The sequence below is a fragment of the Manacus vitellinus genome, unplaced genomic scaffold (genome assembly GCF_001715985.3).
Source record: "Manacus vitellinus isolate BGI_N305 unplaced genomic scaffold, ASM171598v3 scaffold_0_pilon, whole genome shotgun sequence".
In the NCBI taxonomy this organism is placed as follows: domain Eukaryota; kingdom Metazoa; phylum Chordata; class Aves; order Passeriformes; family Pipridae; genus Manacus; species Manacus vitellinus.
Window position 1 is genome coordinate 40,885,355 of NW_021938789.1, and position 71,920 is coordinate 40,957,274.

General features: G+C 41.2%; 1 protein-coding gene across 8 annotated transcripts; it reads left to right on the forward strand.

Moving 5' to 3' along the window:
* Positions 1–14,242: 14,242 nt before the first annotated feature.
* Positions 14,243–53,286, forward strand: SLC20A2 (solute carrier family 20 member 2). Of its 8 annotated transcripts, none has more exons than XM_018072220.1 (12): positions 14,243–14,386; positions 20,168–20,718; positions 25,529–25,669; positions 26,905–26,990; positions 28,920–29,016; positions 31,051–31,167; positions 31,867–32,070; positions 33,463–34,051; positions 45,059–45,244; positions 46,525–46,576; positions 49,705–49,763; positions 51,587–51,672. In XM_018072220.1, exons 2-11 carry the CDS (start codon positions 20,430–20,432, stop codon positions 49,735–49,737), a joined length of 1,794 nt encoding a protein of 597 aa, XP_017927709.1. In that variant the 5' UTR covers positions 14,243–14,386; positions 20,168–20,429; the 3' UTR covers positions 49,738–49,763; positions 51,587–51,672. The 8 variants fall into 8 exon arrangements, 7 of the variants coding, with proteins under 7 accessions (XP_017927709.1, XP_017927693.1, XP_017927700.1 ...); XM_018072204.2 differs by lacking the exon at positions 49,705–49,763 and adding an exon at positions 45,941–46,025 and having other exon boundaries at positions 51,587–51,669; XR_001920609.1 differs by lacking the exon at positions 49,705–49,763 and adding an exon at positions 45,941–46,025 and having other exon boundaries at positions 14,244–14,386; positions 46,525–46,609; positions 51,587–51,694.
* The last annotated feature ends 18,634 nt before the right edge of the window (positions 53,287–71,920 follow it).

A 71,920-nucleotide genomic window follows, 5' to 3' on the forward strand; every position in this document is an offset into this window, starting at 1 on the left:
CTAGCTTTTTCTTCTCAGAGAGAAGATCTGAAGGATAGAGACAGAGGTGCAGGTTTTTCAGTCTTACCTTTTTTCTTCCTGACTCTTTTGTTAAATGGTAGCAACCATTGTTTGTAGGAACTTTTCCTTGCTTTGGTAAAGGGCTGTGGCTGGTCATGCATTTTGATACGTGGCAGTGCCATTGTTAAACATATCCAAATCTACAGTCAGATAAGGCTTGGAATAATTGATGTTTTTAGCTCAACTGAATAACTGAGTTCACATGATCTGTAAATGGCCAGTGGATTTTTTTCTTAGGCAAAGAATGTACTGCTTTTATTGCACATTTATTTTAAGCTAATTTTATCACAACAGATTGAAAATTCTAGCAACCAAAAATGCCTTAGTCGAGTCCGTTAAAAAAATTTTCTTACCCAGATTCTGTTTCTGTGTCCGACAAACAGAAAATATCACATATTTTTGACTTCATAGTCACTAACAACCCAAAAGCGGTGAAAGCATTGCACTCCATGCCTCCGAGATTACTTTTGCCACTGCTGATGGGAGAATTGTTCTGTATCATTACTGTCTTCTCTTTCAACCTCAGCACATTCTGAAATGCCAAAGGCAAACCACTTGATGGCTGATCAGAGGTCCCAGAGATGCTGGTATGGCAGTGTTCTGAAACTTGTGGCTTGGACCACTGTTTTAGCATTGCCTAAGAGCATTGTATAAGTACCCAGCTCAGGATTTTGTCTTTGCACACGTGAGACAGAAGAACAGGAAAGTGTTTATGGCCTCTTAGAAAGTGTCATCGCTCTGAAACAGAATTTCTAAGACTGCTGTAACTATTAAAAAGCATGGACAGGTCCGTGCCAATTTAACTGCCATTTTGAGACCTGTCATTTTATTGACTAATCAGTCTATGATACTCAAATAGAGAAAAAAGTTGCCTGTGTTTGTATTACTTAATGAGGTAACTGTTGGCAAAGTGGTACCTATTACCAGTTCTGTTGGTGCTATTTTGATCATTAAAGAGCTTAATTTGTTTATGGACCATAAGCTGGAATAGATGTTTTCTCTTGTCCTCTTGCTTGCCTGAAGATCATTCTGAAGAGGTATGAAGTGGTGTGATTTTCATTTTGGTTGAGGCAAAGAAGTATTCTTTTGCCATAATTCACCAGTTCCAAACCCATAATCACATTTGTGGTAAAACAGTGATGGCTGTGTGGTATTTCTCACAGATGCTGTTAAAACTCTCTCATCTCCTTGGGGGGCCATCTTCCCATGAGATACTAGCCTTTCTCACTTTCTCTCCTAAAGACTTTGGGATTAAGAACCTGTGGCCTGGAGTCCAAAGTTTTAGCTCCAGGGACTGGGAGAAGAAAATGCAACCCAAGTAATAACTGAAAGCAGGACTGTGTTTTGGGGAGATTGAGAGGATCCAGAACTTGAAGTTTGCTTTAAGAGTCTCCCTCTCTTGTCTGCTGCTTGCATACATTTTTTTTTTCCACCAAACTTTTGTTGAATGAAGGTGTGGCTTTATGCCTTGATGCATCTTGCAAATGTATGAGCAGAAACAGCAGTGATTAATCACACTGGAGCTTTAGTAAGTACTTGGCATAATAATCATGGTGAATATATCATGAGCTCATCCATAAGGAAAAGAGTAACAACATAGACTGAAGTTATTGCACAGGGGAACCTGCAGCCCACAGAACATCAGCCCAACAGCAAATTGGTGTCGCATGGTTGGACCATGTTGTTCTTTATTCAGGCATGGAGATGAGAGGGCAGTTCTTTGCTCAGAGGGAGAGAGGTTCCTGTACAGACCTGGAAAAGACAAGAAGCGTGGTATGCTTCTTATCTGTTTTTTCGTAACTAAATTTATGAGAGTCTTGGGCAGGGTTCGAAGAGCACAACATAGGGCAAAGCAGTTTGCTTGTAAGGGTGGCAGCTCTGGAGTGGGAAACACGAGAAGAGTGAGCTTGCAAGATCTAGAAGAGGGTAGGACCTGCTGAAATCCTGATGAAACTGCCAACTTTCCTGCAGATCCCAGAAATTTAGGTTAAAGAAATGTTGCTAGATATGTGATAGAGGTTGCTCAGTTGTTGCCTTAAAGGCCCTCAGATTATGCTCTTGCTCTGTAACAAAGCATATAGCATGTCTTGGAAGTTTATGGTGCAAGCCAGACTGGAGCTCTTGGAAGGGCAACAGGGGCAGTTAATAGCTGTGCTATTTCCAATAGTGCAAGAACAAAGGGATATTTAAGAGAAATTGAAAATCAGTACATTTGAAACTGGGCATAATTACACCACACAATATTACCGAGGGCAAAAGTTTAGTTCGGTTCCAAGCAGACCTGGGCATTTATATATATAAAGACAATGTCCAGAGTTGCAGTAAATAGGATTAAAAATAAATTAAGCATATAAACCTTCATGCTAATTGATGAGGTCAGGAAGGAATTTCCCTTTTGGGTGAATTACATCATCGTTCACTACCTGAGCTGTTCTACCTTTTGAAGCATCTGGTCCTGATCACAGGAGGCAGGATTCTCAAACAGATGGACCAACAATCTGACCTGTTGTGGCAGTGCTTAGCTTATCCTGCCTGGGTAGGATCTTGTGAAAAGGGTTGGAGAAGCATATAGTTTTTTAGGGTTTTCTGAGACCACCTGTGCTGCAATATATGTCTACTTTTCCAGTTTCTCACTAGTGAAACAGGTCAACTGTTGTCCAAGTGCCTCTAATGAATCCTGAGAAGTGCCTGCTGACATGTCCCACTTAGAGATGGAAGATGTAATGGGCACATAAGGCATTGCGGTGTCGCTCCATAGATTCAAAAGTAGTTCTGTGAGTAGCTGCACTAGTGAAGATGAGACTTCCCTGTAGGTTTCTTGGTTTTGGTGGCACTGTGGTGCCTTAAACATCTTTCCTTCTTTTTTTCCTTCCAGTATACAGCAGTACTGTTAGCATCCCTGATTTCCCAACAGTACACAGTGCCTGAGCAGCTTCTCGCTGCCTTATAGTTCTTGGGTATATTTAGTCAAAACATGATGTTTTGACTAAAACATGATGTTTTGACATGTCTCCATGTCATGGAGACATGATTTAGTCTCCATGATGTTTGTGAACCAGACATGTTGCTCAGGGGCTGCCTTGGTTACTTATTTTGCAAGTCTGTTGTAGGAATTGAGTACCTGTGAATCTCTGTCCTTTTGCATGAGATTAGGTTGAATTTGGCCTTAAAAATTACATTTTTGTGTATGGGACAGTCATTGTGGTTATATAAGCAGTATTTCCTTGGGAAACAAGGAACAATTTCAGTCTTGCGAGCAACTTGCCATAGAATATTTTTTCTCTCAATGCAATTAGGTGCATGAACAGTTACGCCAAATAATTGAGGCATGTGTGCCTTTAAAACATGCACTGTTTAATCTCTTAAGACTTTCCCCAAGGTATAAGGGGAAGGCTTCCTTGCCAAAATACTATAATCGAGTTAACATTCTGGGAGGTGTCTGTGTTTTGTTACTGAGCTACAAAGCTTCAGTTTCTGTTACTGAGCTTCTGCTGGTGTTGGCTGCTAGGAAGATCAAAGTTAGAAATACCAGCCTGACAGTAAATTGTCTCTTCAAAAGAAAACTGAAAATTCCTTGGTTGTTTCAGGTGGCAGTCAGCATCAGATCTTTTTGACAATTATTAATCTTTTTCTGCGGTTCTCTTTCTGCATGCAACAGTGAGCAGGCTGCATGCCTTGTAATCTGTATGGTGTGTGTGCTGACTGTAGACATCTGATTAATGAGTAAGGATGTAAATAATAAACTGAATTACTTATCCTCAGTTAATTTCTACTACTCTGAGAGAATATGGAGTTATGATGACTATGGAACAGTAAAATTCTGGTTTCTGTTACTTGTATACAGTGATCATCATGATAAAAGATTAAGAATCACTGTGGTATAAAATAATTGGATGGTATATGGACATGTTCTGGGTGTCCTGACAGCAAGACAAGTGTGGCTGCCTCAGCTTTTGTGCTTTTGGAAGCTTGTAAACTCTTGAAATCTGTGGTAGTTTCCTTTCCTGAGTAGGCAGTAGCGTGTCTCAATTGCAGGCATGATCACCGAGGTACAAGCTTTCGGGACTATTTGCCTTCTAAGCACTTTTGTGGGTAAGGATTCAAGAGTTCAGAATTGAGAGAGTATGTATTTTTCTTTGACATGTAATACCAGCATAGCAAATACATTTCTGTCCAGTTACTTAAAAGCTATTGTTTCTGCAATACCCAGAGCACTGTGAAAGGGTTTCTTGCTTTGACTGTCCAAGGCTCAGCTATCTTCTTGATTGCAATGTGCAAGAACCAAAGCCAAGACTTTTTGTACTCCGATGGGACTCTGTCCCTACAGCTGTCCCTCTTTTCTAGTGTAAGAGAGCCAAAATGACCCGTTGTTTCACAGGGAGGAGTTGGTGAAGGACTACACTGTTTTTCTGATTCACTGTCTTTCTGACTCACAGTCTTTGGAGCATGCTGTTGTCAAGTGCTTTTACAGAAGAAAGGAGGATTTTAGATGGGAGGTGGAATTCTGAGAAGTTTAGATGGTAGCTGATAAGATGTAGGGTCTGCACTGCTTCTCCTACCAAGATGTTTTGATGCTAATGTTTATTTAAAGATGGCCTTAACCCTAAAAGGGAGAGATAAAATTGCTTTCATGCTTCTGTTTCACAGAGAGCTGGCTGGCAGAATGGTTTTGGTGCCTGTTTATCTGTCCTAAAGGCTGCAGAAATAATTTCTCCTGCACCCCCCATTCAGCATTCAGGCAAAACTGTAAGGCAGGCAAATGGTTTAGGCTGCTTATTTGGACGCAAGATGGCTGTGTCTCCATTTTGCAGATGAGTCATTCCTCTGCCTTTTTGTTGTTAGACTCTAAACAGTGCTGCTCTTGGCTTTGGGCCTGTTTGATCCCAAGTTTTGGGTGGCAGAAACAGGTAGGCAAGTGCCCTCCACTGCAGTCCCAAATTTTATGACATGTTGAAAATACCTTTGACCTTCGTCACCTTGTTAAGCTGCTGTAACGCTGAGAAGGCATCTCCTGTGGTACCTGATAAGTGTGTAAAAACGCAAACGTACTATGGAGGTTGTGTGGATGAAGGGGCAATGGGAAAAGTGGAGAAGAGACTTACATGTTTGTTTTTCATCTCAGATGTGGGCTAGAGCTCTACTTACTTGGACAAATGGGTCCTGGGTAAAGATAACTGGCATTGTTTTCAGTGGTGGGTAAGTCAGCAGATGGGTCAGCAGTTTCTTTTAGTTGAGCTGCCTGCCGCAGACTAGTTCTGCAAGCTTGGCACCTGATAGTATTTTCCACAGTATGTAAGGCTAGTTGGTACAGGATTTCTCCTGCTCATCATGTCAGAATTAGAGGTACAGATTGGGAAGTTCCATTGGTTACCCCAATTTTGGCATGCAATGTTTTGCCAAGCTAGGTTTGTAAACTTTGCACTTGTGAAAGGAACTCTGATTTCCTAAAAGGAACTTGAATGAAAGTTGGGATTTTATTAAAGACACAGAGGCATATTATTATTCATCTTTCATTGCTTCATCCCTGTGATGTTTCCTGTTTTGCTTCTTGAGATACAGGTGTCATGATGAGGAGCTTCTCAGAAACAGAAGTGGATGATGAGTGGAGATGAAGAAATCATACATTTAAGAAGTTGGCTCAAGTTTCCGTTACAGGCATGGAAAGTTTCTGAGACCAAGCCATGCGAGAAGAACATGAGTAAAGAAGAGGGAGATGTAGACCCAGACTTTCTAGAAGGGATTGCAGGATTTGAGAGGACGCTGCACAAACGTCACGTAGTTTTCTGGTTTATTCATTTGCCTGCACCCCTGGATTGTAATACTTTGTTTGCATGTCTCTTTGGAAGTTGAAAAATCCCCTCCCATCTGTGTCTTTAATATAATCATGACTTCAAGCTTGTTTTAGGAAGAGCAGAACATCACTGTAGCTTTTATTTGTGGATTAGATAGCTGCTGCTTTGTACTTGAAATCAGTTTTGGTTTTTTTGTAGAAACATACATTGAATATGGAAAAGATCAGACCATGGCCATGACCATTACGATATAGGAAGTCAGGGGTTTTGCTTGCATTTGATAAACAGCCTTTGCATAAAAGGTGTGACAGGTGCATAGGTAAAAGAAAAAAAACACAGTGCTAGCCCTCTAATTTGAATAACCTTATAATGTATTGTTCTTACGCTGTCCTTAGACAGATGTCAGAATCAAATATTAATCAGTTCAATCTTTTTTATTTGACTGTTGATCATAAAAATGTTTTAGACAGATTTCTTGTCAGGGCTGTGGGGTTTTAAGTGCATATTGCATAGTATATATAGAGAGAGAGTTAGGGGAGAGTTTTTTGGAGAGGTAGTTTTTTAAACATCTTGGCTGTTACGTGAAGTGTCTCCAAGGACATACTATCCATGCAGTCCAACAACTTAACGGTGCTGTGAACGGACTTAATTGTAGTAATTCAAAAATTTAAATTTATGCATATTTTCCTTTATTGAACAGTATTGCTCATAGAGACAAAGAACAGCTTTATTTTTCTTACGAACGCCTATCTGGTGTTTTATCCTTAAAAAAAAAAAGCTCTGGTTATTTTTGTATACTGACTGAATATTTGGCCTCTAATAGTATATAATTAGATGGAACAGTAAAAGCAGTTGTTAAAGAACTGTTTTTCTAATGAAAATAGTTTGAAATCATATAATTTTAGTTTCTTCTGAATAGATGTGACTAGTGTGTTGGAAATAATTTTATAGTGGATATAAAGGGAACAATTGAGAGACAGTGGCTGAGAATGTGTCCAGCTATTTTTGTAGCTAACAGTTACATTTTTTCAGTCTTTTTACTTATATATTTCCATATAGTTAAACGGCTAAATCACAATGGGATACAAAAACTATTTGCACATAGTAATATTTATATTTTAAAATAAGTTTTATTTACCAATTTATAAGTAAATTGCAATGCCTGTGAGAAAATCCTAGCCTATATTATTACTTTGATAGAAAATTGAATATGGGATAGTATTGTCTGTATCATATAAAAATGTTTTTATGGATTTTTAGCTGCTGAAACTGAAATCAATAAACTTTAGCTACTGTTGTTGACTGGAACAAGTAAATCTGCACATTTCTGTTTTCTTCGTGTTACCTCTGCTTCTATGTTCACTTAGTGTTTCTTCCAGCATTACTCCTTTCATGGTATTTGCCTGTAAGGCACACTGAGTGTGGGGTTTTGCATGTTCTTGTGGAAGACTTTCTTCACGGAGAACTGTGCCTCTGAGTTTGTGCAATTACTCTATTTTCTGAATAAACCCTCGAGAATCTCAGTCAAAGTAGAATCCCAGGATTAGAGTAGCCAGTGGATCAGTTTGTAATTTTTTTCATATTTTAAATAGATTTGTCAGTAACTGATGATTGTGCTTAAATTAGATACAGAATAGTCTTCTGCACCCCTGAATTTCACATCAGGTTAACATGCCAGTGTATCCCAGAATAGATGTACATTAGTGAACAATATGGTCCATGTTCTGCATTACTGTAGAGAACAGAAAATACTTTCTGCTTGGTTGAGAAATTTTTAAAATTGGAAAGGATTATTCTTCTTTTAAAAATATAGTACTTCAGATTTGAAAGAAATAAACTTGTAATATAGCCCAAATTTATTGTAATCTGTTTAGTTATTTGTATTAAATGAAGCGATTAAAAGGTGTTCATGTCTGCTGAAGTTTTAAAGAAAAAATCAAATTGTGGGAGATAACTGGTTAAACACTTGAAGACAGTGTTGATTGAAATATTAAGCCCATTTGGGGAGTAATGTATTCCACTGTTTCAAGGCAACTGTTTTCCTCACATAATTTTATTAATTTGATTTAATTAAATATATGCTTAATTCAAGGCTGAGGAACTGACTGATAGTTGAAGAAATGGCATAATTAATCTTCCCTATTTTAATTTATGTGTAGAAGAGATGGAAGAAAAAACAACTTCTGTGACTTCAGAAGGTCTTGGTGACCAGAAACAACCAGTTGTTTATTAATTATAGACTCCTTGATTACTTCTTTAAAAGAAAAAATATTCTCTATACTTTTTTCCTGAGTATTCAGTGTTCTTTATTTACATGATGATCCATTTGCTCATTTGTTTTATGGATAACAGTGAGTAAATTTTCCTTATTAGTATGACAGAGGTAGACCTTAGTGCCTTCCAGGTCTTGCAAGAAGTATGCTCTGCATGTGTTTCCATATTCCAGAGCACTCTCAAATAGTTGTCATGTGTGGCTACCGTAGAAGACTTAATTTTTTTTAATGTTATTTTCTCTTTTTTTGCTTGATTTTTTTTTTTGATACTTGCAGAATTTGCACTCTTCCTTGAAGTGGTGTGGTTCTTCTCTCTCTCAGTGCTGATATGGAGTGGAGACATCTGCATCAGTGCTGTGCCATTCCCATTGTTGGGTTGACCATTTTCTGCAAGGGAAATGTGTAGGTTCAGAGAAATCCCAGTTCAAGCTGTGGTGGGCACAGCAGGGTCCTGGCATGACTAGCTCTGATTCTAACACCAGAAGGCAGGGAAGAGGGGAGGGTTCCTCACGGAATCCCCTTTGCTATTCCTGACCTCTCGGCAGCATCCATTCTATCTTTTCTCCACTGGGCAACCATCGAGCTGCTGTGACGCGTCAGGATCATCATCACGGCTTAGCTATAAACATGCTTTTCAGAGGATGAGGCACATTGGGCACTGGCGCTGTTTGCTGGTGCCACGTACTCAAATATATCCTGCTTCCCTTCTCTGTAGGCTCTTTGTCAAGCAGAGGACTTCTATCTGTTTCAGCTCTTTCTGCAGATAAATATGGTGGTCAGTCCTGTTATCCTGCCCATACCTTTAGGAAGACTCTTTGTGCTCCGCCTGGACATCAGCATTGGACCACTGGGTTTCCTCCCCGGCTAGGAAAAGCCCAGATAAAACATAGAGCCATCTCTCCATAAGCGATAAAACCTAACTTCCCTTGACCTGCTTCACAAGACCACATACCCTTGATAAGTCCTCTTGGATGTGTTTGCTAAGCCAAATACCCAACTACGGGACGTTCTTTGGCATGCTGCATTGACAGTGATTTAATGCCAAGCCGTTGTGACAAGTCTGTTGGCCACTTGTTTGCTTCAGTAGTATCATAAGCCTACAGTGAAGCAACTGGCATGTTAATGCTGCCTTGTGGGTGGAACTCAAGGTTTTTGCTTCGCCATCATGCTCCTCATGTCTGTAGCAGCAAAGGCTCCAGGAGATAGGTGTGGACTATTACATGAACTCAGAAGAACAGAGATCAGCAGCTATTGGACTTTGTGGGGGAAACAGGCCTAGTAGTTGGCAGATGCCATTCTTTGCATGGTCTCCAGGCAGCATTACCAGCCTCTTAGTGTAATATTTGGCTCCTGTTCCTGTGAAATGAAGCCAAGGTCACAGATTTCATTGCTGTTTCCCCTTTCATATCTTTATTACTGCAATCCTCATATGAAAGAAAATACACTGCATTGCCACAGTGTGTTGGCCTCATCTGCTTCCACTTACTCCCATACCCCTGGTTGACACCTCTGAGTGTCATTGTCCCTCCTTTCTTTGGCTATACTCCTGGTCCTTCTTTTGACATTCAGCTAGCTCATTTCAGCAGTGCTTGGTCTTCTGTCCTGCTGGTCACACTGATTTTGAAGTTTGTCAGTGAGAGCCAGCCGGTGTGGTTTGGCATGTTGGTAGCTACTCGCTCACTCCAGCTCTGTTCGAAGAGAGGGGGTTGCTGGACCCAGGGGAGCTCCAGCCATCTCTCTGGCTCAAACAGAAGACTCCACAGTGGTTATGCTCTGAAACCCAAACTGAAATGGAAATGGTAGGCAGTCTGAAGCTGGAGGTGTCAGGTTTCCTTTATTTGAAAAATTTGCATTGTTGACTTTTGGCAACCACGCTCTGGCTTTTTACCAAGGGCATCTCTGCATAAGCCTCTGAATTTGCAAAATGCATATTTTTGGATTGCCACAGGAGTGTTTCATGGGCAGTTTTTTATGTTCTATGTAAAGTCAGTACAGGTCTGTTAGTGTTTTAGGGTAATGCTCCTTGAGTTGTCAGCAGTAGCCAGGGCTTTTAGAATACTGTGCCCATGCTGATTGTTTTCCTTGGTTAGGGCACTGGGGAGGGGAAGTGACGAATTAAGTCCAGGGTGGCTCAGAGCAGCAGTACACCCCCTTCCTTGGACTTAGTATGGACACAGGTACACTCAGTCTCCGGTCAATCAGCCAGAGTCACAGGTGATACAGGTCCAGTTCCCTGAATTAGCTGGAGCACTGCTTGAATCAGTGTTGGCCAAAGCCTTGTCCTTCAGAATTGGTTTGCTGCCTTCAGACTCCTCCTGACTTGCCAAGGGCTTGTGCTGTGGCAGGGATTGGAGTCAGCATGGCTCTCCCAGGCCACATAAGACCCAGGGCCTGTGTCATCTGTTGTGCCAGCCTTGGCGTCCAGCAATTCCAGTTGTGGGTTTCTGCCTTTCATTTTCCCAGGGCTTACTCACTCAATAGAGAAGTGTGATCTCAAGCAGTCACATGCTGTAACATGGCAACTCTCCCTGCATGCCTGTGCAAGCACAGCTAATTCACCTCAACCATTGGAAGTCTCCTAGTTGGGGTGTTGTCTTTGAGAGCCCACAGGCTTGCTGGAAAAAAAACAACATATGGATGACAGGGTGACAGTTCAGAGCCATCAAGAAAGCGCATCCAAGTGATTTGATTCCTCAGAGCAGAGGAGTTGCTCCATCCCTGAATGCTAAATGACTTTTAAATTTTTATGTCTACCACATTAAACTTTCCAGACAGTCTCTGGGATGGTTTTTCTTGCAGTGAAGTGCAGATGCATCCACTTTGGAGATTATCCTGATAGAACATGTTGGACCTTGCTACCCAGTATGCAGAAGCAAAAGTACTTTTATTGGTTGGAGCTGGCTCTTTACAATTTGAACTGTGTTTGCAGCTCTCTGCAGAGCAGATACTCAGAGTTTTGTTGTCATTTGTTGGGCATCATGGAGTTACCAAAGCACCCCGAAGAGTTGCTGTGTTTGGTAGAGCTGTGTTAAATCTGTTAGACTCAAGGACCTCAGGGCTAATTTCCAGGTAATGATTGGCATGTGGTGTCCTGCTTCAAGCCCCCTGTGGTGGAGGTGTTCACAGGGGCCTTCAGTGCCAGAAAGAAGAGGGTATTGCAAGAGCTGGATTTCTTCAAGATAGTGTGTGATACCTGTGTAACCATCTGCTACCGATTTTCATTCCTCCTCGTTAATTTTGTTGTCTTTGTTTGTAGACTGAGGGGAAATAAGGGTTCCCAGGCAGGGTTAGGGTCCCCAGTTCCAACTGCTTATGGCTCCCAATTTTAAAGTACCAGCAGGTATATGAAAGCCCAAAAGCTCATGTGGCTGGTCAGTAACCTTATTTAAGCTGGCACAATGTAACTGGAACAACATCCTGAACCTTTTGGATGTTTTTATCGTATTTCTGTTTCTGACTTGAGTGCAATTTACAGGCATTCAGGTTCCAATTCTAACAGGTTTTTATGTTAGAAAATTATACTCATCCCCCATTATCTTCTACTCAAAATGTGTGTACTTCAAAATACATATAATCGCTTAAATATGTAGCCTTCTGACCTGAATGGCAAAAAAGGCCAGTTACATTCAATATAAAAGTTACATTAAGTTGCAAATTCATTTTGTTTTAGTGGTCACTGGGAAATGAGAACCTGGGCATCTTTCAGAAAATAGCTGATGCAGAAATACAAAACCAAGGGTGTTTAAAATTAATTATTTAAATTGGCATGTTCTATTACATTATTTAAGCCAGAATATAAGTCTGCCTAGCACGGTTTTGTTGAATCAAACAGGGTTCTATCAACTGTGGATTTACCAGAATAAATGACAATTAAAACCAAATTATGTTATCTGATTGAGATTGTAATATATGATATTTGTCATTTCTACAGATACTTGATTTGATGGGAACCAAACTGGTGCTTCCATTGCCAAAACCCAATCCTTGCAATTTATTTTGTGGTCTTATAAATTTTCCTTTGCTTGCTTCTTTAGTGGTATCCCAAATTATAACTCTTTTTAATGGTCAGCCTATCTTGGCTTGAATTTTCCCATGCCTGAAGTCCACAATGCTGATTTAGCAGAACAAAAACTTTGAAGATATTTCCTTTTCTTTGTGCTGTTTATTATATCTTTTGCTTTGTGTGTAGACTGAGCCCTGAAGCTTAGGTCAACAAGAAACCACTGTTGTGGCCAGGCTGGCTCTTGGGAAGCGGCACTCAAATAGTTCCAGTTTGTAGTTCTCCTGCATCTGAGATGATTCCCACAGGTCAGGCTGGCAGCTTCTGGGGTTTGAAATCGATATAGATACCTCTCAAATAACATATCCTCTCAACTGTCTCTTCACCTACATCTGCACGCTGGTAGTGGTTACGCTAAGCTGGGTTAATGGTTCTTTAAGGAGAACTAGGATGGATTTAGTGCTTATTTGGACTGTTTGGATTTGAGACAGACATCAACAACTTGTCAGCTGTAACAAGAACATGAAATAATATTTTGAAATTTTTTTTTTTTTGCTTTATAAAGTTAAATCAGGTCTCTGAGAAGTTTTTGAGTTTGTTTATTCACTTCCTTAAAACTTTGAAATCCAGATCTATAAATACAGTCTGACTTAATGTTTACAATTATTATCACTCTCACTTGAATTGATTGATGCTACTTGTTAAAAAATAGAAAAGGAAAAAAAAGGTATTAAGATATGTTTAGATGTGCAGGAAAAGATTAATGTTCTTGTTGTTCAAATATGTTGCTTTTGTCCATAAGGGAAGGCCAATGTGAAAGTATGAACCTCTTACTTTTCTAAAACTAGGAGGCCTGTTTGCCAGCTATTACAGAAGTAAAAGGAAAGATATTGCAACCAGACTTGAGATGTAGTTTTCCCCAAAAGTAGCAGCTATATTGCAGACTTAATAATAGCTGGGTATCGACCTTAAATAAAGAGTCGGCATTTCTTAAAAATAATCATGGCCTGATACTTATAATTCTTTTTTTTTTTTGGGGGGGGGGGGGATTTTAACGTTATTTCTGCATTGCAGATTTCTAGCTGGAGTTTTGCCCTAATTCTTTTTAGAAGGTGATGTAGGCTTGCTAATCCATGTGAGTTTTCAAGAAGTGTAAACCACTTTACAGTTTTACCAAATTATCCCTGCAGATCTGCAGTTGAATTTAAACAAATCAAAAAACTTTTGACTTCTTGTTAAGAAATATCCTTTATTCAAACTTGAAAAAATAAGTGGGAAAAGGACTATGTTTCCAAGTCTGTGTTTACAAATCTAAATAGATGATTTGATTTTTCTCAAATGGCCAGGATGCAGAAAATTTAGAAATTTAGTTTAATTATGTTGGAATATCATTCCGTGGCTTTGAGTGACTCAGAATGGAGTAAAACCTAGCAGATAAATTTAAAACATCATTTATTTATAAACTAGAAATGTGTCCAAATAAATTTTTTTCTGTCAGATATTTAACAGTGACAATGCAGTTTTGATTTACATTCCTTTTTGCTGAATATGGTAGCTTAACTGCATTATATAGTCTTGAAGCAAATGTTTTATATAAAGCTAAACTGGGTGGTTTTAGGCAAAGATTAGTTTTGCCTTGACTTACATGCAGAAATGTTTCCCACTTAAAGGAAAGTGGTTGAAGGAATCTGGATTGGGTAATTTAGGCTGAACTGTTGAAAGTGAAGTTGCTTGCTTAGGCATTGATCCAGTCAAAACTCGTGCACATCTTTAACTTTCTGCAGTCTGCATAGCCTGTGAGACCTCTACTGACATGGATAAAGTAGCAAACATGCAACATCATTCCCAAATTGGACGTATGTATCCTACCCTCACATGTGCTTGAATTAAAAGTGCATTTAAGTGTGCTTGCAAATAGAAGATCTGTGACTCCTCAGAGAGTACCTGATCTCACCAGAATGCTAAGCTGATGGTCAAAAATGAGATTTCCTTTCTTGTCTATGCTTATGCTTGGGGGGGGCAAAAAAAAAAGGAACGTTTTGTTGCTTTTAACATGAGCTTCATTGGATTGGTTTGTCTCACTAGTGCAGTCGTGACGCAGTGTTGTGTTTTATCAGTGCCCACCCCCAGCAGAATTCTTTGCTTAAGAGGAGGCAGATTTTCACCTACTGAATAAGACTCTGGACTCGCATTGATGCTTCTCGGTGTTGTCTTGTGTACTCTCCTGTGCCGGAGTGAATTTTATGCCCGGACTGCCTGGTGTAAGTTATAGCCCTCTTTCTACCCTCTGGAAATTTGCATGTTCAGATGTGACTGTGCTGAATGATAGGATGTCTATTTTAGACTTCAACCTGTATTTACAATCAGGAGGGAAGGTTGCTGAAGGAACTTGGCTCCTTTTCTTTTGAAACAGCTTTTAAATACTGGGTGAGTTTTAAAGATTTCTCTGCATGGTTTTCTTTTGTAAAACATGTTTTTTGTAACCATGAACTCTTGTTTTCTCTGAATGAATCTTGAAAATCTGTACTGTCGAATCATATAAACTACTTGCTTATAAGAAAGACTTCATTCAGTTACTGAAGGATCAAATTGTGCTTTAATTAGAGAAAAAATATTTATCTGCAAATGCACAGTAACTTGTTGATACTTTACCTATCTTACTTGTCTGTAGAACTGCTCTTTAGTGTCTGCTGTCTTGTCTTTTTAGTGAATGTTTTCAGCAACAAATCTCATACTAAATATTTTATATGCATTTTTGACCTTTCAGTGGTGGGAACAAAGGTTGATAGGGACTAAGAAAAGAAAGCATCCTCTGAAAGTTTTGGGAACTGACAGTGACAGTCCCTCTACAATGTTAAAGTGGATGTGAATCCTTGGAAAGCTATCAACTTCAGTCTTGTTTCCATATCAAGTAGTAGTGTGAAGTATGCTTAAACACATTGTGAATGTGTTAAAATAGGAACTGATTGATACAAAACCTGCTTCTGCAGATATGATAATTAATTTTTTTAATAGTAAGTCGAGAGTGCTTTTTGTGTACTGAAGCATTAAACTTGCATAATGCTTGGCCTTGTGACAAGTCTGTGCATGTAATTTAGAGCCATATAGGGATGTTCTTAGTCTTGAACCACTTGAATTAATACCACCTTTCTTATCATGAATGTAGCATTGGTAATTTAAAGTAAGTAATTTGTGAGCCTTGTGGCCCGAGCATGAACTGGAAATGATAAAGACTATTGATATGAACAATGTTAGTAGCTTTGGTTATAAATCATGTTTGGTTTCTAAGCAGTGCTGTGTTTAGTACCAATAGACTGGAATGCTAGATCTGGTCTGAGTTTATATATAGCCTGACAGATCGGTTTTACATAAAGAACAACATACAGAAATGAGAGAGGTATGGACTAACCTCCTAGAAGCTGCTGTCTGGTAAGCATTTTAGACAGACTTTTCAGCCACGGGTAACTGGAAGTGAACCTACCTGTCAGTATAAATTCAGTGCCACTGTTGATCATGAAACGTCTGCTGTGTTGAACACGACAGGGGAAAAGAAATTATCCTCCCTTGTCTGCCTTGCCATAATGCAAAGTGGAGTAGTTGTAAGAGTTATCTTGAGAAATGCTGCACTAGCTGCTGTCTTTTGATTTTTCCTTATACTTGGACAACAACAAATCAGTCAAGAGTGAGACCTTGCAGAATCTCTGTCCTGTCCAGAGCAGAGGAAAATTTTCAGCTGCAGCGTGGGGCAACTTCTGAGAGTAGAAGAGCTGCATACAGCATGATTTATATATGGTGTGAGCTGCATACCTTTCAATGTTTCACAAGTGCAGTAGGTTTCTTCCCCAATTTTCTGCAAAGAGAAGATTAAAAGATATTTATGGGATCTCTGTTTGTTTCCTTTATGTCATACAGTTGGATTGCTGGTGGGTAACGCACTCTGATTGCTTCCCAAGACTTTGAACTTAGTCCAGAGCTTTTATTTATCCATTCATCCCTGCTGTTGGATACTTCTGCATTCTCTTTAGCAGCAATTTGTTTAGTAGACTGCCTCCCTCCCAAAAAAAAACCCCTGTCATCTTTGGTTTGCAAATTTAGTATTACTTTTTTCACTAAAATCTTGTCTAGACTCAGAAGTGTACCATGAATAGCTTCCAGAACAGCTGTCTTAGTAAATGTCCATCTATAAACCTGTCCTAAAATGATCTTGTGATTACCATGAGATCCTAACTTTTTCCTGAGGATTCACTTGTCATTGTACATGAATCAAGGTGCTTCGTTACCTAGGTTTTTTTCTCATCTCTCCCTTAGGGAAGAAATAGCATTCTGTGTTGACAGAGTTATAACAAGCTGTTTAGTTAGCAACAAAATACAGTCCGAGGGGGGTGTCTGGATCATCTGCCAGCAAGGCAGAGGGACGTGCTTAGCATTTCCAAAATTCAAATTTTTCTCACTGAGATGCAAGTTCTGTAAGTTTCTAAGTCCTCTTAAAAAGCTTTCACTCAGACCTCCTAAGTATGGTACACTGATTATGGATCATAAGAAAACTCTATTAGCTAGAAGTCTTGCATTAATGCAGAATTAGCTTCTTACAACTTGAAATGTCATCTTCCTTCACATTTCCCTTCCTTCTAATAGCCATCAGAGATGCATGCTCCAGCCTCAGATCCTGCAGCTCTCCAGTCCTAACACAGTTCCTCTGCCCTGCTAATGCCCAAGTGTGAATTTGCAGCACAGCCACTGCAGAACAGGCTAGGCTGGGTCTGGAAGAGTTATCCAAAGCCTAAATAGGAAAACAAACTTTTCCACCCGGAGTCTGCTGCTGTAGCATAGTGCACCTGACTGCAGAGGGGGTATTGGTCCCACAGATAAACAGAAGGGTTTCCCATCATCTAGCGGGTCAGGTTGAATTGCATTTGCGCTACATAAGGGCACATCGATGAAATATAAATGAGCACAGGAGGGAAAGAGGCTAATGACTTCCAGGTGTCACACATAGAACAGATCATCTGCCATTCCCTACTGCATGGTGATTTTTCCATCCCAGTTTCTTTTTCATCCCAATAACAACATGAAATACCACAGGCTCTTCGGTTAGATTAGGTGATGAGGGGCATAGCTCAGCGTGTCTGAGCATGCCAGATGTATTTTGAGCTTTAGAAAGAAGCATGGTACAAGATTTAGTCTGTATTTAGTTACTGGCCTACTTTGCAGGATATTTTGCATTTCTGAAAACTTTCTCAGAGATGTGCCTTTTTTTCGTTCTGTTTCTTTCTTTATAAGCATTTAAAATCTCTTACCGTTTTTTAAGTTTGAAAGTAGTAACACCTAGCCATTCAAAGGCAGCCCGCATATTAGTTTATAAATGTGTGTTTATTCCTCTTTTCCTTTTGATTTTCATCTCCTTAAAAACAAGACTTGTCTGTTGCTGTGCTCTGTTCCTTGTATCAATGCCATGGACATCAAGTTGAGCCTCCCAAGTTTTGGAGGAAGCTCTGTTTTGAACCATCACCTTGATAAAATGACAGGAGAGGTGACTTCTTACTTAAGACATCCTTTTCTCTCGAGGCCATATATCCCATGTTGCAGGGAGGGTGCTTATGTAGCTGCCTCTCTGAGCTGTTTGCCAAAAGCCCCACTGACTTTTGGATACCCTTTGGCCTTCATGAGGCATTTTAGGAGCACACATACACACACTTGAAGTCTTAATTTCTTTGGGACCATCTGGAGGATTTCTCTCTACCCTTTCCCAGGGAATCTAATAAAGGCAACCTTGTGACTTAGTGGTTTATTTTGGAAGCTCCAGGAACTTGCTGTGGCTGGAGGAGCCAGATTTGACAAACATCGTCCCATGAACTCTGTTGCGGTGGGGGAATGTCACAATCCCCCTGCTCTTCCTTATCCCAGAAATTGGGTCACCACAGTAAATTGGTAGGTTGATTGATAAGTACAGAAAAGACAGATCTCTATTGGGAGTATGGGTGTGCTTTCATCTTGCTTGTCCAAAGGGAATGGGTCTCATATAATCACAGAGTCTGTGGATGCATGCATGGATCTCAGTCAGCTTTGCCCATTTTCAGGAGAAGAAGCTGAGGCACCGAGGCTAACTTGGCAAAGGTACTGTGTAAATCCATGCAGGGTGGAAAATTTAATCATTAATCTCCAGGATCAAGAAAGGACCCTACTCCAGAACTTCATCTCCTAGCAAAAGTCTGACATAATAGAATTTTTTTGATGAATGCATTTAGTGGGGTTTTGTCTTCCTTCACGGGCAAACAAGTGCTGACTATAATTGTTTCTTCCAAATATCTTTAGCCTTTTCTGTCTCTGTCAAGTCATTTTCCACTCAATGGGCTGAGTACTCATGAATTATAAAAAGGCAACAAGTCTTCAAACAGCAAACGTGCCTTTGGTGCTTTGTTTTCTCATGTTATCTCATAGTATAAAAATCCTTATACAAATGTTTTTAGCCGTTAAGACCTTTTGAAATGTTATTTTAGAGTGTAAGGCATTCAAGGATTTATGTCTGCTCCATGTCTGGAAAAGACTGGAGCAACAGTTGTTCAGCCAGTTTGGAGCCTGGAAAAAGAAACAGGGACATCTTTTCTGCTGAATATGTATAGGTGGAGAAAGCATCAATCCTTGACATCAGTTTAAGAGTTTTTTAGGAAACACGCATAAATGTGGTATTTTCCTGTTTGTTGTTCTCAAGTATCCAGCATCTCAGGAATATGCAAAATCTCTTTTAATTTTTAATTTTGCCATTATTTCAGAGGACCCTTACTTTTCACTACCGCAGGACCTATATTGCATTTGGGTCATCAAAAGAAATTAAGCATCATCTTGAAACTCTACATATGGGAATACTGCATGAAATTGAAGCAACTGTGAGGAAACTGAGCAAGCAGGAGGTGGGCTCAGGGCTTTTGATCTGATATCCTCTGATCTCTAGAGGTGCTTCTTAAAACGTGTGGAGTTGTCTGATACATATTTGCATTCATTTCACCCCTTGCCACGCGATGTCTGTGGTGGCTGTGAAGAGAAGAGAATTAGCCCTTGGAGGAGACAGGTGGTTTGGGAAAATTTGCTTCTAGCTTTTGACCATCTTGATGTCACTGTGGGCCTTATCACTCTGTTTAACAGTCTTTTGGATGGTGAAGGCTTTATTTTTTAAATTCCCTTTCTCTTTGTCAATTTTTTGGTTTAAAAGAGCTCACTCTTTTATCAGATTAGACTAATTCAAAATACGGTCATAAATCTGAAGCTATCAAAAAGAAATACTAAAAGGTATCTTTGACAATGGTTTGAATATAATAACAGTAATTGGTAAGTATCTGTAGGAAAGAGCAGAGAGCTCAATGTTTTAGTTGTGCTTTTTTTATAGACTTCTCTAAACCAGTAGGGATACATGGAAATATTGAAATTACTGTGCTGTTTCAGTGACTAAAAAGCTGTAACAAAATGGTGTTCTTACTGCATGGGATGTGATAACAGCAACAGATTAATGCTCTTCAGAGTATTTTCAGTGGTGTTTCCTAGACAGACATATATATAAAATAATTTTTCAAAGGAGTGCATCCATGGCTGCATCTGATAAAATGTTGAGAGCTCTGCTGAGATCAGTGAAGCTAGGTGGTATATATCAGCTGGGACTCAGGCTGTGTGGTATGTCTTATATTCACTGGGTACAAAAAGCCAAGAAGAATCCTCCTGCCAGAAAGAGGGCTTATTGCTCTGCTCAGTAAATGCAGCACAAACAAAACTCCCAAACTTTCTAAATCCTTTTAAATTGCTCAAAAGATTTTCTTGGTCAATGATATTGCAAGAAACATATTGCTTTGGAGGTGACCTAATTTGAATCTTTTCTGAATTGCTTTATGATTAGAGCAGTCACATGCTGAGGTAGGACCCCATTAGTGGGTTTAAGTCATTTGTTTACTTCTGAAAACGCGCATTGTTATGGGCTCTGCTGAGTATTCTTTTTTTTTTTTTAATTTTCTTTTCTTTTTCTTTTTTTCTTTTTCTTTTTTTTTTCTCTGTTGCAGGACAGAACATCGCAGTTGTACCGGTTTGGGAGCAAAATATGGAATGTGTTTCACTGCTGACCGAAGGCAGCCAAATGAACAGTATTTATAGTAGTTTGAAAATCAGCAGTTAGCAGTTTCTTCACATTCTAACACTACCCAGCACTTTCCAGAGAGAACTCATTGTTTACAAGAAATCTGCTTTCCAAATCCGTTGCGGTGCCCTCCAGCCTTGACTATTAACTATTTGCAAAGGGGAAGCTAATCTACGGTTTGGGGAAAGATGGCAATGGATGAGTACCTGTGGATGGTCATTGTGGGGTTTATCATTGCTTTTATTTTAGCTTTTTCGGTTGGTGCAAATGATGTTGCAAATTCTTTCGGCACAGCTGTGGGCTCTGGTGTTGTTACTTTACGCCAGGCTTGCATTTTGGCTTCAGTTTTTGAAACCACTGGCTCAGTATTACTGGGAGCAAAAGTAGGAGAAACAATTCGGAAAGGTATCATTGATGTTAACCTGTACAACGAGTCTGTCCCACTGCTGATGGCAGGAGAAGTGAGTGCAATGGTTGGTAAGTAACACTTTCCTATTCCAAGTAACATTTGTTGTGTATTTGTCATCCTGTTTGTTGTGAACATTGTTAATTAAGTCTTCCCATCTTCTGGATCTGCACATCTGGTCTTGTATGAATGCAGGGGCCTGTACTCCTATTTAAGTCTCCTATGTTTTTTAAATGCTTCTAATAATTTACATTTTTCAGTGGTTCATAACTAATAGACAAAAAGAAATGTTTTACGCAATGGATCCTATCTATGTATAGGATAGTGAAAAAAATTATTTTGGAGATTTTTGTGATGGTAAATGGAAAATTAGAAAGCATAGCATTTGTGTCTGTACAGAAGATTCTACAGAAACAGCAGTTTGCAGTGAGTACGTACAAGAAGGAGTTGTTTTGAAAAAAACTACAGAAAATCCAAACACATTTACTTAAACTGATTGTCTAACTGAGTGATTGCAATTAGTTGTACACTTCACTCTTGCTCATGGCAAAACTAAGGGAGCTGTAAAGATAAATAATCACACATTTAAGGTCTCTTTAATTTTTCTGACCCAAACCGACAGCAGGTTACTGTACTTTAGAGTCTGTTCCCCTACTTTTGGTGGTAGTTAACTAAATCTCAGTTTAGAACAAATAGCATATTCTGAGGTAAGTAACATTAAGCCACAGTATTTACTCTTTGTTTATATGCAAGAGGCTTTGTGAGCTTTTAGAGAGCTCCCTCAAGGAGCAAACCTGCTTTTAAAGGTCAGGAGGCAGCAGGAAGGAAACCCTTTCGCTGTGGGAGAGGCAACCCAGGCAAGGGGCCAGCCCTTCCATCCCACCACCACTTTCTTAGTCTGGCAGGTTCGTGGCATCCCATGAGAGGGTGGCGTGATTTATACAAGCATTGCAGCACCCTCTGTTTGAAAGGGATGTTCCACTTAAAAATATTCTTCCTTAAACCTACTTAAACCTGATCTAAATATTATTTCCACCTACCCCTCTAACCTCCTCACAGTTTTTAGGCAGGACCTGCACATGAGATAGGTGAATCTGTGCAGAGGTCTACTGCATGTGATTATTTTCCTGTTTCTTAGGGGAAACTTTAGCTTTTTTATTATTATTTTTTATTTTAATGGATCAAAATGGACATTGAGTGACAGTTTCTGGAGTTGTCAGAGGTGGCTTTGTGTGCTTGACTGTGGGGAGGTAGTTCCCTTAGTTCTTTGGCTGCTCCTGAACCTCCTGGAGGTTGGCCACCTTTCCTTGCCCAAGGGGAAGAGGGGTTGGTTAGTGAGAAATCACTGCTGGGACTGCAGCCACTTCCCTAGATGGTCCTTCTGGGACATTGCCACCTTAAACCACATCGAGTGCTCTTGGGCACCCCCCATCAGTTCCTCTTTCCTGATATCTTGCAAGGTCAGCTGCAGGTTCCTGGTCTGTCCCTTGGGCTGTAGGGTGTTTTTTTATTACAGAATCACAGAATATTCTGAGCTGGAAGGGACCCACAAGGATCATCGAATCCAACTCTTTAAGTGAATGGCCATATGGGGATCAAACCCACAACCTTCGCATTATTAGCAACATGCTCTAACTATCTGAGCTAATCTCAGACTTCTACTTGCATCATTTAGCCCTCTTCTTACTGAGATAGCTCACTGTCTGAAATGTGACTTGCACATTCTTGATACTCATGATTCCCATTGACGGAAGGGTCCTTTTTCTTTTCTGTTTCTATTTCTGGCATCCTGATCCTGGCAGGGCAAAGTTTTAAGTCTCAGATACCCCCTGCAGAGGCAACTGGTCAGAAGCTCAAAGAAAACAACTTATTTGCATGCGTATTTACATAAGCCTGTGTGAACTTCATGACCAGTTGCATTCCCTTCCTCCAGTAAAGGCATTAAGAAGAAATTCCACATTTTAAATCTCAGAATTAATCACAAGTTACAAAAGGCAGATTTCAATTTTTTTTCCCCTCAAATCCATTTACAGCTCTTCTCTGGATGTATGATATTTTTTCTGTGTTTTCTCTGAGCCTTCTTGGATGTTTTCTTTTCCTCTTTCTGTTTTTGCTCTGCATTTTCACCCATCCTGTTCTCTCTTGCCTCATGATCATGTTTTTGCGAATGGATTTAGCTTCTGAATTTCAATGAAGCTTAAATGAGTCAACAGTCTGGGAGAGACCAAAAGTCACTGTATCCTCTTTCCAGATGTTGATGGAAGATCCTTTGATGCTTGCAGCAAACAGCAGATGGTCATTTTCAGGGCAACCTTCTCTCCTAAGAGAGAAGGATGCAGGGAGCAATGGGATTAAAATTTTAAAATGTAGCATTTTGTAATAAGTCATAGCATATTAAAATGTTGTTTATTAGGCAGATCAGAAGTTAGGGACTGTTGCTTTTGGGAGTAAATTGTAGTGCTTCCTTAGCATTAACTAATTGTCAGGTTATTGTCAGGATTTGTCTGGGTGTTATTGTAGTGGTCCTGGTGTGAGCAGAAGTCAGCAGCTGGTGCGACTGAGGAGATGCCACCAACAGAGAGGACATCCCAGCCAGGATTAGCAAAGCAAAGTACTAATCTAGTCTTGCAGGTGACGTGGTGTTTGATTGGGGATTATGGCTGGCACACAGCACTGGAGCCTCAGGAGAATGGATGTGGTGCCTTCAGCACCAGAGGAGCATGAAACACACCCTGGGCCAAAAGCTGGTGCTGGCAACTCTTGGTCAGGGCAGTCTGCAGCCAGCCCTCTCTCTTTAGGGGGTATTAGAGGAAAGGGTGTGCAGCCATGGTGTCAGCAGGCATGAAGAGTCTGAATTTGGGACTCTGTGACAGGTCTAGTGAGCCTCCTGCTTCCTAGGTTAGTTTTGCAAAGGTAAAAACTGGAAACATACATTTTATGTTAAAGAATAGTTAAAGCTTTGGTGTAGGTAGTTAAGGCACTACAAACACTGGAGGAAAGTCCTGCTCTGGCTTGATTTGTATTTTCTTCTGTTCCTTAATATGCTTCCTTAAACTTGTTTAGATCATGCATTGTCCTTCTCAGACCATCCACTTTTCCTCTTGCTCTCATGTTTGTTTTCAATTGAGCAACCTAATCTAGTGGAAGGTGCCCCTGTCCATGGCAGAGGGGTGAAACTGGATGATCTTTAAGGTCTCTTCCAGCCCAAACCATTCTGTGATTCTCTGATTCTGTTGAGTTGTTTAAACATGAAAGAGTTCCATGATCCCTCTATTTGCCCACCAACAAAAAAACCCAGCCCTCACTACACATTTGCAGTGCAGCTGTGGCTTTGTTGTGTTTCCCTTTTTTTCAGACTGAGTATTTTGTAATTACATACCTATGGCTGGCCTGTCTGTTTATTTGACCCCTTACAGATGTAACCATCTGACTTCTCTTTCACCTCACTTCCACTTGCTGGTATCTAAGTTCATGTCAAAGGTATCAAAGTGTATTTATTTTTATTTTAGTACAGGGGAAAATAAGCCAAAAAATTAAAGGGCAAGAGAAGTAACAGTTGTTTTGGGATAGTAACCCAGGAGAGATCAGTTTTACAAACTGGTTGACTTCCAAATGTAGCTGCATATGATACCAGCAAATCACCATTTTCAGATGTCTCTGTTTCAAGACCTTCAAACCAGCTTCTAGCATTGGAATTGAGGATGGAGGCTGAAATTCTGGGTAACAACCTATGTTCAGTGACCTTGCTTTATCACCTGTGTCTGCTGCAGATCTGTTAAGAGAGGTGGCATGATCCAGAAAATTCAGGATCTCATGGCAGTCTGATTGCTGCCATTGGTGCCTCTTAACACATGAAGATTTAGTCTTAAGGCCATGAAGTCATAAGATGAAGAAGAGATCTTTCTAAGAATTTTCTAATATTAGGTGAGGTCCACAGAATGCTCGTGTCACTGTCAAAATTATTTTGGTGTCCTGAGGTTAGTGCCACTGCAAGAGGAGTAGGAAACCTGGGTCCTTGCAAAGTGAAAGTGAGTTGAAGCATGGAGCTGCATGCTCAAGGGCTTGGTGGCCAAATGTGGTCTAATCTAACTACTGAAAGTAGTGCTTGGGGTACTTTTTTTTCTTCCCTGCACTCTTGACCACCATCCTTCCTGGACATCTGTAGGGACATCAGACATTGCATTACTTTATAGACCACTAACCACCATCTCTTAGTTATTTCCTTATGCCCAGGATATCTTTGGCTACTCCATGACTAAGACAAGACCTTTCTGCAGTTCTGAATTTGTCCAGTGCGACAGTGAACTGCAAATAAAAGCAGTTGAGAGAGTCCTTATTCCCTCCTCAGTCTGTTTTTCCTATAGAGGATTCTGAATGGCTGTGCATCACTGAGAAGAGGCATAAAAACTCTCTGCCCCACAATTTGAGTCTTTCTCTGGTAGTATCCAAATTTAGGAGCATGGGTAGTTCACTAGTGAAATGGTGAATACCTTCTCACACTGATCATGTGGAGGCTTCCAGATCCAGCTCTCAAGAATAAAGTTTTCTAAGCTTGATGCAGGCTGGGACCAGTTTGTGTATTTAATCAGACAGGCTGTAAATACCGAGAGCCTTCAAAAAAAAAAAAGGCAGAACTGTTGTGAAGTGTAAAGAGCTGCTAGTTATAAACAGTCATAAGTAAGATGTAGCATTCAAAGCTGCTATTAAACTGTCTTAGTATCTGCTTTTAGAGACAGAACAGGAACAAAACTCTCTTTAGAAGATCTCTGTTATGCATGTGGAGTGTAGGCAGCACTTTTAAAAGAATGTGGGTATGTGGCAAAGAATTTTCTGTATTACATTATTGTTGTTGTTTATACCATATGGTTGGTTTTTTCCTAGGTTCTGCTGTTTGGCAGCTAATTGCATCATTCTTGAAACTCCCAATATCAGGGACCCATTGCATTGTAGGTGCTACGATTGGATTTTCTCTGGTGGCAATTGGCACGCAGGGTGTCCAGTGGATGCAGCTTGTCAAGATTGGTAAGTGCTGTCTCCTTTTATGTGTGGCAGGATATGAAATAGTGTGTGCTGCCTGCAAAAAAACATTCCCAGAAATCTGCTTTGTGCTGATAGCAGTACCTCATTAACTTATTTTCCACCCCAGTTGTGTCATTCATAAGATGCACTGATGCCATGTTTATTAAGGGCTGCAGTGTGTCTGCAGTGGAGAAAGGCGTAAGACAAAAGTTACACTTCCCCAGAGGTAAGCTGAGGACACATTGTCCCCTCAGAGACATGCTTCAAGGTGACATTCCTCCTCTTCTAATTCTTTTTGTGGCAGCTCATACTACCCTGTTCTTGCTCTCTAACAATGTGTATGCCATCATGTGAATGCCCACAGTCATGTTTCTCCACCCACCATCTTCAGGGAGGCAAAATCTGGGCATACAGCACATGTTTAACTCACAGCCTCCCATTGCCAAGATCAGTACATCCAAGAAGGGATGTGATGGATTTTTTTGTTATTGTTTTGGAAGCCTTGTAACCCGAGGTGCAGCCTAAAGCCTGTATTAAAAGGATTCGATTCTGAAAACATGGTAATATATTTGAACTTTAGCAATGCATATATTCTTTTTAATTCTATTGAAAGTAAAAGAGAGTTTACAGTGATAGCAGAATCAATCTGTTCACCATGCTGCAAACAATAAATCACTCGACGAGATTTCCAGAGTGCTGCCCTAATCCAGTTTTATTGGAATCAGTGGGAGTTATGCCACCTACTTCAGTTAAATCAGTCCTGGACATTTGCAGTGTTGACCTGCAAAAAATTTACACGCATTATACATTACAGTTGGCGCTTCTATGGCATTTTAGAAATTGAGACTTTTCCCCCTGCGAGCAGCATGGCATCCTGCTAAATGCAGTTGCTTTCCACTCGCATGCAACACTTGTGGTTGTGGTGATTAGGAAATTACAGGGTTTGTTTGGTGTACTCTGATTCAAACTACAAGAAACTTTTATGATGAATTTGGTTGCTAAACTTGCAAAATGATCATGAGATGCTTTGGCTGATGTTTCTAATGGTGCCTAGGATTACTTTGACTTTAATGAATGTCAGTGGACACTGAGTTGCACCAGTTGTAAGTAAACATACAGAACATTCGTTCCAGTTGTACAAGAACTGTTTTAAATTTATTGCTCATTAACAACTTACTTAACTATTATGCAAGAATACTGTTTATTTCAAGTTTCCTTCTTTCTTTTCTTCAACACAGTTGCCTCTTGGTTTATTTCCCCACTGTTATCTGGCTTAATGTCTGGAGTCCTCTTTGTGCTGATTAGATTCTTCATTTTAAACAAGGTAAAGAAATCTCCCTATTGTAATGAGTGCTTAGTATGAAGGTTGTATTCTAGCCTCCCATTTGAGTGCTGGCATTTCCAGAGTTGAAAGTTTGTGGCTTGCTTTTTGCACAGGAGACCAGTCATTTTTTTAATAACCATTTGAACTGTACTTGCTTTTAGCAGTTCTGAAATCTCAGGGTAAGTAATTAGACAAGTATTTTAGGCTTAGAAGGTGCTATGTGATAATTAATATTGTATATTCTATTTAGCAGAAGATGGTACACTGAGATTGCTTCTGTATTAGTACAAGCTTGTTGTCATTAACTTAGCCTCACAATAGCTGTTCTGACTGTTATTCAAACCAAACAGTTCTGTCTTGGAGATACTCTAATTGGCATTTTATAGTTGTGAAATTTTAAGCTTTGGTTTTCCAGCACATCAGACAGGAGATGGGCATCTGCATATTTTGTAGATTCTCAAGAAACCTGAATTAGTGGGTTTTAGGGACCTGATGACATCAGTCCATGTACCTCCAGTGCAAAAGATGCCACCCAGCATGAACTGGAAATCAGAACACTTTTATCTGCTTTTTCCATTTCTCTCACACCATTCAGCTTGCTAAAATGGGGAAGTGTAGCGCATGACAATGACCTAAAATAAGGGGCACTATATTAGCTGTTATACAAGGAACCTAAATAGATGAGGGATTAATTCTTTTGCTATAAATAGCACCACCTGTAACCTCAGCTTCATCATTCTAAATAAATGATGATCTAAATAAATGTCAGTGATAAAAACAGGTGATAGATTTGATCAGACTCAGCTTTGAATGAAGAAGTACTCAAGTTGCATAAACAATGAGGAAAGGTTCCACTATGGCATTCAAACCTAGCAACTTAAGAAATTAGTCATCAAAATACATGAACTCTGGTATTAAAGCCACATATTTAAGCATTCAAGAGGCAGAAAAAGTTCAAGTTAAGGACATTGAATTTCTGTTGCCATCTGTGCCATTCACAAAGTAGTAAGATCTGTAGAGCTTCTGCTGTAAGCAGGAAGCGACTTGTGTTGTTTGCATGCATAAAAAAAGAGCAGCTTTCTAGCTGGCGAGTCCGTGGCCTGTTACAGGGCTTCATGCCCTTGTTGGGGGTGTCTGTGAATAGCAGCTGGCCCTGCAAATACAGCCCGTGCTGCATCACGCTTTGGGACCGGGGCACAGCACAGGGCAGCTGCAGCCTTTTCTCAGCTCCCTTTTATAGCTCATGGCAGCAAGAAACAAAACCACATTAGCCAGCCCTCAGCTTCGCCAGGCTCTTTGCAAACACTCAGAGCCCCTCAAAAGGCCAAGGCAGTCTCCTCACAAAGGCTTTGTCCGTGGCTCACATGGTGCATTTCCGCTGCACTGTCAGCTGAGCCTTTCCTTGTGAGTGCTGAGGGCACGAGGCTGCTGTGGGCAGCAGGCACGGCAGCATGCTAAACACTGTGTGCTCGCTTTATGTGTGTTACCTGTTCCATGCAGCCGGACACTTACTATTTCAGGGATTTCTGTTAGCTGGTAGAAAGTGCCAGGCTGTCTCAGTCAAAACCGAGAGGTTAGAAGTAAGGTTTAGAGATGGATGCATTGCATCGATGCTTGTAGCCTTACCCCAAAACATCAAAGCCCTCTCCTTCTTGGCACCCTTCAGTCGTGCTGAGTGAAAGGGGTTCCTCTCTTGGAGACAAAAATGGATAAGGACACAGTTGCAGAAAGAAACCTGCCACCAACTTGCTCAACAGGTCTGCAGCCAGCCTGAAAGTACAACCTGTCTCCCTGGTTCCCTTTAACACTGTCAAGCTTCCCAGAAGCACTGACTCGGGAGCACGTGTTTTCCTCATGGTGGTTCATGCTGACATTAATCCAGTGTGAAATCCAACTAATGTTTCCTTTTTCTCCTTGATTTCTATGCAGGAAGACCCTGTGCCCAACGGTCTCCGTGCACTTCCAGTGTTTTATGCTGCTACCATAGCTATTAACGTGTTTTCCATCATGTACACAGGGGCACCAGGTGAGTGAGCTATCCACAGGAGGAGGCACGGGAGGGAGGCTTCCCACAGTGCATAAGGATGCTCTGCCAGTGTGCTGTCAGGTAGCCATCAGCACATGGAGTTATCTCCTATCCTAGGAGTTAACAAGGGCAAGACTAAATCATTCACCTCCCCACATGCTTCTATTTGTGCAGTGTGTTTTTGTGACACCCTCTGTTCACTGTGGTTAGTGGGGAAGAGTACAGCTACAAAAAAACCTCCTCTTTAAAGGAAGGGAAATTACTGAGCTGCCAACTTCGGCTTCGCAAATCTGAGTACTTGTTGAGCTCTCAGAGGTGTTCTAGATATGTGCATCAAGGAGAGAAGGTTCAGAGCAGGGCATAAAAGGGGGTAGGCTGTTTGCACTCAGTATAACGCTGTCACTCCATTGACATCAGCAGAGTCACTGTTCTGGTAGGTCTGGCACGGAGACTGTTATTTAAATTTAGTTAACTTCCCTTTAATGATAAGAAACCCAAGCCTGTTTCTGAAGCCTGTTTCTTCATTAAATGCATCTTCTTTCTTTGGTGTTGTGTTTTCATTGCAACTCAGTAGAAGGAAATGAAGTTGAAGGACTTAATTTATATTTTTTTATATTTATATATTTTATGTGCACTTAAATGTTTGTGTTTATTCATATTTTTATTTATATTTGAATTAATATTTTTATATTATTTGAATTTATATATTTTATATTTGTATGTTTATATTCACACGTTTTATGGCTATGTATTTCATTTATATTTTTATAGTTAACTTTACTTAAGCAGAGTACATTTAAACATGGACTTGTAGCAAAAGAGTTCAGAAAAAAAATGTTCAGTGATCTCAACTACTTTGTTGAAGACTGGTCATTAAATGTTGTCTTTAGATTAGATTATTGCCCCAGTGCCATGAACGAGCAAGCAGCTGAAGACAGACCCCTGAACGTGGCCCCTAATTCAGACAGTAGGCTTAGAAAGTGACCTTTTTTGAATGAAAATTTGTTTTCTCTAAAACCTGACACACTAGAGGTACAAGATAAAAGGAGTTGGTAGACTCTACTCCATAGCATAGCATTACTGAAATTAATAAAAAGACATTCCTAATTTGAGGGTAACATAACTATTCCTTTTTCTTAAGTCTAATCGGCTATATATGCAAGATGTTTCACAGTAAATCAACTGTATAACCAATTTTTCTTCATTAGTTGTACTGCAGAAGTAGGTCAGGCTCTTTGCAGTGACTCATTAAGCAAAATAAATAAAATAAGAATCTTAATGTCCCTTCTGTTTCAGCTTAACAGTCTCTAAAGCGTGTGAATAAAAAGGTGGAACTCCGTTTTTTATACTTGGGAAATACATATTTACTCTCCAAGGCCTCTATCCTGGCAACATTTACTCTCAAGGATGAATTAATCACATAGGTTTCAAGATAGGCAATGTATATATGGGTTTGAAAGATCATAGTCCAAGCTCTTTCTTCATTAAGGGTTGGATCGCTTCATTGAACAAGTGCAAGGAGCTCTGTTGGGGGAATACTTGCAGGAACATGAGTTATTGACAGGGCTCTGCATTGCAGGACTGAAACCTCAGCTCTTGAGTCCGGCATTAAGCTAATATCCTAAGCAAATAATGGCTTAGATTAAGCTAAGCATTAGGCTTTATTGACCAGTGCAAAGGTCAGGTAAATATTTACCCTAAGGGGCAACACGGTTTAACATGCATTAATGTATAAAATCACTGCAAACCTGTCTTAGCAGCCCTGATGTGGGGGTCTTACCTTTGTCTTATTTGGAAATAAGGCCATAGTGGAGTAACAGAAAATTGGAAGACTAAACCTGCAAATGTTTCCATGTCAACTAGGCCTTTAAATACTGTGGTAGTGGTCATGTTAAAAGTCACCAGCTCATTCATGTTGGTTTTGAATACATTGTGAACACTGGCTTTTCTGCAATAAATCGCTTTCCACTGGATGAGATAATTAAGTCATGTTAAGTTGTGATTTTCTTAGGTTTTATTTCTTTGTCTTCACAGTACTGGGACTGATACTGCCAGTGTGGGCCATTGCTCTAATATCAATTGGTGTGTCCTTAGTTTTTGCTGTCTTAGTCTGGATTTTTGTGTGTCCCTGGATGAAGAGAAAAATAGAAAGTAAGTAGTTGTTTGATGAAGTGTGAGTGATGTAAAATTATGTAAAATTACATTTCAGAGGGGGAATTACCCTTGAGAGGTCAAGTCCAGTCCTTGAGAGGACCTAGTCCAGTCCCCACCCACAGGGAAGATGTGCTTAAACTATTCCTCGTGTATTTTTGTAATTGCTTAAAAATCTGCAGTGGTAGAAATTCAATCCATTGCAGTGCTCACTTCTTCTAGAGTCTAAACAGAAACAGGACAATAAAACCTGGAATATAATCTGGTTAATATTTTGGTAAGGAAATGTTAAAGAGGAAAAACCTGTCGGAATGATCATCTTTTAGGGACTTCTTTAACTTTACAGTAAGTTGAGCTGATCACAGCTTTTAGCTTTATAGTCTTTTGCTTATTTTCTTTGCAACTTTCAAGAAATGCAGTGTTTAAAATGCAGTTTCAGATTTCACTAATAGATGAACAGCTCAGTGTTTTACTTCAGTTGTCTACTTTGGTGAATTTTATAGGAAAAAACAAAGATGCTCTAGAATTTTCCCACATGAACTTAGTAAAGATAAGTATTAGAAATAAATAAAGAATGTGTATGACATGCAGCCACGTTATTGTATCCACGTTAAACTATGCTGTTGATGCAAACAGTGAAAACGTAAGTAAAAAGTGGTATAGGTTGGGTTTAAAATTATGGTGCTATTATTTCCTTAGGCCGGTTAAAGAAAGATGCTGCACTGTCAAGGATATCAGATGAAAGTCTTGATAAAATTCAAGATGAAGAAACACCAGTCTTTAAAGAGCTTCCTGGTGCCAAAGCATCTGATGAGAGCACGATTCCCCTTACTGGCTCAGTAACAGAAGCTGCTGGGGCATCAGATACTATTGCAAATGGAAACCATCCACGTGTACCGTATGGTAAGAAACTAATGCAACACAGAGGGTTTGTGTTTTTCTTGTTTCAGTGAGGTTTCTTAACTGTGAGTAGGTCTCTCTTGTAAATAGTAAGTTAGCGTTTGGGATTTCCATCTCTAATCCCTTTTCAGCACATGTTTGGAAGGATGCTCATTTATAAGCGTTGTTTTCTAGAGAGGACATAATTACATTTTCTTTGGCTGTATTTCAACTTTAGAAACAGCGGGAAAAAAAATTACTTGCCTCTTTGCTTTACTTTGTATCCTTAATGGTGTTTCCATCCTTTCGAACAGTGGAAAAATACAGAGAACACAGATTACTGATGTATGAAGGTTAAATTCAGCATAAAAATGATTAACATACTACAACAGGAGATGAAAAGATTTGGACTTTAGTTGACAAACCTATGACCATTTGGACCGTGTCCACTAGAAAAATCTCATGCATTGTTTTCTGAATATACATTTATAAGAAGTAGGCTTGTGTGCATAAAGCTCTTTTTGTTCTCCCTTGTGGTGGGATCACCCCCCTCCACTTAGCGGTCTGCTGACTTTGATATCACTTTGCTAACATCTACACAACTCTGTAATTTGGTTAATAAATGTCTAAAATATTCAACTGTTTCTTGCAAAATCAAATAAGTCATGGCGTGGAGCCCTTTGAGTGTGTACCTCCAGTTTATAAATAGGTAAACCAAATTCTGAACGTTGCGTAGTGGAAATCTGGGAAGTCAGGAAGCAAAAACGTTTCTTCAGAAGTATTGCCTGTGATACATTTTGATGTGTGTCCTACAGCGTATACTAACATTAAATATATGCAGTGGGAACAATTATCAGCATGTTCATAGAAATAAGATTTAGAAAATGTTGCAATAGCTGAGGAAATACTTCTGCAGAACATCAACTTTTTACTGTTTTATAAAATTATTTTTAAAAGCTATGTAAATGTCTCTTTAACACAGGTGATCTTCTATTTGGTATGAAATAGCAGTAACCCACCTTTCAGAAATCCTAATTATTCCTATTCAATATCTCAGAAAAAGTAGAGCTTGCTTTACAAGAAAGAAATTTTATGGAAATCATTTTTTTCAGAGAACCTGAGCATTTAACCATCAAGTATCACGTTCTTATAGCTGATCCTGAGTGACTTGCTGCAGGTCATACAGCATGTCTGGGGAGACACAACACTGGAACAAACCTCTTTTTGCACAGCATATGTGAGACTTTATTTTGCAGTGAATTGAATCTTGGCTTATTCGCTGCATGTAGTGGAAATTGGTCTCCTTTGTCCTGTATTCTCAGATGGCAGCCGCATTATTTTCTTGTGAAGTTGGAGGAATGGGGCTCTTGTATTGCATTTTGTATAAATAAAAATTCTGAATCTGTGCCTTTTTAGGAAGGGCATTTTCGGTGACGCACACCTCGGTGAAATCACCTGTTTCCAATGGCACCTTCAGCTTCGATGGCCACGTGAGGAGCGATGGCCACGTTTATCACACTGTGCACAAGGACTCAGGTTTATACAAAGACTTGCTCCACAAAATACACCTTGACAGGGCCAATGACGAAAGGCCCACTCCAGAAAATAACTACAAACTGTTACGACGCAACAACAGTTATACTTGTTACACTGCTGCTATTTGTGGCATGCCCGTGCATTCCTCCTTTAAGGCAGCAGATACGTCAACTCCAGAGGACAGTGAAAAGTTAGTGGGAGACACTGTTTCCTACTCCAAGAAGCGAGTCCGCTACGACAGCTACTCCAGCTATTGCAACGCAGTGGCTGAGGCAGAGATCGAGGCGGAGGAAGGTGGGGTGGAAATGAAGTTGGCCTCTGAACTTGCAGAACCTAACCGGCCCCCGGTTGATCCTGTGGAAGAGGATAAGGAAGAGAAAGACACGTCTCAGGTCCACCTACTTTTCCACTTCCTCCAGATCTTAACAGCCTGCTTTGGATCCTTTGCCCATGGAGGTAATGATGTCAGGTAAGAGGATGAGATCTCTGCAGTTTTAAGGTTTAAATACTTGGAGCAAGGTTTGCCAGCTTGACTGGTTGGAAAGCGCATTCATGTCTGCAGGTAGATGATCATCAGGGCTCTGTTTTGCAAAGCGTGTGGCATCGATGTCTCAGGTGCTTTCCAGGAGTTATGCTACCTAGTCCATGGTTCATTTTCTTCTCAAGGGTAAAATCTTTTTTATTTACTGCTAAATAATTGTTTAGTGATTAGTTTAATTTAGGTTTAATTTTGGCAGTCTTTGAGGCATTGAGACTACCCCCAACATGCCAATCACTGTAAAAAAAACCAGGACAGTCCTACTCCTGCAGAATTTGCAGTCTGTTTGAACTGCAAAATCAGCAACCTTCAACAAGTAAGAGGTTTTAGACTACTTTTGTCATTAGATGAATTTCATCTCTTGTCACGCTGCGAAAAGAGATGTGTGAAGAATGTCTTCATTTTTATTGCTGCATCCCTTACAGACTTCACTTAATTGAATCTTTTGCTTGGGGTTTTCCTGGAGTCTAGGACCATGTGAAGCAGTGTATCACTAAAAAGTCTTTTTAGTGAAAGTTAAAGTTAAAAAAAAGTCTAAAGTTTAAGCATTAAAGTCCTACTGCAGTTCATAACCTGTACATAAAACTTCTCTAGCTGCTGCAGTTCTCTTACCACAATAAAGGGAGCTACCCCCAAGGAGCCCTGGGCATGTGTCCGTGCCCCATGCAGAGAGAGGACACAGGCTATGGCTCATCTCTTAACACTCATTTAATAAGCTTCACGTTTCCCAGCATAGTTCTGGTATGCAGTATTCCCTAACAGGAGTTTTATCCAGAGGCACTACCACCGAGTTGTCCTTGAGTTTGGAAGAAGACGGTGAGTTCATCCTTCAGTCATTTGGCTTAAGTGTGCCTGTCCTTAAATCTTACAGCATTAATGACATTTCCCAGGAATAAAGGAAAAGCATCATCTTTCAGGAGTCTTTTTCTCCTGTTCATATTGACTCAGGCAGCTGACGATCTTGAAGTTGGTCTCAGAAAATGTTTATCTGCACTTCTTTGGCCTCCATCATCTGGTCAGATCCCTGCAAAATAGTGTCTCTTTACTCACTCGTTTGCCAACCTCTTTCATTTTGAAGGTTTGGCTCTGTTTTATTCCACAAAGTACAAGACTTTTGTCTGTAGGACACAGGCTCAGGATGAAGCATTTTATACCTTCCTGGTCTGCACTTACATTGCCCATCTGCCTGTAACACTGTGGGGGTCTATTGCACCTCATCATCTTGATGGCTTGTGACTGGAGAGCAATTTGGGTGGTTTTGCTCTGTCCCTGGGAGAACTGCATGTTTTTCCTTAAGGATTTGGCTGGACTGCCTCTCCCCTAGGCCTGGAGCGATCCATTTGGTATTTAATAAGCACTTTTTCCAGTATCATGATAAGGTCCCCTGAGAAATTCACTCAAGCTGCTTGTTGAAGCAGCTGTCCTTATTTGGGTTGTAGCTGGGGCTGTACTGAGTCCCCTTCCCACTGAACCCTTTCTGTGTTAGCTGTGCCCTGGCACTGTTGGTTTCAGTGTTTGTAATGGGACTTTAAAGCATTCATGATTTTCATCGCCCTCCTTAGGCATTTGGGCAAACACTGTCCAACTCAGCAAGAACAGTTATTCGTTGCTCTTGTCAGCCACCCAATTTAACTCACTGCTCATCTTGAAAACACTTAAAAACATGTTTCTTCCCATCCAGTCAGTGTCCAGGGAATTCAGAATAGGGCTTTCTGAAGAGCCTTCTTGTACTCCCTTCGTATCTGCAGGGATTTGGCTCCAGGAAGGAGTCCAGGGTCCCCTCATCCTCTGGATCAGAGGTGCGACTTTCTTTCCTCTTGGATGGTCTCTGTTGTTAAAGACCTCTGCTCTGAGCATGCTGGCTGGCCAAGAGCAAAGACCCATGGGGGCTAGTAGCACGTGCTGAAGGGAACATAGGAATAAGGACAAACACCACTGATCTTTCTTGTAATGTACCCTGGGAAATACCATTGCAGAAAGCTCACAGCCTACCTCAGTAGGTACCCCAGCCCTGCAGGTGATGCTTATACATACTCCTGAAGGACTCACATGTTATGCAAGCATCACTTGCCTGTTCTATAGGAGGCAGGGGTAGTAGTTTGGTAGAAGTGATCTGTAAGGATGCAATCAGTTCAGATATCAGATTTGGTGTTGACAGGAGTGGCCAGGATGAAATATAAAGTTCAGACTCTGTGCAGTATGCTTTGTTGCATCTTACAGCCTAATTCCCCTAGAATTTTTTAATTAGACTGGCTTGTTACCTTGGCAATATCCTTTCCTGAAAATTCATATTTTTTTAGTATTTTTCAGATCTCTGCTCCTGCAGGTGATCCTACCAAATTTACCAGGAAACATGTATTTTTATTAAATACTATTTGTTCCAAAATCTCTTCTTAAGCTGAATTCATAAGTTGCAAAACTAAAGAACAAGTTGGCTTCATTTTGTCAAAGCTAGTAGAAAAGCAAGAAGATGGTCATGGGTGTAGGACTGGATGGGAACCCATCCTTGTGATTGTACTGAGTTCCAGCTAAACAACAAAAATTAAAGACCCCTTTCTATACCTAAAAAATATAGTAGGTAAAACACACCAGGAATGCAGATATCTATCCAGTGGACTGTGTAGCAGAGACATTTTTCCAGTCTTCATCTAGCAGAGCAGAAGACTTCTTACTGGGCTCTTGGCTCCTCCACATGTTGCATGAAGATCTGCAGAGCTTGAAAGGCAACACATTATTTTAAAAATAAGGCAGTAGAATCTAGCTAGGAGCACGGCTTTCTGTTCACACTTCTGTAAGAAAGTAAGCCCTGGCAGTCCATCTTCCACTGATGACTGCTCTCTTTTCATCTCCCTCCTTTGTTTACTTTCCTTCTGCTCATTCTGGATGCTGCTTCTCTACTTTTTTTCCTCAGCCTTGAATCCTGTTATTAAAATCCAGCTTTCCTCTGCATTTGGTTTAAAGCTCCTCACTCATATTTAGGGCGGCACCTCCACTGTCCACATCTTTTTCTTTGGACTTGTCTCCTACATTTTCTTTTGCTGTCTTGGAACTTACTCTTGTGCCATGTTTTCCATTTATTTTCCATCAGGCTGTTTTTTGGTATTCCTTGAAGGGACAGGAGCAGATAAGAGGAGCAAAGAGAGAAAAATCAAAAGCTAATAGGAAACTTAAAAACTGCAGGTAATTGCGAAGCAAATAATTGACCTGTTTTAGAGCATATTTGAGCATGAGGCATACAGTTCAGATTGAACCCTGAGGGAGCTCAGAAAAACTTCATGGATCAAAAGTGCCCCATATACTTTGGACAGCACTTTACTGGACAAAACATCATATGGACATCTCTCATTTCATTGTCCAGGATTGCCCATGGACCTGGAAGAGTTAAATCAGTATTTTGCCCTCGACTGCAGAACTAACTCGTAACTAACTCATGGGGGAGTTAGATCCCAGTTTCTTCCAAGATGGTGCTTTTTAGCATCATAACGATACCAGCCATCTTTGCTGTAGGAGCTGATGTTTGTAGCAGTCAGGGCTCATGCTTAGGCTGACATCAGCAGGGATCCTGACTGGGGCAGCTGTGTGTTAAAAGAAACAGGGAGTCATGGCAACTCCTTATTTGGGTGACTGTTTTGTTCAGCCCATCCCCTCCTGCCCCCCTGCCACCAAGCTCATATGCGCTGTGTCAAGGGTGCTGGAGCTCTTCCAGGGCTGGGACTAGCTGAGCTGGGCCGAGAGCCTTGTGACACCATCATGCACATGGACTGAATGAAATCTAAAGAATTTAAAATCCCGACTAAATGTGTTGGGACAGAACTGCTGAAAAAAATGTTTTTGTTTAACTTAATTAGAGGCACCAAGTGAGCAGCTCCACTGGCTCAGCACCCGAGCACAAAGGGAGCACGTCAGGTCATTGCAAGGGCAATGGGAGAATAAAAAGGCCAGGATGGAAAAAAGACCTGGGCCAGGAGCGTGACACAAGGAGAACTGCCAGCTTCCTAAATGCTTGTTCAGAGCCAGCTTTCCAGAGAGGCCAGGAGGCTGGACTTTGTTGGCCAGTGGGGATTATATGCACCTATGGTTGAATTGGACTGAGCTTATTTTTCTAACATGGGCTAACTCAGCAGGAATTGTGATGGCCCAGGGCTCAGCACTGCAGACGGAGCAGCCTACCTGTATAACGACAAATAACAGGAGAGTTGCTGAAATTGTAAGGTTTATGCTGCGTTTCAAAGTCTGGAAATATTTCTGAAGTAACTAGTTCTCAAAAACAAGGGCAGTTAGGCAGGCTGTTTTGGACATGGCTAGAGAGGGCTGCTAACCCCACAGCTATCTCTGGTGCTCAGCACAGCGGTGGCTGTGGCTGCTTTGTTACTGGGTTGGGAATGAGAAAGCAATGAGCAAAGAGTGCATCGGACCCACAGCCCCATCCTAGCAAATGGGAAGACACTTTTGTTGACTCAGTCAATCTCTGTAGCTTGTTATTCCTTGAATAAGGATTTTTCTTGCAATCATCAAAGCAGGATGACCCACAGAAAGATGCTGTAGGTCAGTGTGAGGTTTGTTGATTAAAATCTGCTGTTTATGCTCTGAAAAAAGCCTGTACCTCGTGCTCCTAAACACCTGTCCCTGCATGTGTTTAGTCTTTTCTCGTACAGATTCTTTCCCCTATAAATGGATAGCCTCTTCTGTCCCCTCCTACCCTCCCTTCTCTGCCTTGGGCCATCATTCTTGCTGTCACAGGAGAAACCCCGGGGATGTCAGAAGGAACTGCATGCCCTGACTTGTGTGAGCAGGCATCTACCTGTGCTCATGGATTCTGGCCGTGGAGGAAGGTTGATTTATTATTGTGATGGTGGCAGGAGGCATGGTGCTCCAGCTGAACAGGGTGACTGTGGCCCATGCTACCCACCCCTTCTGTGCGTGCCAAGGTGCAGTCGGTGCTGAGGTTTGGCTGCTACATGCTGTAGGGAGGAGAAACCTCCCTGCAGACGTTTCACGGGGGATCTCAGTTTTCCTGAGTTCCTGTTGCATAAATGGTTTGAATGTGTCTGCTCTAATTAAATTTCACTTGGAGGATTTCAAGACTACCCTTGCGTATTCATGCTTAGATATTAGGATAAAAGGGTCATTTGTGTTAGAGTTTCCAGGTCATGCCTTATAGATTTATGGCACAAATTTGACAAAGAATGGCTCTCATTATCTAAATGTTACAGACTGCATTACTGATGACAGGATTTAAAACTATTTCAGAACTATAGTAAATATGTTTAGTGTTTTTAAAATATTTCTACACATTGTCTCACTGGTTTTAGGGAAGCTGAACTGCTACCAGACAGGGAATTAATTGTTTAAGCAAAACATTTTGAGTGAAACTAGGAAATACCTACTTGCTCAAAATACAGGCAGAGGAAACTCCTCTCACCTCCGTACAGACTTCACTGGATTTTTAGGTCAGAGCACACAAACAGCAGTAGGATTCACCTTTTTCCCCTCTTCCTGAAGTAAATGTAATGGGATTAAAGGAGGGAAGAGCTGGAACCTTGCCAGTATCTCACTGCACACAGAGAGCTTAGTGGGATTCAGCCTCCTGGCTAAATAAGGAGTCTAAAGGAGCTATAATAAGGCTGGATTACAAAATGAGTATTTCTTATTTCCTCCTTGAGAGCTGCAGTCGAGATCACTTAGAATATTTAGGAAGCTAATCTGTCAGTTATGATTAGTGAGAGCAGCCTGATATCTTATTTCTTCCCTTTTTAACAGAAGTCCATCCTGTGAATCCAGCCTGTGTCTCAAGTAGATATGAATCTTCACTTGTGTCCTTAGTTGTGTAGGGATGTGTCATTTTTGTTGTGCCATGCAGGCAAGCCAGAGGAGAGCAGCAAGAAACGGAGCTCCAGTGGGCGCAGGAATCCCTCCCCATTCTGCTGTGAGCAGGGCCCATGAGTGGGTTTGCCAGGAAAAAAGCTGATGCTGGTGGGTATGAGGGAGGATGGACCCAACTCTCCAGGATCCAGTGAGTTGGGGTTTCAGGGGCAGTATTTGGAGTGCACAGAAATGAGCTGCAAGAATAAAAACGTATCCTCCCTGACTCATTAATGCACCCAAAGCTTGCACTTTGTGCACTTCACAGGGCACATCTGTGGCACACTTTTATTGTTCTATGGTATATGCACTATTTCAGAACTGTCTGGTTATTGGAATTAGGATTAAACTCTCTTGATAATCTGAGATCTCTGGAGATCATGACATATTTTTTTCCTCTTGCTACCTATAGGCATATCTTTCTTGCATCCTTACTCAACTGGGTGATGTCATGGCATAACTACAGCCTACTCAGAAATATCCATCCCACTGATTTTCCCAGTGGAAGGTTGGTTTGTGAAACCCTGGCTTGAGAAATTAGCAAAAGGCTGGGGATTTTGCAATTGTATTTGTAATATTGGATGCCTAATAAAGATTTCTCAGATGGTTGTTTTGCTAGTCATTCAGTTTTAATTGGTGAAAATGTACATTTCAAGGTTCTTTCACTCCACTAGAAAAAGTGGCTAAAACACAATCTCTTTTTTCAGGTAGCAGAGCATTCAAAGCATGGTCATCAAGGAGTCTGTAGATTATTAACAAAGTGTATTCAGAGTGTAGATTTCAAATACAGTTAGATTTTCTTTTTGAGCAACTCACTACTCCCCCCAGATAATAGTGAGGTAACAGCAATGTTGCTACTTCACAAAATGTTATGACAAGTTTGATGGGATTTGGCAATAGAGCATTCAACTGATGGCATTCTTCCATTACTGGGAAAAAACCCCTAATTTTTTAATAAAAATATAATTTAAGAAAAGTTTTAGTCCTTGTGCCTCCAGAGAAGGGCTTGGACTTGTGACCCAAAGGTACCAGAAATTTCTGCTTGTGTGTGTGCACATGGGAAACTGTAATTTCTAAGCTTGTCTCCTGATAGCTGAATGTGGGGTGGGTTTTTTTTTTTTTGTTGGTAATACTATCTGTCTCACAGGGGAGAGGAGAAGCCAACTCTATTTATAGTTCAGATTCACTGTCAAATGCTATCTTTCACAACAGTTTTATAAATGGTGCGTGACAGATTCTCAACTGGCACAAGTGAGCAGAAAAAGAGAAGTTGTGCCAATTCACGTTAGTCGAGAGAGAAACCATCATGAGGGTCAGGCAGCACTTCAGAAACACTGAGCAGCACTTTGCTGAACCACTGTGACACGTGTCTGCAAGTACAAGTATTACTATAGATGGCATTTAATCCTGTATTGCACCTCTGGAGAAGGCAAACAGCCCCTATGCACTGCCCCTGCTGCAAAGTCCTGTGCCCTGCGAGTAACTGTGGCTGGTGGAGCCCAGCAGAGATGGTGAAAAGTACTGGATGTGGAAAGTACACTTTTACAACAGGTAGACTCAGGAGGTAGGCTTCTTACTCCATTTCATAAATTCATCCTAAAATTAGCTTGTAATGGCTATCCTTTTGTGCTCAGTGGAAAAGTGTGTATTAGGCATACAAAATTAAAGTAATACCATGGCAGGAGCAGCTCATGTTGCTTTTTAAACCCAATAGCTAAATAATACAGCAACATCCTCTAAAGCACTTCAGTTTCATAGGAACCTAAGAGCAGTTTTAGGTATACATAGATGTGGATAGGGGTTCAGAGCCCCTGGGTGACATCTCAGGCTTTTTTCTTCTCCTCTAAGCTGCCATAAATAAGACTTGGAGCTCCAGCACGAAGGAGAGTTAGTTAAGGCAAATAAAAACCTGCATGGGAGAATGAGAGAAAGTCACTTGAAAATAGACTTGTGAAATGAGTCTTAGCCAAATGCATGGAAGATTTAAGGTCTGCTTTCTTGCTAGTTATGTCTTGAGTCAAATGAGATAAAACTGGTGGGAAATACTGTGAAAGCCACATCCCAGTCTAGCCAGCATCTTTGTGGTTCGTCTGGTTAGTCACTCAGCTGTAGGAGACATCTGAGAAGGTCTCAAAGCAAACTCTCTTATCTAACAATGCCTTTTTTTTTTTTCATGTGTGTTGTTTCTCTCTTACTCGCTCTTACTGTCCTGTTGGGACTGGTTCTCTTCTATTTCTATACAGAACCAAAGTCATTCTTTCCAGTGCCTGACTCAGACCCATTCATTGTGAGCTTTCGGTAGTTTTGTGGTGGAACAGGCCTAACAGCTTCTTCTACAGTTGTTCTCCATTGACATTGGAAGCATTGATACCATAGGCCCCTCGGACCGGACCTCCTGAACAAATCTAGAAGCCGAAGGAGCCCTTTGGAGAGCCATGATGGTGGTAGATTGGAGCCACTGGTTTGGTGGCTGTTGGTAGCCACTTTCAGATGCTCAGGCTGGGAGATGTCACTGTCCCTAGGAGCTGAACATTTAAGTCACATTGAATATGATTTATAGGGAGAGGAGAAATATCCTTCTGGTAAAGATAACCAGTGATGCAGATACCCACAAATAAAAATGTGGTTAATTACCTTTTTGCCTTTCCAAACATATATGGATCCAGTGCTCTTCTGCTTTCATTTCTTATAGGGAAGGTATCGGAAATGCTGCTTCTGTGGGCATCAGCGCCATCTCTTATGATCTATTGGGCAGAGTCAGCCACTCAGGTCCTCTGAGGCTGAGCATAAGCCAGCAGAGTTTTGCCTTGTCTTCCATTGCTGCAAATAAGAAAATAACCTTTTCTTCAAAGATTAAGCTTAGTTGATTCACAGAGGTGTAGCATTTGCAAATAATTAAAACTGGATTTTGATGCAGAAGAGCATAGTTTGCTGCTGCAGTTTTTGAAGCCTTTTCTGTCTTTCCATTTACATTGGGACTTACAAATATCCATCCATAATCTCTTTAGAACAGTCAGGAATCAATGCCTGGACTTGCTTCAAATGTGCCTGTTATTTTCAACAGGCAGGTTGTTTCCATGTTATACAGCACAGTAAGAAGGGATGATCAGTTTTCCCTTTATTCATCTGATCAGTCTTTTATTTGCCTTTATCCATCCTTCTGTAGCCATCAGTTGAAGGTACATTGAATTACCTTTTTTTTCTGTGCAGAAGAAGGCATTTAAATGTGCAAGTAACTTAATCCACACCTGAAAACACTGGAAAAGAAGTTGCAGGTCAACTTAAAAATATTAGAAATGTTTTGATCAAGAATCTCTTCTTCCTTGGAGGAAAAATAATTCTTGCATTTAGGCCCTAAGACTTTTTACATACTGTGATTCCATTCACACAAAAAATCAACAAATCAAATGCTTACTCAGGCACAGTATCAGATCAGAATTTTAAAGTATTTTTGCTAGTGGAAATCAGTCTTTATTTAATGTGTATTTAGCTCTTCACTGTATAACCCATAGTCTTCAAACCCACTGGATTTTATTATCCATATTAGCTCACTAATTTATTTTCAGTAATTTTCTCAAAATCTGTAAGAATTATAAATTCTTTCTTATATCAAAAACATTTTTAAATATTTTCATTTGCCTTGCAGCTTCAATGTTGTTGTGTGTGTTTACAAGGGAAAACTCCTTCCTAGTTACTTTGCTCTAGGACCACTTCCAAGGGTTCAGAGCTGGTTTTCTCAAGGACCAGACAAAAGAAGGAGGGTCTTGTATTCCTTAGATGTGCCGAGCTTTGCAATGCTGAGGACCCTCGTCTCTTGGCAATCTCCACTCAGCTCCTAGTGCCTTGCATTTGGTAAAGATGGGATTCAAGTAAATTATTAACTGGCAGATACGGTGGCTTGGTTTGCATAACATTTGACATTAAAACTGGCCCTTACTCCATCTGTGTGTTTTGGAGCGGAACCAGGAATTAAATTTAGCTGGTCCTGGCTCCAGGGTGAGCATGGCCATGGGTCCTGCCTGCAGTGCTCGCTGTGACCCGCTTTCCTTATTGATTTACAAGGAGCGGCGCTTCCTGATGGTTTTCACATGTTTTGAATGACATTGGTCAGGTTTGCTCTGCTCTTTTTGTGATTCTTTAGACATAAATGTAGTGCTGTTTCACTAAGTATGCTTTTTTGGAGTGGATAAATACAGCTCAACCAGGCAAGCAGCTACTCAGTTTAGTAAAAAAGCTGAAAAAAAAGGGACATTGAAATTCTTATCTGCTTTTTAGTATTTAAGCCTCTAAAGTAACTGGATACCAGCTTTCAAGTTTTTCTTCTAACTCTCATGCTTTTTTAGAATAAACAATGTCAGAAGTATGACTCCAGGCACTGGAGACTCCAGTGACCAATTTTGGATGACCTGCATTAGGAGTGGGGACTTCAGTGTGGCTGACTTTCAGTGTTTTTCTAGATAGCAGCAGCAGGGTAGCAAAAAGGGCTTACACCAGCTCTGTGTCACCAAAGAGTCCTCTCTGATCCAGTCCAACTAGCTCTACAACATGTTTGAAGAGGACTAAGTCACCTTCCTAGCTGCACTCTGATCATATCCCAAACTTTACTGGCTGTCAAACTAGATTATATTTCTATATTCTTGTCTGCAATGGTAATTTTGTTCATTATTTTCCCTATTTGACAGGAAGAGCTAATTCGATACTTGAATTTTGAAGATGGAGAGCTCTTGAATTGGTAAATTTTGAGATAGTTTCAGTTCAGTGCTGAAAATACTGATTTTTGTCACAGAACAGACTTGATGAGGTACTTCTGACTGACATTTTAGGAAACAATTTGTAAAAGAGAAATTCCTTTCAGGATTCACTCTAGTTATCAGTGATGAAGTGACAGCTGAAAAAGCAACATGATGAGATTCTCCTGCCTCAGCCTTTCCAAGCAAGAAAGGGTGTTGCCTGTAGGGTCAAGTCAGAGCGGTGCTGCATGCATAGTGAATTAAAATAACACAGAAAATAAGAGACTTCTGTCAAGGCAATTATCCACATTTCTATAACTCAGGTGATGTATTTCTGTTTCTCCAGCAACGCAATCGGTCCCCTCGTCGCGCTCTGGCTTATCTACGAGCAAGGTGGTGTAATGCAAGAAGCGTCGACTCCCGTCTGGCTGCTGTTTTATGGAGGTGTTGGGATCTGTGTGGGTCTCTGGGTCTGGGGTAGAAGAGTTATCCAGACCATGGGTAAAGACCTCACTCCAATCACACCATCAAGGTAGGTCCACAGGTGTCATTACGGCTTTGTGAACTTCATGTGTGAACCAATCTGAGAAATTGCTGCTCCAGTATTTTGTTTGTAATGCATTTTGCTGGATCTGCTGTGCTTTGATATTAATGATAACCTTGCTTCGACTTCTCCATCTTTCTAAAAAATGAAAGAAATAAAAGGAAGAGGAGAGAAAGAAAGAATGAGAAAGAGTGAAAGGAAAAAAGATAACCCTGTAAACTAATACTGAATGTGTTTGAGGCATAGAGGTCTGCGTGAACAGTCTTCTGCTGATGACCTAATTAATATAGCAGAAGGTGCATTTGGAAATGGCAAGATTACAGTGGCTTTCCCAGTGCGCTTCTGACTATTAAATGTATTTATTACAGTAATTTTCATCCTTAATGCATATTCGACCTCTGCTGGTGCTTAACCGAATTACTAATTAGGCATGATTCACTGCAGCGTCGAGTAGTAAAAGTCCCTGACGCAATGAGCCATGCAGCCAGGTTACTACAGATGACTAGCCTGTGCCGTTCCCATTATTCAACCCTTCCTTGTTCTCTTAACTTATTTGTATGACAAAAATCACTTGGAGATAACACAGTCAAAAGAAGAAACGGGTAAGACTTTGGCACGCTGCATGGTATCAGTCCGAGCTGATGCAAAGAGTGATTGTGAAGTGTTTTCTTATGCTTCCTGCAGTGGATTCACTATTGAGTTGGCTTCGGCGTTCACAGTTGTGGTAGCTTCCAATGTTGGACTTCCTGTCAGTACTACACACTGCAAGGTATGCCTTTGCCCAGCGACTGCAGTCAAGGCAGTCTGGACTATTCATCTTAAAATTGTGCTGCTCGAGCCAGGGATAATGGCATGGCAAGGGGAAAACAGCCGCTGACAGAGGATGGTTAGGCAGAGGTGCATCAGCGCATCTCGGTCATGCCAGTGACATTGGAAAATAATCAGGCTTAAAAAAAATGCATTGGAGTTGTCACAGTAAAGTCACTGGAATTGGACACAGTGTGAACTCCATAGCTGTTGGTAAAGAAAAACAGCACTTACAAAAACATGACATCAATTTTAAAGCAAATGATTACAAGGAAGAACCTGGTTTCCTCTGACAGTGCCATTTGAACCTGGTCGGGTAACATTTCTCCCTTGTTCAGAGGCTGCGCACCATTCATCATTTATACTTCACTTTCTTGATAAGTGCATGGCATGGGATTTCCTGCATATAACTCTTTTACTACAGGTTTTCCATCTGTCTTTTTTTTTTTATTTCTTCACAGTGGATTTTGCATTGAAGTAATGTGTGCGCTAACGGTACTTGTAGCCTCAAATGTGGGTATTCCAATAAGCTCCACCCATTGCAAGGTATTGGGGTTTGCAGTGATCCTCTCAGTAAATCACATCACTAGGACAAACCATAACAAACCACAAGAGATACCAATTGTTGCAGATTGCCTTCACTATGTGGTGCACCGTGCAGACTGTGATCGCAAAATAACGAGGTTCACTTTTAAAGCTGGTACAGATAAAAGCAAAGTCAGCATTATAACTAATTGCACAAAAGTCTGGACCATTTTTCACCCTTATATGATTGTACTGAACTAATATAGACATATTAAAATAACATAGATCTGTAGTTTGTGTGAACCCAGTTACATGTGTTTTAAAGCAACCTGTATGAAAAACACTGCTACATCATTAAGCTAATATGTTAATGTCTCTCTTCTTTTAAACCAACTTGTCCTCACTTTTGTGCATTATAATACAGAATCTGGCCCTTATAATCAGTTCTTTGAACAAGGTTGTTGGCTTTCTTATTATTTTCTAAAAAAGACCACTTTGGAGTATAGATATCGGCTGGGTAATGAGCAGAATTTAATTGTGTCATATGGTAGGCTGTGTGAAAAGACATTTGTATTGCTTGTAGACATAGGGAGTATGTGCACATTTACACTGCTGGAAGAACATAATGGGAATTTAAAATTATGTTCCCTGGGAAATTTGCAAGTCAAATATCCCATCTTTCTTTCCTTTGCTTCCTTATGGACTCCCAAGGTCTTGGACATGCAGAGCTGTTTGTTTCTCTCATCCTCTGGCAGGATGTGGGGAAGCCCCTCCAAAATCAGAGACCCCAGAGTGGCAAAGTCCCTCAGTGGCGTGATATGCCACCAAGACCAAGCCCTAAAAAAAGACAGCTCCTGTAGGATTCACTACTGCAGCCTGGAGACCTTGGAGCCCTTCCAGCCCGGGCTGGGGCTGGGGCAGGCAGGCAGATTTCCGGGGCTAACTGCTCCACGGCATGGCAGGCGGGCTGGCAAAAAACCTGGCATCCTTGCCTGTGACATTGACCTGGTTTCCAGTGAAAGAGTCAATTGGCCTTTTTCTAGTGAAAACCATTTCTTCAGAAAGCCTTCCTCTGTTGCAAAATCATTTCTTTCTTCTGCCCTGGTGCCTCTTTGAGAAGCAGCCAAGAATGGGCTGCTCTGAAAGGCTGTTCAGATTTCCTGGCATTGACAGAACTCTGGTTCCTCTGAATCAAGCAGGGAGGGGAAAAATAATAACAACGTGATTCACTTCTAAAAATGCTAGCCTGAAACCACCTCCCTTTAAGATGGCTGGTATATCAAATGCATGATGAAGAATTTGCCAGGGAGAATAATACAGCTTTGATTATCCCTGTGTGCCTGAAGCACTTCTAGCCAACTGTTGTAAAAGAGAAAACACACTTTGGTGCAGATAAATAAACTGAATTTAAAAAGAAAATGTCTTGGAAGCCATAAGCTAATGAGGGGGTGGCATGAGGAGGTATTCATTCCCTCAACGCAGTTAAAAGCTTGGTCTTTTCTAACTGCAGAGCAAAATAGTTCCTTTTAAAAAATACTTTCATAAAAGCAGTTGATGTGGTTAGTCTGTGTCTGCTCCCTGTAGTTTGCTGTATCTCATTAGATGGATTATTCTTAATGGAAAGATCCACTTTGCAATAGGATTAGAGTCTTCCAGGACAACATGTCATTGTAACTGACTCAATGTTTCAGCAGAGATCCTGAGCTGAAAGATCATAAGGGATCAACACAAGATAAAGCAAACACTTGTAACAGATTAATTCCTTGTTTTCTTTGAGGGCCCAGAGAAGGAATAAAAGAACTGTTATATATCCTTTGCTCCATGTAAAAATTCCTCTCTGAAAGCACTGAGTCAAAAATGCTGTCTTAAAAATCAGCAGGAAAATTATTTTGCCCTAGAATTCAGAAAGAAAAGAGATTCGAGGTTAGTCTGATATCGAGGCTCAAGCATCAGGGAGTGGAAATTATTCCTTTACCCAATATTTGTTTTTGCTCCACTGCAAAATAGAATTTGCGGAAGTGGGAGCCCTACCAAGGGGTATCAGTCAATTGAACATGCGGTAACTAGATAAACTGATGGCAAAGAAGGAGCAACATGAAACAACAGAGGTGGAATGAGACCTTTTTAAGGTGAAACAATAGTCTGTAATGAAAAATGGAGACTAAGTATGAAGGAAAGCTCTGAGCAGCAGTTTTCAGGTCTTGGAGCAGATGTGGTGGCAAACTGGTAGCAGGAAGAGAAGCATTAGCTTCTGAGAAAGATTCGTCAGTCCCTCTCAGATCAGGAGCTGCCTTTGGTCCTAAATCAGAGGCTTTGGTCTACATGAGGTGGTCACTGCTCAATGTGCCTGTCCTAAATCTAGAGCCAAGCAGCTTTTTCACGCTCAGTGCCTGCTGATGGCCTGAACTGCACCTTCACGTTTGCCATGAGTCAAAGGGGAGAAGAAAATCCCTCTGAAAGCCTCCAAGTCAAGGAAGTCTGAAGGAAAGACCTCATCTTTTGAGCCTCCAAAGGAATTTGTGAATCTGAACGTGGTAGCCACATCGCTCTGCCTGCACCAGTTCAACCTCCCTTAGGATTTAGCACCGAAAAGCTGGTATGGTGTAAATGCATACCTTGCCTTTCTATTGCCCAGGTATTGAATGTTACACATAGCACCTGTTATTTATTCTAAGATTTGAGATGTAGAAATAAATAGACATTTCTCAGCTGTAACAGATTGTGTTCATGTACAGATAAAATTACAGTGCAGGAGTTAAATGCTTTTCCTCTGCAAAAGTGACTTTGCTGAGGTCATACTGTCAGCTCCGTTTTGCCATTATGATTTTGGGGTTTTGAAAAATATTCTCTGTGCTGCTATGATTGAATTATCCTGTTCTGTGTGTTCTTATGATACACCATTGCACAGGAACAAGAGCCAAGAGCATTTCTGTAATGCTTTAAGCAGAGCATACTGAAGGCAAACTGCACTGATTTCAAACCAATCTCAAAGTAGATATCATCTGAAATTCTGCAGGTGGTGTAGTGTGCCTACACCCAAGTTTTAGTTACTCTCCTAACCTCTAGTCCATCAAAATCACTATTAATAAACTAAACTTTAACAATGTTTGAAACAGATTACCAATGCCATCATTGCTGATACCTTTTAAATTTCAGGAAGGACTCGGAGACTAGCGTACGTAGACTGCAGGCTTACTCAATAAGCAATGCTTCTTGTTGCAAGCATGACAGATGGATGCTAAGGACATGGAAAATGGAAAGCTGAGCCTCACAGCTGAGCTGCTGGAAAACCAAACGCTGTTTCCTTGAATTAAGGCTTTGATATAGGCAGAAATGTGGGGTTCCTCTTCACTGGGCTCCTCCTAAATACAGAATAGCATACTATCCACTCAAGCAGTATTCAGATGAAATATTATCCAAACGATTTCCTTATTGGATCAAGCTTTAGACAGAGGCCTTACTGGTCATAGAATATCAGATTTAGTTTTCCCTTGTTCCATCACAGGCACCCTAGAGTTACAGGGTCTTCCACAAATAACTGTTCTCCAAAAAGAAACATTAAGCAATAGTTAGAAGCTAAGTAGATATTAACAAAAAATATGGATTTGATATCTCCATCCCGTCTTTCCCTGATTCCTTGTCCTCCTAGCATTTATCATTTTCCTGGCTCTGTACATGGGGAGCAGCCTGTCTTTTGATCTGTAGGCAGGGACTGATACTCCCATTAAGAAAATAAGCGGGTAGGCAGGGATGGCACATGCTCAGCTGTGTCTTGGAGTTTCCTTACCTTCAAAACAGGATATTCCTTCCACATTTCTTGCTGCTTTACCATGCACTTTGAATAGACATGCACATGTTTTTGCTAGCAGCATGGAAAGCCACTTCCAGGGCAGAAAGAAAATAGAGAGTTTCTGAAGTTTTTGTATAATTTTTCACTGAAAATGGTTTTTTCAGCCCAGTTTTTTCTTAAGAACTAATATACTGGGTTTATACCTGAGCTTATGGACTGAAAACACAGTCAAAGGAAGAAAAGGTTTCAGCTTTGCCGTGCTACAATGTGTTTTGTCTACAAGACCACTGACCTACCCCGCTGCCCTAGTAGCTGTGACTTTGAAGGATATTTTGGTGGTTCATCCACTTCCCCACCATCGTCTTGGTGTCCGTGCAGTTTGTGTGCCCCAAAGCATCAGGCTGATGTCTTTGTCTGCACAGAGGATTTTAGCTCTGGATGCTTTGCTTGGCTAGCTGGTCCAAAAGGGCTGGTTTTCCTCAGAGGGCTTGGACTGATGAGTTTGATGTACTGCATCCTAACCTTGCACTGTCTATCTGTCCCCTGCCAAGTCACCCTCACTGTCACAGGGTGGGCTCAGCTGCTTACCGTGCCGTTGCTGTCCTGTTTATAGCCCACAGTATTAAAATACAGATATGCTGTTTTGAGTCACCTCTCTATGCTGGGCTCTAAGCTGCAGAGGTTCCGCAGCTGCTGGGTTTGGGCAGGACATCCCAAACCAGCAAGAGGGCAGGCAAGTGGGACATACTAGTTCTCCTGACCTGCCCCATGCTAAGCTCTCTAGCAGAGCCCTAAAAACAACTCTCCTGGTTTTTTCGTAATTTAGACTGCAGTCTGGCCAGACTTGGTGGACACTTGCCCTGCGCCCTGTGGACTGAGAGTAAGGTGGAGGGCTGCCTCAGTGCCACTGATGGCTGATGCAGGAGTTAGCAGGACAGAGAAAAACCTACAAACATATTTATTTGCCTTTGGCCAACCCCAAGACTCATGAAAAACAGATAGTTGAAAAATAAAGGTTAAAGCACCCTGGAAGTGTCGCCCTCCTGTCACCACACCCAAACAGAGCCATTGTCATCCTCAGGGGCTGCTTTATCTCAGAGCATCGCTTGGTATCAGCTGGCTGGCATTGGTGTGGTTGTGGGCATATTACAGGCGCTCAGACCTACCCCTCACACTTTGTCTCCCTCTCTCCTCCCCACACTCCCAAGGTTGGCTCCGTGGTGGCCGTTGGCTGGATCCGCTCCAAGAAAGCTGTTGACTGGCGCCTTTTCCGCAACATCTTCCTGGCGTGGTTTGTGACTGTGCCAGTGGCTGGCTTGTTCAGTGCTGGGGTTATGGCGCTGCTGAGGTATGGGATCTTGCCTTACATCTGAAGAGCTTCCTCTGCTGGGAAAAGGGGAAATGGCCAAGCTACTACCGAGGGGAGAAGCGTTCCCGTGAAAGAAGCAGTCGGAGAGGATCCATCTTCCATATCTAACTTCTTATCTACTGTACATAACAATGTGTCATATTGGTGACATGGTGATGTGGTGCCATTTCTTATATATTACAGAAATATATATGCATATAGTAGGTAACAATACCTAAGTTATATTATCAGTGGGGTGAAAATAATTACCTAGAATTTAATATTTAGTAAAATTTGTACATAGTGTATCATTTTGGTGGCTATTTTTTAATCTTTTGAAGAAGAGTATGGATTAGGAAATGTTTCTTGTCCATTTGATATAAGAAGCGAGGTACAGGACTGCATAACACATGAATTTTTTAAAGCTATTAAGATACTGGAACAAAATAAAATGTGCAGAAGTGCTTTTCATAAAATAACTTTGTTCATATCACATTGATCTTTGTGTATCATAGCGTGATGGTTATGGCTGTGTAAATACTTACAACAGTAACTTTTAAATGGTGCATTTCCCTTATATATTTTGGATAAGAAAGTTTAGGAAGTACCAAAGAAGCAGGGGAATAGCTTGCCAATATTATGTTGTTGTCTACACGTGTGAGCGTGTGTTGTGTTTCCCAACCTCTAATTCAGCATTTTCACCAAGCTCCAGCCAGTGAGGCTGGGATAGTACTGTTCATGTCTTAATGTAACTTTAAAAAAAAAAGAAGCGCACACAAAAAAGTTAGCTCTTGTGACTTAGTAGGCAGACCATGGTTCTCCACATTAGCTGATAGTAGACTGACTTCATTTTGTGGGTTGATACTTCAGTATCTCACTGCTCACCTTCTACCTTTCCCCTTCAAGTCACAGCTCCCAGTTGCCCTCCTATCAATTCCTGTGGGAGAACAGACCGTCAGCCTCCCCTTTTCCTGTCCATCCAGCCACAAGCACACACTCTCAGGTACAGGAGCGGGACCGTGGCATGCACGGCACCCCCGCGTACAGAAGCGAAGGGCAGCAGCTGTTAGGAAACGGGCCTAGCCCTGGTTTTGTGGTTGAAGGTAATGGGCGCCCATGGAAGTGCTGATCCATGCAGGGGATAGCGTGAGAAACAACGGGGAGGATGTGAGCAGATGCTGCCTCCCCCGTGGCAAGTCCCATCCGATGCCACAGCCAGCCAACCTCTTGCTGTGCTGCCAACAGCAAGGAGGGGATGGGAGCCTGGCCCTGCATGGATGGAGGTTGTATGGTAACCAGCATTTGGGATGAGATTTTTTTCAAGGCAGCTCAGGGGAAAATGTCTAGCTGCATCCCCTGCGTGCCTTTGGAAAGCACATTTGAGTGAAGGTTACTGTTTTGTGGGTGGGAGGCAAAGGGCAAAGGGTGCCTGGAGGAGGCTGGGAATCTATTACTGTTTAAATGCTGCTAAAATTTTGATAAAATGTTCTTGGTACTCCATTGTGACTTTTCCATTGGTCATTCATACTAAATTTATAATAAAAAGATAAACAGCCCCTATAATTGCCTCTTGCGTTTTTCAAGTGTTACTCAGCCGTAATGGGAAGGCTCCCCGGGCAGTTAAAACCTACTCCTTGGCACCTGCTGACTGTTGTTCTTTGTCTGCTGTGGCCAGTGGGGATTAAACCACGCTTTGTGTGGCACTGACAAAACCTCCCTTTTCTTCCTGCTGTCTGGGCAGCCCCAGTGCCCAGCCCTTGCTCTGTCCAGGCTTGGCTCACAGGCGTCTCCCCGTCAAGGTGTGGGAGCTTGGGGGCTGTTTCAGATGCATTCCCTGGGCACTTGCTGCCTCCAACTGCTGCCCTAACTCCAACCCTCCTTTCTGTGCCTCTGTAAGCATTCCTGTTGCTGTGGCACTGTGGAGCTCGGTTTCCAACCCCTCTGAAACCCTAGAGCTGGGGTATAAATAGTGCTGGCAAATGAGTGGGACTGGTGGGCAGTGGCTGAGTGACCAGAGTAGCCAGTAAGTGCACGAGACAATTTGGGACCTGTGGATAAGGGTGGAAGGACTCACCATGTCTCAGCACTTGCATAAACACTTACCTGCCCAGTGGCCCAGCAGCTTGCCACCTTATTTTATCTACAGAGACAAACCACACTTCTCTTTCTGCAGCGGCAGGGACCCAGCTGCAGCCCTGCCAGACATGGGCAGCATGTGGAGGGCTGTGCCAGCTCTGGGGGTATGTGATAATCCCCCAGCACATGCAGCTGGGTGTCTGTCAACACACACATTTAAAAATAAAGGTGTTATGAGGGAAATGGCTGGCAAGGAGGCATCTCCAAAATATCCCTGCCTGCCCCAGATACACTAACCTTTAATCTGGAGGAAGATGATGGAAAGCCCAAAGTGACTCTCCACAGCACGGAGGTGTCCTTTGCCACCCCAGAGAAGCAGAATCACTGCAGGGGAGGCATAGTTAAAATGCCCTTGGCTCAGGTAACAATCAAAATAGGTCTATTTTCAGCTCAAGAAATGGTGAGGGGTTTGCATTTTTTCAGCAGTGTGGGGGCTCAGTGGGGCCCGAGAGCTGAGCTTTGTTTAGCCAAGCAGATGCTGATGGATCCTGACAGGGACATGGGGTGCTGTGCACCTTGCAAGGCTGCCCCATCCCCTGGCAGAGGTCTTCCCACCAGGATTCACGGTCATCAGGGCTGCAGCCCTCCTGGGCAGGACACAGGATTTCATGGTTGTCATCAGGCAGACCTTGCTGCATGCTGGGGAGAAGTGTGCACAGAATGCTGGGGGCTACAGCAAAGGTAAGCACAAGAAACAGGTTAGAAGGTAAGAAAGACAGAAGCCTGATGAAAATATTTATTACAAGTAAAAAACACCTCTGGCTGCAGAAATGTGGGTCTGAATTTCAGAAAATAAAGTGTCTATAAAGTGGCTCATGGACAAATGGTAAAATCCTTGACTCAAATTAGCCTGAGGAGAGCCAGTTGGCAGTGTGTGAAGGTGCTAATAGACTCTAATTACCCTCATCAACCTCTCCTGGTGCCTCCAGCCTTCACCCCACTGCCAGATTTCTTAGCTTGCCTTGGGACTTGCCTTGTCTTTGCATGTCTGATGATTGCTGGGCTGACTCTGGGACTTGTTATTGCCACCAGCTCTGCTCTGCTTATGCTGCTTGGTACCGTGCCCCATGCTGGTGAAGTTGCTGTGGCATGGTAAGCCGTGCATCCTGGCTTGTCCTCCCCAACAGAGCAGTGCTGTTCTTCCAGCACCCTGCTGCTGGTGTCCTGCTTCCAAGGTAAGTATCCTGTGTGCTAGTGACTGGTCAGACTGGCTGAGCACCCCTTGGGCAGGAGGTCTGCCCGTGCCACAGGTACTGAGGCTTGTTCTGGTGTTGGTCACTGAATGTTCCTTGCAGGGCTATGAGTGGTGTGAGAGCCCAAGAAATGCAGCTGGGAAATGTGTGGGGCAGGGCAACCCAGAGGCATAAGGCCCTTAGTTTGTTTGTGGTAGAGAAACCTGGGTTGTTTTGTGAGAGCTTCTAGCCCAAAGTTGGGGACCTAGGTGCCCCTGGACTGCAAGATGATGCTGGAAAGGACTTGGACAGATATGTGTTTTTGGAGGGAAGAAGACTGCTTGAATGAGTGTCTTGTGCTGTTGCTTCTCTAGAGAAGGCAACTGATGAGAAAAATGGGTTTGTTTTTGTTTTGGGGTTTTTTTTTTGTTTTTTTTTTTTTTTTTGGTTGGTTGGTTTTTTTAAAGTTTAGGGACCTTTGGTTTCGTGTTCTTCCTTTTGTAGACCTTGCTTTAGTTACACTAATGATATGGCCTGATGGATCTGATGGAGCATTGATTCCACCTCCTGGTTGCCAAAAAGAAGTCTGAACTGGAGTAAGATTTTATTACCATTGTGAATGTTTCTAAGCCTTCATTTTCTAAGCAGTAAAGCAGAACAGAAAAGAACTATATGTAACAAAAACATGAACTGTGCTCTGTCCAGAATTCTGATTTCTTAGATTCTAGGAGAAAAATTTCTTCCTGTTACATGGAATTAAATTACGTTTTCATACTAACTGACACAAGCAGACTTTGCTTCTACTTGTCTTGCAGAAGTAACTATTATCTGACTTGAGTTCTTAAAACTAGGCTGCTGAACTTCTGGAGTGATGCTATTTTAGCACTGTATTAGTGAGCACACACTCTGTCCTGAGGTAGCACTGGTCTGATAGATTTTATATGCATATTGCATCACTTGTTCAACTAATTGCAGTTTTCAAAAGGGCATTATTTTTCCTAAGTGAAACAGTTTTTTTAACTTGTACAAATATGCTGTGCTTTTATCAGCTTTAAGGTGCAGAAGTTTTTGAGAGAGTGAATGCAAACAACAAAAGCTTATTTCCTTCCTTAAATATAATCAGCTTTAAACCAAAGTTGGTGCCTGGAAACCAAGCACAAACAGTGCCTGAGTTGCATGGCTTCTCACATCTGTCCCAGCTGACACCAAATATCCAAATTCAGAAAGCTGGCTTCTCATCTGATAAACCCTAAATTCAGGGATGTGACATACGCTCCTGCTTGGCAACGGTGCTGCAGTGCCCGTATTTACTGTAGATAATTATTCATTGCTGTGCTTCAGAAAGAGGAAGTGGAGTGATAGGTGTCCAGCTGATGGCCAGTCCTCTTCATTGCAAAGCTACAGTCAGCCCCTGGACCCACAGGATGGTGCAGTGCGTGCCAGCTCCTTTCCTGCGAGCAGCTCATGCAGCTTACAGAATTTGAGTTGCTACTAAAGAACATGATCCTCGTTTCTGATCTCTCATTGTAATCTGAGGTTCTGTCTCTGAAAGCTGACTCTACTAACTAGGAAGATTAATCTGCAAATGTTACCTTGCTATCTTGATGTACTTCGTAATGGATGTTCTTGATTTGATAAGACAATTTTGAGAATCCCCTTGGTTCCTATGGAAAGCAGGAATACCTTTAACAGCCCAAGGTTTCTGTTCTGAATAATTTCTTGCATGCCCGAATCTTCCAGTCATTCTTGCTTCTCGTGGAATCCTGGTGATCTCTGTAATGGAAATTGCATGTGACATGTCTTTCACACTCATGGGCTTATCAAAGTAAAGCTGACAAGTTCTCTCTTCTCAGCCTCTGGCTGTGCATGACAACCTGTAGTAAGTCCGGGCTGCTTCCTGACAGACGACTACTTCTGTTTCCCACAAGACCAGAGATGCTTTGTTACACTGATAAAGTGCCTGTCAGAGTACTGGGGTCAAGTGCTGCTCAAAATACACCAAAAGCAATGGGGAACTGGCATAAGAAATTATGAAAGGGAGAAAGGGGCTTGGGGCTAGACCCAAGGACCATGAAGAGCTTGGTCACTTTATGGGGAGGAAGGCACAAATTCAATTCTGTGAACAAGCTTTGGGTGGTAGACAAAGGTGAATGCCTCCAGATTTCTTAGGTCACAGCCATGTACTGTGTTTTCCTGCTTTCCAAAGTTTTAGATACTTTTTTTCTAAGCACTGTGAACAATTTGGATACAGAAATCTGTGCCCAGAATCTTTGAGACAGCAGTTCAAGAGCTATGTTAAGTAAGGTTGGCTAAAAACCTTTCTACTTACTTGGGTTATTGTTTCTAATCACTGCAGAAAGAGGTTAATAGGCTTTATCAACTTGCAGGCTGTTTTCTTCCATAAAAACCTGTCCTTCTTATCCCATCTTTATCACAAATAATGTTCATTAAGGCAGAGTTCCCCTTCCTTTATAAAGGCTGAGGTAAATGCTCTTAGATATCATTTGAAGAAAATCTCCTGAATTCATTGAGTATTTATGACAAAGACTTCGTACTTTTTTGCTTCATTCTTTCATTTTGGGTAGTTTACATCAAATGAGTTTAAAGATATTTCCTTTGTTACAAAAAAGTACTCCAGTTCCCCTTCACACAGGAACGTATAGAGACAAACAGTTCTAATTTGTAAGACCTGTTAACAAATGTGAGAAGTTTGCAGATGGTGTTGATAAAAAGCACATTACCAAGATAAACAGGGTAGAAATAAATGAGGTGGAAAGGACATACTAACAATACTAAAATAGCCTTCAGAGATCAAGAGGTTGCAGCTGAGACAGACAAACAATGGCAGAAGCACAAGCTGCTGATGCAAAACTAGAAGAAAAACAACAGCTACAGAGATGCCAATGGCCTTCCTCAAAATTCACCAGCTTAGGTGCCTCTGTTAGAGTAGATTCAATTTCCAATCTGTTGCTTTTATTCTCATACCAACATTAGCTCTAGGGCAGAGGTGGCCTCTAACTTTTCAGATGGAGACACAGAGACAGTGGTCACAGAGCCAAGCAAGCATCTTTCTCCTGCCCTCACTGTCCTCCAACCCACCAAGGTAGTGGAAGAAAGTCTCAGTAAGGCAATGGCAAGTTTTTTATCAAACTTACTGAAAAAAATGAAAAAATAATTAATTATCCAGGTACTATCTGGGATGAAAATTGCAAAATACAGGGCTTTCTTGGTGTAATTATTTGGTATGCCCTGCTTATTCCTACTCAATATTCCATGTTAGATCCCTTTAATCAATTAAGCAGGTACAATTATGATGCAGGAGAAACTAAGTGGAACATCCTTGGACATGATGTGCTTGTTGATTTGTTCTGCCTTCAGCCCGTACTGTACTAATGCAAGTGTGCCATCAGGTGGTACAGAATGAAAGAACTTGATAAAAAACTGATGCTTTAACTTAAGCCTATTAGAGGAGACTGAGTGTCCCCTAAAATGCCACCTTTAAAGCTGTCAATAACAAGGGACAGCTACTGATAATGCCACCATAACACTAGGTGGGAAAGAGCTCTACAGCTGGGGTTACTGGGCATGTAGATACAGGGGCAAATGAGTTCAGCAGGCTTTGAGGCTCTTAGAACAGGCTTATATGAAAGTTTAACCTTTTTAGAGTCTGCCAAAGGATCAAATTACCCCAGAGCAAGGTGTATATCCCACCTGACAGAACCAATCCTTGTCAGGGATTTCTGAGGGACCTACACTGCTTCCATCACCAACCTCCCTCGGTATCTCAAACCTGAATGTATCAATCTCTATGTTACTATGAGGAATGCTTAACTGCTACATCCAGGTAACTTGAGTGTGTGCAAGGGAAATGTGCTTCAAGAGCTGCTAAGGCATCCACGGTGAGCAGCACAGAGCTGTTTGAATCAGGACCACAATTGTTTATTTCCTAAACTCCTCCCCAAAGCAGCTTGTTCTTGCTGTCAAAAGCTCTGTGAAACATCCAGATTTCCTCTTTTTCACTGATTGTGAAGACTTGCACTCAGTACAGCTCTCTATGGTCAGCTGAGCTTGGGATATGTCTGTATTTGTGTTCTTACCAACAGCCCACCTCTCCTGGCAAAAAACTCACAGGAGCATAAAGGGGTCCCTCATTTACTCCCTGTGGAGTATCTGTAATACTGGGATGCTGAAACAGCCACATGTTTTATTCTCTGTCATCAGTATTTACATGGAATGAGAGACGAAACGGGGGGGGGGGGGGGGGAGGACAGGGCAATACACTCTGTCAAACAGAGGAGCAATGCTTCCAATAGTTAAATGGCTAGAGGAAAAATGAGACTTTGCAAACATTGTGAGTGACCATATTTGTATGGTGTATAATATGTGGTCCAGGAAAACTGGGGGAAAAAAACAAGGGCATTTTGGTATTAGTATCATAAAACGAAGTAAAACATAGTGCATGCCAGCAGACTTTCTAAATTGCCAAGGAAGTGCAAATGACAGGGAAAAGTTCTTTGGAAGACAATGGCAAATAATGAAAGGTGATTTAGTAGGAGATGTGTACCAATTACATGGGAAAGCAAGGAAAGGAGGGAGGGAAGGAGCGCTTTGTTCACTAAAAATAAATGCACATCTGAAAGTGTTTGTTATTAAAATTGCTGTTACTGTCTCCTCGCTTCCAGTGTTGTTAGAAAAGGAAACCTGCTGGTATGTGAAACCATGATTTGGAGGCTTGGAAAAATGTAACACGTGAAAAGCAGAGGCTGTGCTTTAAAGTGGTGACTTTGTCCTTTCCTCTTTAAAAAGCAAACCCTAAATGGGCTTTTCCATTCCCCCCAGTGTGGATAATGTGATGCTCGGGCCTGTACAGACAGACTGTACGAGTCAGTCTGATGTTTGCTGCTAATGGAGCTGCGTCAAATAAGGGTCATCAAAGCTGAAGGCAGCATTGGAGGCAGAAAACAGAAATCCCAGTGGCAGAGCAGCAGCAGGATGGACACTGCCCACCTCTCTTCACTGTGTTAAAAATGATGAATTTGGCTTAGATGAGGTTTTAATTGAATTTACCATTTCCTTTCATCTGCCTTTCAGGCTTTTTATTGCAACTTGTAAGGCTTCTCCAGCTTCCAAACTGAACATGTTTAGGGCTTGGAAGCAGTTAAGTCCTGCATTTTGTTGGGGGGAGGTTGTTGAAAAACAAAATGAAGTCCTGTGTTTTGGGAATTTGAAACTAGGCTCATCTGGGCAGTTTAAGGTTTTGAAAACTGAGATGAAGTCCTGTGTTTTACTGCTTGAAAACCAACACTGAAGTCCTGCATTGTTGGGGCTTGGAAACAGGCTCATTTGGGCAGTTTTAGGGTTTGCAAATTGGAGACCAAGTCCTGCATTGTTGGGCTTGGAAACAGACACCAAGATATGTGTTTTTTGGAGGCTTGGAACTAGGCTCATTTGGCCAGCTCAGAGGCCAAGAAACTGAGGCTAAATCCTGTGGTTTGAGGATGTAGAAACAGGGGCAAAGTGGTGCATTTTTGGGGCTTGAAACAATGCTCACATGGTCAAATCTAGGGCTTGGAACACAGGAGATCAAGTCCTGGGTTGCTGTGCTCAGAAACATAGACAGAGCCCAGTGCTTTGGGGCCTGGAACTGGGACCACGCTGCTGTTCATGGGCTGGCAGCAAAGTCCCAGCTCCATGCGTTTGGGCTCAGCCCAGAAGCCCCCTGGCTTTTCCTGAGGAGGGTGCAGGGAGGCAAAAAGCGCTTCCTGATGTTACTGAACAAATTATATTTCTTTAAAAAGGAGTTTATGCAGCAGTGGGGCAAGATGTTGGAAAAATTCTTTTAACCTTAGCACAATACTGTTTGATCCCTGCATTTGTAAATGCTTAGTTTTGTACCATATAGTGCTTAGTAAATGACATAACTTTCCTAATAACTTTTCTAATTAAAAGTTTTAATTAACCTTTCTAATTAATTGCTTTAATTAATCATAAGCAGTGTAATTTTCCACTCTGTCATATGCCAGCATTAAGCAAGGTTTGTCATAAACTGCTATTGTGGGAACACTGTTTGGAAAAATTACTGAAACTATTAAGTTTTGCTAAAACAACTGTAATCAACCTTGATATACTTCAATGATCTTACACATAGAAGGAGGTTAACAAAGCCTGTGAGAGAGACATATTGCTGAAAACGGACACAGGGAATGCAGCATTTATGGACCACAAAGGCATTTTGGAAAATCCCAACATAAAGAAGAAACCAACAAAGACAATTCTACAATTGTACTGAAACCTTCCCTATCTGGGAAAAAGATAACAAAAATAACTGAAAATTAGCATAAGAAGCAAGAAATCAATAACCAATAGAAGACAAAACACTAATTAATGAAGAGAATTATGTAATTTATAGCTAATGAACATTTATTTCTTTGTCTGCTAAAATGTATAAATAGTGAAAAGTTTTGAAAGTGGGTGCACATGTCAGGTGGAGCTATCCCCATGCACCCAGTGGGGAGCTTCCCTCTTTCTTTTGGCCTCTCTGCTGCAGGTTGGATTGGAATCACAGAGGCTGGTGGTTAAATGCTGGTGCCTTATTCATGGGTCACTGCCATGTCAGGGCACTTGCCCTCCACTGGGAGCCTCTGGCTTTAAGCAGTGTGTTGCCTACCTCCCCACAGGACTGAGGTACCACACAGACAGGTCACTGGGCAGCACAGCCCTGCCAGAAAAGTGTATTTCGGGGAAAAAAACCAAACAAACCAGCCCTTACGAAATTTGAGCTAGGACCAATATGTTTTTTATGCCTGGGATTTTTATGAACAACTTTAAATGAGGTAAAGATTTTTTTCAATGGAACAGGAAATTACTTGTCTTAACACCCTTTCCAGTTAGTAAATAGTAAACACTAGGAAATAAGTATTCTGTTAGAAATAGCTTGACAACATGTGTCTCATTTCAAAACAGCCATAGAAATGCAAATTTGAGAGTGTGTTTAATTTTTGTCCTGCCTGATTCACTTTGAAGGCAAAAAGAAATCCTCCCAGCCATACTCATTACTCAGTTGTCTCTTCTGCAGCATTCGCTGGGAGGCAGCAGTGATGCCAGATGTGATTCACAAAGATGGTGTCAATTAGTTTTACCTCTATAGGAAGAAATGGTCAAATTAGGTGAAGCCCTCAAGCTTCTGGAAAGGTCTCTATGCTATTTCTATCACAGCATCTGGACTTCCCTGTAAAGGTTACATGGCACAATGCACAGTGCTGCAGCCACAGTTGTGATGACTTTTTAACAAAGCACAAAAGTGTGACAAATGAACTTCTGCTGTATTTAATCAGGCAGTAGAGATTACCTGTTTCTTCAGTTGGTTTTGGCAGACTTCTTTTTACTTCATGCTACATTCCCCAGCAGCATTTCTTCATTTATTTCAGTCACATCCCACTGTCTGGTGCTTTGAGGGTGTATAGCTTTACCTAATAGTGGATCTCAAAATTCAAGCTTGTTTTTTTGAGCAAGAACTGTGTATTTGAATGAGGCTCCCACATGAATGATAATGACTTTTCCATTAGTGCACTAAAACACTTGAATATAATTTCTAGGTACTCTCACCAGACAACCTGAAACAGAGGACTGCATGGGATGTAAATGCTGTTGGATGCTCGTGACCACCTTTCTGCAGATCTCCTGGCATCCTGCCGACAGCTGCCCAGGCAGGTAGAGTTCAGGCTTTGTGTGCCCTGCAGGTTCAGCAACCCAAGCAGGTGTTTCTAATGGGATTGTCAGGGAAAATCCACACCAGTAGAAATATTTACTTTTCTTACTGGAACTAAGACAAATAATTTGTTACTGAGCTGAGTTCAGACAGTTACTGATACTTTTAGATTCTGAAATGAGTGCCTGAAGCATGGACCTCCGGCAAAAGTGAGAGGTGGGAAACTAACATGGGGAAGAGTGAGACTGGGCCTCCACAGGGCCATGTTCAGCTCCCAGCTCTCCTGGAAACTCTCCTGATCTCAGGCAAATCTCAGCTGCCAAATACAATCACTCTCTATCTCCCCAAGAAAATTACTGTTTTCAACCCTCTTCTGTTTTTCATTTCCTTAGGTGTAAGCCTTTAGAAACAGATAAGACTTCTTACAACAGGAGTTTGCAGCATCAGATGCATTGAGGTTTGCAGGTACTAATGGAAACTAAATAATACCATGTGCTGTCTTTGTGGTAATGAACTCTGCAACGTGGGAGACCACTGATCCTATGCTGGCATCTGATAACTTATTGAATAAGTGTGATATTTTGATGTAAATTTCTTAAATGACATCTTTTAAGTTGTTCTCTTCAGCCATAAAGACGGTATGTATATGTTTTTAAAGAGAGCATGCATACACATTTTAACCACACCTACCAGCAGGCTTGAAGCACAGGTCTGCATTGCTGTGGTGGGTTTTCCAGGGAACTCTGCACTCAGAAGAAGCAATGTCATCCAACTTAACTTTGATGTTCCCTTAAATGGCCTGTTTTATTTACACCCTCCTTCCTTTCACCTTTACAAAAGGGGAGATAAAGCCTTCAAGGGAGGCAAGAAAGAATTAATCCAAGTTATATGAAAAATTTAACCAAAGTTGTAATCTTTGGGCTACCCCTCCTTTAAAGCTGAATTCAGGTTCCGTGCTTCCCTAAGCCTCTTTTTTTTGGCTCGCTGGATGATGACATACATCAAATAATGCCACCTGTGACGGTTGCTTTGTGGATTACTGCCTTCCTGACTGGGTTTGAGCAATTTAGTCCAAATGCAGAAGCCCTACAGTAATCCCTAAGGTGGTGGCAGTTGTGGTTTTCCTGGTGGCTTGGGTTAGCTCTGAATTGTTAGCCAGAACTGAAAAGGTTTCCCTCATGCCATGACTCTTGTGAAAGGCATCCATGTGCTGCTGAACTGTACGTGGAAGGGGAGGAAGGTTCTGTAATTGTTGAGCAATTTCTGTTAACACTGGAAAGGGAAGTTTTGCTCACATCACTGGCCATGAGATTATCAGCTTTTATGGTCACAAGTAATTGAATGTCCAACCCAGAATGCTGGGGGCACATTACTACAATGTACAGTTTATTGAGCAAATCAAATGCAAGAGAGCAGAATTTGGCAATAATTTTAGAGCCTAATCACTTAACTCCTTTCTTTCTTCCACTGCAGTGGGGCTAACACAGACCATATCAGCTTGGTTATTCCACAGGAATATCACTCCTGCCTCCAAGCTAGATAAATCAGATATTTGGAAACCAAGAACAGTATTAAGTAAATATAAACTGTGTTATCTCAGAAAAGAATCTTTCAGTTAAACCAGCCAAAGTTGGAGCAAAGATGCGGTTAGATAATCTCTGTGAGTGATATACAATACTGAAACATGTTGACAACCAAAACAGGGGAAATGAGCAAAAAAGCAATCTCTGCAGACTACTTAAAAGTGGGCCCCTTGCACTCATGTCTCTAGAAGAACACAAGCAACTCAGCTTTTAGTTGTAGCTGTACCAGAGAACTGGAAAAAATCAGCTTCAGAGCCAGAGTCTGGTCTTTCCCTCTTGCAGGCAATCATCCCACAGCACCTCTTTTGGAAACAACCAAGCTTTATCCTAAAAGCCGTTTCCAGTTCTTGTTGTCACTGATGTCACTCCTTCAGAATCTTTCTCAAATGAGGGTTTGAAATTTTGCCTAATATTTCGACTAAAGTTACTAACAGCTGTTACCTAAATACCCTGCAGCCAACAGCCTTTCACTTACTTTTCCTATACTTTGTCCCACGACTTCATTTTCCATTTACAATCAAGCCAGCTTCCATAAGATTTTAATGAAAATGTTTGAAAGATTAAAAAAACTTAGTGCAATGCTATGACTTATTACATGTCTAGTGAAAATATATTGTCTGAAACATCCTAGGATTATTTTTTTGACAGCCACATCTTACTCTTGGCTCCTGTTTCCCAGCATGCAGCTAAAATTCCAGCTATCCTCCTTTATCAGTTTCAAAAGATGAGCTCTTAGAGTGCCTTTTTATGAATTTAGATCTCTATGATGATCTTGCACACTATACTATGAAATTTAGTTTCCCCCTGTTTTCATAGCATCAGGCCTTAATGCTGAGGCATTTTGCATAATCCCTCCTATTGTTTCTCTAAGTTTATTACACGTCTAATTCTTGTGCTGCCATCACTATTCCAAATAAAAACAAAGTAGGTGTACAGACCCCACTGTGAAGAATTCTCCTGCAAGACTTCTTCCAGTCTGACAGCTTTTCTTCATTTCCCTTGTCTCAGCTGGAGTTTTATCATGCTTTTCTTCCTGTATTCTATAAATACTGATTTACAGGTCAGCTAGGTCTGTTACATTTATCCTACATATCCTGGCTATGAAATGAGTTATCAAAAGTATATGGCTCTAAGAAATAAATTCACATTTTATTTTATCTAATTTTGTGCATAAGTTTTTTGTTATGGAAATAACACCTAGAATGCTCACGTGGGAAGTGTCAAGTAAGCAATATTAGAAAAGCACAGCAGTTTCCTGCTAACTCTATGGAGTCTGGGCTTCAGGTGTTCTGTTCAATAATTTCACTGTTCAAAAGGCAAAATAGGAAATGCAAGCAAAACTTCCTGGAAAAGCCAAATGCAGGAAAAGGCTTAAAGCTATTTTTATTTCATTTCTTAAAGGAGAAGGCTCATCCATGAAAGTATCAAAGGCTCAAAAAAGGCCGAGCTTGCTGAAGATCAGCTCAAGAGTGAGCCATGAGGCACATAAATAATTTACATTCCTTTTTTTCCCTCTACACCAGCTAATGCTACTGCAGAGCATGGTTCCTGCTTTGCACTTAATCATAAACAAGCAGGAAGCCCCACTGAAGAACAGAAATAGCATGCTAAAGCAGAAACATGCTTTAGCATGTTAAGAGTCCAAAAGTATTCAAAAAAAGCTCTGAAGTAATTAATTTCTAGAGAAAACAATGATTGAACTGATGCAGAGAGGGCACAGACTGCTACAAAAGATTCTCTCTATACCAGGACAGATTTGCAGTTTGGCTTGCACATGTCCAAGCTGTGTGTTGCCGAGAAGAGTTGGAGATCTTTGAGCAAACACAAACCAAATAAAAGGTCAATTTAGTTACAAAACCAGTAGCTCTTCAGGTCACTCAAAACTCAGTAGTCAGTCCAGTCCTATTTGAAGTTGTCTACAGCTAATAACTGAACTGGCAATTAACATGCTCATATAAGTTGTACCTATTGGCTTTCTGATGTTAATGCTGAACGCTCCTCTTTGTGATCCTTAAACTAATTTGATAATTCTTTCCCATCTTCATGTGAGTTCTAGTTTTGTGTCTGTGAGATGCTTTTCAAGAACAGTATATTATATGACTAATAAAGACAGAAGTGCACAACCCCATAGTTATGGGGGGGGTGGGGACTGGAATGGGAGTCAGGGAAATGCCAGGCACAGCTCAAGGAAGGAGAAGGCCCCTTTGCAGATGCTTGAGATGAAAAAGACCCATATTTCAAGAAATAAGATCCTACATAAGATATTATGTGCAGTATCTTTTAAAAAAGTCTTTGTGAAGACATTTCAAACTGGGTAGCATCAACCTTCTAAATAATACAATAGTTTCCATTTGTGTGTATGTTATTAGTAGCAAAATATGAAGAAGACACTCCCAAAAGAAATGACATTTAATAATTTTTTTACTGCGTCCAGAAGGGAAGGTAACACATATTGCATGTCTGTGAACTGCAATTCTAGAATGGCTTTGCAAATTTCTGCTGTTAATAAAGCCATTGAAGCAGGAAGAGATGAATAAAGATAATCATCCCAATGTATGGCACTGTGAATTTTTTCCGTGGAGCGCTTCAGTGATTTTTTTACAGTGATAATGGCATGGACCCTTGTGCCTGTGTACATTTTTGATAGAGTAAGCTCCATTTCTCCTCCTCAAGATAAAGCACTTTTGAGCTCAGCAACAAAACGATGTTGATTCAGGAACACACAGAAAATACCCACATGCATTCAGCTGGCATCATGTGGTAGCTGCTGAAACACAGCCACCACAAGGAAACAGGCTGTGGTACAGCTCTTCAGGCAACTGCTAGGACATATGGAAACCCCAGGATGCCCTGGGAGGTGAAATGAGAAGTGTTATTTAAAGACTCGCTGTGTTTTCATTTTACAAGAGTAGTTCAAATGCCACTTCTATTTGAGAAATAAACTATTCTATGTATTCCTTATAAAAAGCCCCAAAGGAGAAAATCATAAATCTACGCTTAGTTGGTTTTTAAAGTTCAGAGCCTGTTCTATTTTAGTCTATGCATCTACACACTTGGCAAAGCATTCCACCTAAACAAACTGTCAGCCAGAAATCTAGGCAAAGGCTTTACAATCCCATGAAGGCCAGAATTACCCTTGCCCACGCACCAGCACAGAGACAGAGGAGAGGCAACATGTGCCTGCCCTGTTTAAGGTCACTGGAGATGCAGGTGACTTCTGTCATGAAAGACATTAGCCTTCAGAGCAGCACTGTCATGAGACTGTCCTGATGGCTTTCTTCCTGGGGTGTCAAAAAGCCAGGATGCAGATTTGCTTCAAATCCACCACGGCATAAGCCCTGCTGTAAACACAACTTGGACTCCAGGACACAGGGCAACAGAAGGACATTTTACTGAGCAGGATGACTGCCTTCTGTCCTGTGTCAACAGCAGCATTTAACGAGCTTTCAGCTGCTTAGTGGATTGAATGACAATGGATTGAATAAAAACATAATACAATTGAATAAAAACATAATACAAAAATGTCAAGATGGAAAATATTAGAGCTCAACACTACTCAGGAGATAGAAATTTAACTCTAATGTTCATTGACTACAAGTGTGGGGAAAAAAAAAATCCAACAACCCACCAGGCACGTAGCAAATAAATCATTAACAGCGCTGAAAGTGAAGAGAATGTAATATTTCACTACTTCAGTGTTTTATGGGAAACTCCAAAAAAACCCCTTTGTATCTTACCAGTTCCCATGATAATTAAGCATCTTATTTCTGACACGCTTCTTCATGACTTTGTGTTACAGGGAAGGTTATTGCAGGCTGAAAACTCCCTTTGAATCTTCACAGTGATTTTTGTGGCTTTCAGATAAAGTCCCCAGGGTCAAATTCAAGTCGCAATGGAAGGCCCATATCCCACCCCCAACACTGCTCTTGATCTTGTTCTAACTGGTCTTGTCCTCTTAGTTTTCTTTAGGAATTCTTCCCAAACTCCTTCTCTGCAAAATCATCATGAAGATTCAAAGGGAGTTTTCATCAGCAGTCTCAATTAAGCTCAGTCAGAAACCTGCTTTAAAATGCTACTCCTCAAAGCAAGCAAAAGGAAATGACACATACAATGACAGAAGCAGAGCTGATTCTGAGTTAAATAGTTTCTGAGTTTCCCCAGGAGAACTCTGAAGCACTTAGGGAGGAAAAATCAGCACACTACCACTACACTGGAAGCAAGTGCATTCTATCTGGGAATAGCTACACTTTTCTCTCCCTCTACTTTCTGTATTACACAGTAATTTGAAGTGGAAAAATAAAGGTGGCAATCAGCAAGCTTTCAGAAATGATGGGAGAAGGGTAACATCAAAAAGGACCTGCGCTACCAGTTTCAAAATTTAAGTGGAGGATATAGAAATGCACTGAATTTTTTTTTCTTTAGCTCAGTTTCTCGAGTTCCTTGCAAAACACTGTCATTACAACACAACTGTCTCCCAGGAAACTGCAGCAAAGCTCTCGCTGCACAAGTAACTAATAATCTCAAGCCTTAACTACAGTTTAAACCCTACCTGCTTCTTAGCACAGAACCCCTCACACCCTACAGATGGTGAAGCCCAGGTGACAAGACAGGCAAGTCTCAATAATGACAAAACCCCTGCCAAATGCAGGGTCATAACACTAAATAGTCCAACAGTCTTATCACCACTGAGGTATATCCATGGCAAGGAACAGACTCTCCCCAAAACATGCCCGGCTTTCTTTAAAAAAAAATAATAATAAAAAAATAAATCTAAGCTGATGCATCAGAACAAGAAAAAACAGACTGAACATAAAAAATACAGCAATTCTTATGTACCTGCTGAAGATCTTGGGATAAGACTAACTAAGAGCCAAGTTAACTCTACTGATAACAGAGCTCAAACAAATACTCTTTTATCTCTCTAATCACAGATGGAATGAAGAAACTGGATATCAAAATGGAAAAAAAATAATATTCAAATAGTTGCATGCCTTTGGTTCTCTTATCTACTAAGCATCAAAAATGGGCAGTAGACTCAAAACTTAATTATTTTTCCCTCTCTGCAACAGGAAGCTTCACAGAGAGGCACATAAATGTTTGTTCTGTCCAGAAAATTGTATGATCACACTTTTCCTAATCTTATTAGGACGAGGACATGACCCCATGTGCGAGACAGTATTTCCACTCTCAGCAGGAAGGGAAGGACAGTTATGTGAGTGCCCAGCTGTGTACAGATGGGCAGAGTGAGTCTGTTCAGCAGCATAAAGTCCCAAGCTCAGAGAGCTGAAATGCCCAAGGAAATCAGGTACTTGGCTAATGTGAGCTCTTGTTCAGCACCTAACAAGATACATACAGAAAGTGACAGCAAAGAAAATGCTGAAAACCTGCTTTAAGGCTTTGTGACACCAGCCAGGTAGCACTGAAGACACACCAGTCTCCCTGTGACCTGCCATTCCACATGCATGGGCTACTTACAGCCCTACTAGTAACAGCTATTGACAGTGAAGTGGCTTTCAAGAATTTTGGACTGATATTAACAACTTTTAGAAAGAACATGAATGAAAGAATGATTTAAAACAATAACCAGATAAAATATTCAAGATAAAGAATTAATAACCCCAAACACTGAAGAACTCAAATTTCATTCAAGTCAAAAAGAGACTTCCCGTTACAGACCAGGATTTTGGTTGACCAAGGGTTTTCCTTAATTAATAATTCATTTCCTTGCTATCGACTTCTTGTACCCAGGAAGTATGTTCCAGCTACTTAAGGAAGATAGCTACATTTAAAAACAGATAATTAATTTGTGAACTAGGGCAGAAAAATGGTCACTTTCTACCACCCATTCTGGACAGTATGCAAACCCATGTCTCTCGTACATTCATTACCCACACATCAGTTAGCAGCTTTATCCTCTAAAAGGAAGCCCTCATCAGTGTGCCAGTGACTAATTTGGCTCCCTTCTCACATATATTAATTAAACCCTCATCCAAATGCCGACTGGAAGATGAGCCCTTTTGCCTTGTAATGCTTTAAAATGCAATTAATGCTAAATGGTACATATAAAATATGCCTACAGACACAGATGGGTTCCAGAAGCAGAACCGTTTGCCGCAAGCAACATTCATTCTGAACACGAGGTGATGCACCAGGACAAGCCAAGAAACAATGGGGCTTAATTAAATTTCATTTAATGAACATAAACTCTAGATACGGTACTCTGTAACAGCTTTGTCTGAAACACTGTCTGATCAGATCCCTTGGACTGTGGTATATAACAGTCCTTCTCCTTCCATGCCACTTGAACTCCAGATATTTCAACAGTGCCTGGGACTGGGCAAGATGTTTCCCTAGCACTCCGGTAGCCTGCTGCAGGTGCTACCTGGGAGGGAGATGGTGCCCCTGAGGCTGCACCAAGAACAGCTCCTGTCATCAGAAGGGCTTCATCCAGTCACATCCCTCCTGCCACCTGAGAAGGGACGTGTAGTTTTCAATAAATTGCCTGGGAAAAAGCATTTATTATCACAGCTGCTTCATTTCCGTATTAATTGGAAAACACACATATAGGCTGGGGGGCATAAAAGAATTGTGACAACTGCATACAAGACACAAACTACAAGACTAATTTGAAAAGACCACAAGCTTGCATGCAAGTTAAAAAATGCTAAGTCCAATTCCCCTTTCCCATTCTCATCCTCTTTGGCTCCTCTGTGTAAAACTGAGCTGACGAAAGCTCAGTTTTCTTCAGTATGTAAAAGGAATACTGATGATTTTATATGCATTTGGAGACATTCCCAGAAATAACTGAGGCGTTGGCAGGAGCTAAGGGAAGTTAGAAGTCTACCTGCCTGTTTAAGCTTGAAACAACCCTGAGCCACACACTGCTTGTCCCATCGATTTTCAAAATCCTGATGCCAACCTATCAACAGCTCCTTACCCTACACATTTGCAGCACTCTCTTAGACCTTTGGCAACAGCACATTGCAGTTTGGAAACCACCACCTAAACCAGCAGATAAGCACTGCAAGAAATGAAGTGACTAACCAGCTTATGAATATTTTTTAAAAATCCTCTCTCTAATTTCCTCCCTTCTGTTGTTAAGCAGGCACACAGTGAAACAAACAAAATACCCATCTGAAAATAGGTTTTCTGTCTAGGTAGCTTTTGAGAAGACTGAATGATGAAAAAGCCTGAACCTTTGGCACAGAGAGAGACTGTTCAAAGTGAACACCCCTAGAGAAGGCAACACTACAGAGTGAAAGGAGGAACGTATAAAGGGGATGAAGCTGTCAGTTCTGGCAGAGGGGAGAGGCTAAGAAATAAAGTTCCCAAAACCTAGAGTAAAGCCCAGAATGGAAAGAATCAGAGATTGTTTTTGAATTTGCATGCACCCTATAAAAGGTCTGACAAGGATACTTCAACTGAGATAAAACTTTAAGGCTTGAATTTATTCAGGAATAAGCCTTACTTCTTCTGTGCACATCCACCAATGAGAGTCTGAAGGACCAAAATTCAACTTTGCTACTTTAAAAAAACCCTAAACTGGTTAACTAACTGTGCATCCTGAACAACACAGATACATTTAAGTATCTGTT

Excerpts from the sequence above, each read along its gene's own strand:
- SLC20A2 (XM_018072191.1), top strand. The coding sequence starts at position 20,430 with ATGGCAATGGATGAGTACCTGTGGATGGTCATTGTGGGGTTTATCATT. Across the intron at positions 26,991-28,919 it reads GATTCTTCATTTTAAACAAG|GAAGACCCTGTGCCCAACGG; the intron begins GTAAAGAAATCT and ends ATTTCTATGCAG. Across the intron at positions 29,017-31,050 it reads CATGTACACAGGGGCACCAG|TACTGGGACTGATACTGCCA; the intron begins GTGAGTGAGCTA and ends TTGTCTTCACAG.